This window comes from Nicotiana tabacum, chromosome 8, assembly GCF_000715075.1.
Source record: "Nicotiana tabacum cultivar K326 chromosome 8, ASM71507v2, whole genome shotgun sequence".
Taxonomy (NCBI): domain Eukaryota; kingdom Viridiplantae; phylum Streptophyta; class Magnoliopsida; order Solanales; family Solanaceae; genus Nicotiana; species Nicotiana tabacum.
The window spans coordinates 146,444,307-146,516,395 of record NC_134087.1 but is presented as its reverse complement, the minus strand read 5'-3'; the positions used below and the strand labels follow the sequence as shown (position 1 = coordinate 146,516,395).

General features: G+C 37.5%; 2 protein-coding genes and 1 long non-coding RNA gene across 10 annotated transcripts in view; 1 reads left to right on the top strand and 2 right to left on the bottom strand.

The window, feature by feature from the left end:
• LOC107826132 (ion channel CASTOR) overlaps nt 1-5,978 on the top strand; it is a 23,884-nt gene extending 17,906 nt beyond the window's left edge. For 4 of the 7 annotated variants that reach the window (XM_075219752.1, XM_075219750.1, XM_075219751.1 and 1 more), the window contains 2 exons: nt 3,588-3,854; nt 5,357-5,978. In XM_075219752.1, the coding sequence (XP_075075853.1) occupies nt 3,588-3,854; nt 5,357-5,575 (486 nt within the window). In that variant the 3' untranslated portion in view covers nt 5,576-5,978. The remainder of the gene's footprint in view (nt 1-3,587; nt 3,855-5,356) is intronic. The other 3 variants (XM_075219757.1, XM_075219753.1, XM_075219754.1) reach the window with 2 other exon arrangements.
• A 26,023-nt stretch (nt 5,979-32,001) lies between these two features.
• Nucleotides 32,002-33,685, bottom strand: LOC142163626 (uncharacterized). Its single transcript, XR_012694573.1, has 2 exons — nt 33,101-33,685; nt 32,002-32,313 (listed from the first exon to the last, which is right to left on the bottom strand). It is a non-coding gene; the product is annotated as an uncharacterized LOC142163626 (long non-coding RNA).
• Nucleotides 33,686-44,339: 10,654 nt separating this feature from the next.
• On the bottom strand, nt 44,340-60,375 carry LOC107828060 (uncharacterized). 2 transcript variants are annotated; one of them, XM_075219748.1, is made up of 13 exons: nt 60,136-60,375; nt 59,236-59,763; nt 59,054-59,154; nt 58,827-58,941; nt 58,560-58,637; nt 58,360-58,452; nt 57,961-58,044; nt 57,290-57,388; nt 48,201-48,263; nt 46,442-46,472; nt 46,117-46,163; nt 45,821-45,879; nt 44,340-44,844 (listed from the first exon to the last, which is right to left on the bottom strand). In XM_075219748.1, the coding sequence occupies exons 1-13, from the start codon at nt 60,190-60,192 to the stop codon at nt 44,607-44,609; spliced, it is 1,593 nt and encodes a 530-aa protein (XP_075075849.1). In that variant the 5' UTR covers nt 60,193-60,375; the 3' UTR covers nt 44,340-44,606. The 2 variants fall into 2 exon arrangements, with proteins under 2 accessions (XP_075075849.1, XP_075075850.1); XM_075219749.1 differs by lacking the exon at nt 48,201-48,263.
• Nucleotides 60,376-72,089: the final 11,714 nt, after the last annotated feature.

Below are 72,089 nucleotides of genomic sequence, written 5' to 3'. Positions count from 1 at the left end.
GTCCTATTCAAATAGTTTCTCTGTTTGGTAGTCAACAATTTGTTACTTTTATTGATTGTTGCACTAGGATGACTTGGGGATATTTGTTAAAGACCAAAAGTGAAGTTTTCTCCTGCTTTCAATCATTTTATAAGATAATTTGTACTCAATTTGAGGCTAAGATAAAAATCTTGTGATTTGACAATACCATAGAATACATGGATAAAATTTTTGCTGCTTATTTGGAGTATTATGAGATAATCCGTCAAATCGTACTAGTTGCACAAAATGGGGTTGCGAAAGAAAAAATAGAAATTTATTAGAAGTGGCAAGATATCTTATGTTTACCATGAATCTATCAAATCCTTATGGGGGTTGGCATTCTAGAAGCTGCCTATCTCATCAATGGAATGCCACTTAAAGGGTAAGAATGATTATATTGTTCCTCTGAAGGTATTTGGGTGTGTCTGCTTTGTTGTTCACACTAGGAACTCTGGAAAACTTGATCCTAGAGCTCTTAAATGTCTTTATTGGATATTCTCCAACACAAAAAGAGTACAAATTTAATCATCCTCCCTCCAGGAGATCTTTTATCACCATGGTTGTTACCTTTCGAGAAGTTGAACCCTCTTTAGAATTACACCATCATTTCTTGGGTGGGGGTGGGGGGAGAAAGAAGTATAAGGAGGAAGAGATGATTTTTCCAAGTTCTACTGTTGAAACCACTACCACTACCATACGAGGAAAGTGAAATTGGAGAAAGAATTTAGGGAGACTATTGGGGGTTTGGATAGACTTGATTTGAGAACTGACTCAAGGAAAAATAGAGCAGAAGAAGCCATCATGCAATTTGCCAAAGCTGAACCCTTTTTTACTGGTGAGTTATCTACATTTCTTAGTAAGTTAGATTTCTCTATTTCTTACAAAAAAAGAGTCAGATCTTGTACCAAACATCATTTGTGTAATTTTGTTTCTTTAATTCCCTGTCTCCCTCCTATAAAGCCTTTGCCTTGTTTTTTTTTTTTGTGTCTATTCCTAGAATAGGAGAGAAGCTTTTGTAGATCCTAAATGGTAGCAAGCTATGATTGAAGAAATTAAGGCCTTGTCGAAAAATAAGACTTTGGAATTTGTCACTTCATCACCGGATAATAAGTTTGTTGGTTGCAAATGGGTCTTCACTATGAAACACAAAGTTGATGGCTCAATTAAAAAATTCAAAGCAAGATTGGTGGCTAAGGGATTTACTCAGACTTATGAAGAAGAGGTGTGTATGGAGATTCCTCCTAGATTTGATATTGAACAGAGTCAAGGAAAGGTGTGCAGACTGAATAAAGCCCTATACGAATTGAAGCAATCCCTTAGAGCTTGAGTTAACAGGTTCTGCAAAGCAATGACATCCTTTAGTTTCCAACAAACCAATGCCGATCGTACTCTCTTCATAAGACATCAAAGCAATAAAGTCACTCTTCTCATAGTTTATGTTGATGACATAGCAATGACAGGAGATGACAACAAGGAGTGTCCGATTGAAGAAGTTGTTGGCACAGGAATTTGAGATCAAGGATCTTGGAAAATTGCAGTATTTCTTAGGAATTGAGGTTGCCAGATCAAAAAAGGGAATCTTTATTTCTCAACAACAACATGCCCAATGAAATCCCACAAGTGGAGTCAGGGGAGGGTAGTGTGTATGCAAACTTTACTCCTACCTTGTGTAGGTAGAGAAGGTAGAGACGTTTTCGATAGACCCTCGGCAAGTTACAAATTGCAAACTAGCAGAATCGCCTTTTGAAAACAATCACAAGTTACAAACATGAGTTGGAGAGTCTGTTGATTAGGAGAGATATCAGAGGTTGGTTGGAAGACTTATTCATTTTTTCCACACTAGACCAGATATAACCTATTCAGTCAGCTTGATAGGTCAGTTAATGCATGATCCCCGAGATCCTCATATGCAAGTTGTCTTTTACATTTTACGGTATCTGAAGTTGCAAAGGTCTACTTTTCTCCAAACTTGATCACCTCCAAGTAGAAGCGTATATAGATGTTGATTGAGCTGGATCTCTAGATGACAGAAGATTTACATTCGGTTACTGTACACTCGTTGGAGGGAACTTACTTAATTCAAGAAGCAAAGTGTAGTTGCTATATCAAGTGCGAGAGCATAGTAGATCTATGACCCAGGGTGTTTGTGAACTTCTTTGGTTGCAAAAGTTACTAGAGGAATTGAGACTGTCAAGAAAGGGAAAACTTTCCTTATACTGTGACAACAAGGCTGCCATCAGTATAACTCATTATCCAATCCAGTATGACGTGTTGAAATTGCACGACACTTCATCAAAGAAAAAGTTATGAGTGGGAACTTTATATAAATTCCCTTGTTCATGGGATGTAGCAATCATCATAGAAATACAAAAAGCCTTTTCTTCTTGCTAGAAGTTTTCACTATTTACATTTGATCCTAGTGCTAATCTAACAAGGCACAGAAAAGGAAATAAGGAGGACTCCATGTAGAATTTCTAATCTGACATAAGAAGAGAAAGAGGTAGAAATCCTGTACAATGATTTTCACAAAAAAATAGATCCATGTTGTTTCATGTCGTTTAGTATATGACATAATATGATTCTCTCCGAATGACATCCAGTCTACTATACACCCTGTAACCTCATGAGTACACCAAAAATAAACTAGGGATGAGGGGCTATTCCTCAAATGTACGTAGTTGTTCTCTATCCCGTTAAAAACTTTTTCTCTATCCCACCAAAAGATCTCCTATTTCCTTCCGTTCACAGGACCCATATGAGTGCTAGTGGAGCAACATACCAAGCTCTTCAAAAAAATTTCCTTGTGAATTTCCAGCTGGAGAGTAACTCCTTCACTGTGCGGGGTGTCATCATTGCGTCCCAAACCTAATTCGAAATCTCACACCATAAGCGAATTGCCACGAACAAATGTAGGGGTAGGTTGTCCACATCTTCACCTGGACATTTGCACATGAAGAGCCAGCTGACATATAATCTGCTTTTTTCTCAAATTTTCAGCTCAGTATGGCTCCTCTCATTGCCAACCAAGTGGAAAATTACACCTTTTTAAAATTTTATGTGTAGTATATTTCAAGTTTCCAGGTTCAACCAGGTTCTGTTTTCTTTTTCCCTGTCCCCCATGTCTAGCCGATCAGATTGCCTCATAATTCATGACTGATTTGTCAGTCTTTGTCATCAACCACCTGCATTATTTCCTTTCTGGCATGGGTTCTTCCAGCAGTATTACTACATTCATGTGCAAATTTTGGTGTCTTCCCTCAACAGAACCGGTAGTTTGCTCTTGATAAGTAACCTTGGACCCCAATATACTTTACTCAATGAAGGACACTATTGACAGGATCAGGAATGGAAGTACAAGTCCTCTTACCCATTGAACAATTAGAAATTTTTCCAAATTTAACTGCAAAGATATAAGATTTCTCAAGGAAGAATCAAGTCATCTGCCCCATTGAGTTTCATTTAGATGCATGATTTCTGTTCCCGTAAAGTGGCTATGTTTTTGTATTATCTTGTTAAAGCTGCGACATCAGATCTTGCACTCAGAAATCTTTTTTCTGGTTTCGCAGGCAAAACGCCTTCCATATAGAGAAGCTATGGCTTCCAAAATTCACAGGGGTAGCTCCTCCCAAGGCTCCTGGAGAGAGGAGATGCAGCAGGCTTCAGATAAGTCAGTTATAATCAGTGAAATTTTGGACCCAAGGACTAAAAACCTCTTGTCTATGTCAAAGATAAGTGACTATGTTTTGTCAAATGAGCTTGTTAGCATGGCATTGGCCATGGTGGCAGAGGACCGTCAAATAAATGATGTTTTGGAAGAACTTTTCGCTGAAGAGGTGAGGCAACTGGCATGAGTCATGCTTACTGGGTTTCTTGATTTTCTCTGTCAAGTATTAGAGGAGCCACATTCTGCCCCAGTACACAGTCTAAGTTGCTCCGGCACGGCAGTTTAGGTGTCGCACTCGTGTTGGCACGACACTAGTATGGGTGTGGGTATGGGATCTGTACCGGATCTGGTCAAATAATTTTGGGTATTTTGACCATGACGGACGAAAAAACTTGAGACGAGATATAATTTGATTCCCGAAATCAGAACCAAAATTAGGGTAAATTTGAAGAAAATAGCATGACCTTATCTAGGAAATCAATCATTTACTTATCTACAACTTGAGAATTAAAAAAAGAATTGACACTTTACAAGCTATACGTAAGTATTCCACAAATTTCTCATAATTTGGATATATTTATTTTTTTGAATTATTTTCAGCCGCATCCCCGCACCCGTATCCGTTCTAGGATCCGTATTCCCGAATCTTAAAATTTGCATCTTGAAGGATCCGACCTCTAGATCCGCACCTGTGTCCGAGCAACTTAGCATCCAGTATGCAGACAGTGAGCTTTTAGGGATTATGTACATCCGGGTTATTATAGGAGATCCAACACTCCGTTTATTAGGGAAAGCTAACAACTCAAGTAACATGACACTATACATATATCTTTAAACATATCAAAATAGAAAAGAAAAAACAAAAACAAAATACAAGAGTGAAAAATAAAAGAGTACAAGCTATACCGGACTCCATTTTCTCCGTTGATGTTAGAAACAGAACAACAAACCAACGAACCATATTAGCCATGGAATTAGAAAGAAAGAGTCACTTTGCTGTAGATTTCCAAAATAGGGCTTTAATACCCTTTACGCTGCGTTGATTGGAATCCATCTCTTTTAGCATATTCCACTTATAAAGAGTTTATACTTTCCTAAAAAGAAATTGAAAAGGATCTGACATCCAAGTTGAAGCAGAATCAGAATCAGAAAAATAAAGTACCATGTGAAACTTTCACAACATTTGACTCTCAGTTGTGTTATCAAACCTTCCATCCGTAAATGTCAGTTAGGACACATTCCTCATTTTTATAAACTTGAGACAGTTATATCACTTGCTTCAAAATTTTAAAAATTGAGAGTATTCAATGTTTCTCTAGATGTTGAAGCATGAAATCCTTTCCTATAATGCTAGTATATCTGACATCCAAGTTGAAGCAGAATCAGAATCAGAAAAATAAAGTACCATGTAAAACTTTCACAACATTTGACTCTCAGTTGTGTTATCAAACCTTCCATCCGTAAATGTCAGTTAGGACACATTCCTCATTTTTATAAACTTGAGACAGTTATATCACTTGCTTCAAAATTTTAAAAATTGAGAGTATTCAATGTTTCTCTAGATGTTGAAGCATGAAATCCTTTCCTATCATGCTAGTATTCTGCGACCTATATTAAGGCTGCAGTTATTATTGTTGTCCATGACTAATAAAAACCTTTTTGACATTGCAGGGAAATGAGATGCAAATAAGAGGGGCAGATCTCTACCTTTGTGAGGGTGAGGAGTTGAGTTTTTACGAAGTGCTCCTACGTGCGCGACAAAGAAGAGAGATTGTGATTGGTTACCGTCTTGCTAATGCAGAAAAAGCTATCATCAATCCCCCGGCCAAAACAGAGAGAAGAAGGTGGTCAGTTAAGGATGTTTTTGTTATAATAGCTGACAAGGAATAAAATATACCAACAGTGAAATCCTTTTAGCCACCTGAATTTCTCGCGTATCACTGGTAATGCAAGGTGCTGTAAGATCTTGTCAGATCACATCTCAAATAAATGAGCTATGGATGGAGATGAAAGAGCACTGAGCACTGAGAACCAATTTGTTGCCTCATCAGCTCTTGTTGTTCGTTCACGGAGTGTACTAGGATAATTGGCTGAACATAATTGGTTACAGTTTTCTCTAAATGCCATACGCAGTAGACTCTTTCCTCTCATGAAAAGGTGTAACAATGTCTCTATAACGATGCCAATTCTGTTGTATATCAAGCCTTCAATGTGTTGTACCACTACACTAACTGTATCGGCACAAATATTTATGTTAGCACTTCGATCTATAATGCAGAAAGGTATCATCAAATTCTTGGGCTATGTTTCGACATCTTTTATTTATAATTTTGTTTTGACTAGACATGTCATTAAAGATGCAACCTGCAGGTGGAAAGGTAAAAAGGAATAGTAAAGGTAACCTTTCAACCATCAAGTGGAATGTGAAGGCTATCATGGGAACACTAGCAGAGAAAGCAAGTGTATCAGACTGGGGGGCATGTTTTGCTAAATTCGTAACACAAACTAGGTCGATATGGTAATTCACTGTTGCCCAACTACTTTTTTTTTTTTTCCTCCATAATCTGCCATTTTCGGCCTCCAGAATTAAAAAAATTCCCCCCCCCCCCCCTTAGAAATTTAAAAAAGTTACATCCTTACCCTTTAAAAAACTATAAATAGCCTCCCCTCTTTATTTTTCACACACAACTCTCTCAAGTTTTATTCTTTCCCCCTCTTTCTCTTTATATTGCTTTCAAAAATCTATTGACATAATGGATAGTCCTACGTGCCTAGAGCCGAAGAAGAAGTAAGATGTGGAATAATTTTGATCAAATAAATAAATTGTGAACTTTGTACGCAAACATATAAGCATGAGCCCAGGGCAAATAGAGGGGGGACGTGTACTCTGGTTAGACACTTATTGTGAAAATACTGTCACGACCCAAGATCCATGTGACTAGCATTAACACACTACTCAGCCCGAGCAAATCGAATCTATGTATAAAGAGAAATTTTCATAAAGCACTATTTTTAGTAGTAATTAGCCATCTATAGATACAATTTGCTATATTATGGATTATAGATACATTTTATGTGGTTATAAGATGTATTTGATGTATTTAAGCTATTGTATTCATGAATACAGTAGCAAAAATATGCGTGAATCAGGGAAGTCCAGCTAATCAGTTGTTGTATTCGAGTGTATTCGATTGTATTCATGGAGTGAAACATGGGATTACAGCTGGACAGATTATTGTATTCGACTGTATTCACGGCATGAAATAGGGGATTATACTGTTTTTAAAATGGAAAGTGAATCAATTAACATAATAGACTCCTAATATAACTCAACAAACTCAATTATAACACAAAATTTGTATTTTCAGTTACAAAAAAGATTCTCAACCAAAATATACCCCAAAAATATAGCAATCTTCAGAGAAATTATATAATACATCTGAATACATAAATTATATTAATTAAAATAAACTTATGAATACATTCATGGCATATAGCGAGACAGTGAATAAGATGAAATACATAGAATACAATGGGATACATTGAAATACAATGAAAAAAAGACAGAGAATACAATAAAATACATGGAATACAGCGAGATACATTGAATTACAATTAAAAAAAAGGCAGCGGAAGGATCATTGAGGAGTTTAAGGACTGCTTGTGAGAGGGTGAGAAGGACTCTGTCATCGACTGCACAGACCACAATTGAGATTGATTCTTTGTATGAAGGTATTGATTTTTACTCGACTATTACTAGAGCGAGATTTGAGGAGCTGAACATGGATTTGTTCAGGAAGTGTATGGAGCCAGTGGAGAAGTGTTTGAGGGATGCTAAGATGGATAAGAACAGTATTCATGATGTGGTTCTCGTAGGTGGATCAACTAGGATTCCCAAAGTTCAGCAATTACTTCAAGATTTCTTCAATGGGAAGGAGCTTTGTAAAAGCATCAACGCGGACGAAGCAGTATCCTTTAAAGAGGGTCTTAAAAGAGGTTTTTCGGCGACCGAAAAACCAACCAAAAACGGCGGCGGAAGGATCATCACGCCGGTGTAAAGGGAGGGGAAAGTGGGAAGGGATACAAAGAAAATCGGTGGAAGGAGGAGGAGATCGGAAATTTTAATGGGATGAGGGAAGAGAATGAGATGTATCAAAGTAGAGAGAGAAATAAAATAGTGTAACTGATTAGCATATTTAGCGGCTTAGGGCTAGGAGGTAACCAAAATTAAATATTTTGCTATAAACCTTAAAAGGTATCTATAGAATATAATTTTTTAAATGATATTTATTTAAAATAAATAAGGTGTTAACCTTTGCTATAGGAGGTAAAAATTCCATATATAAACCCTCTCTTATATGCATGCATAAGCCTTTCGAAACATAAATATTTTAAACAATAAAACCCATGCATGAAACTTAACCTTTAGAATATTTTTTTCATTAAACAAAAGACATAAAGGTAATTATTCATTCATGCATGCCATGTGAGTAACCATAGCTTTACAACCAAAAGAATAAACTACTATTGTCTGTGGGATCTTGATGACACAGAACGAAAATAGTCAATCGTGATAGGCCCTAATGACTCAAAAGTATAAAATAAATGTTACTCCACGATACTAAGATTGGAGCCTCACCAAAAGTATCAGTTGGAGATGTGGAGTTATTCTATCTGCGGTGCTAGCACTACTTTGGACCGGTGCCAGAACACAAAAATAGAAATTTGGCCAACTAACCTAAGCTCCACATGCCTAGTATGAATCATGAACCATTTATCCAAAAAGTGGGACAAAAGAGGAAATAAAGATCAGGAGACATGTAAAATATTGACATAGCAAGGAAGTATTTATATCAATTCACAGCTTGAACAAGAAAGTGAAATAATAATGTAAAAATATATTTCAAACTCATTTCCTTTAGCATTTCAGTTTAACCAAAATCATGTGATTTAAATTTAACGCATAGCATTATGCCAATGCCGATGTAATAGTAACAACACCAAGTGTTTAACCTAGTCACAAGTATTGGGCCTTATTTGTCTGGACGGCTTTTTGTAGTACTGTACGAGTCAACTTAAACTCACTACATTTAATAATAAACAATTGAACACAAAATTTCTCAAATTCCATGTTAAAAGTAATTAACAAAATGAAAATATATCTTTTATTTTAACAAGTGTCACTCCAACATGTAAAGGTATTTCAAAAACATTACACTTTTTATTTCAATATAAAGTTATGACAATTGCATTTAAACATTTACACCGCAAAGAATGGTACAATCACAACACGCTCGTCCCTACAAGATAGGATTCACAATTTTTTATAGCTAATATACCAATAAGTAGGATGCTTAGTGGCTATTTTCTTAATAACAAGAACAAAAAGAGATCCACTAAATATGCGAATTTATGAAAAAACTCCATGAAATATTAGGTTTCTAACATACTTCAATATGCTTACAAAATTTTATCACAAGTATCCTAGGTCTTCAAGCAATTACAATCTTAACAATTATATGCAACATCAGTCAAGAGTTGCTCAACTTGTATAGCCTACGCAGCTTGACTATATAGTCTTGCTTAGCCTACGCAGCTTAAGCCTTCCCTTCACATGCATTCAGTTTTTGCTAATGCAAGGCTGGGGCTAGGAGGCTATGCAATGTGCTAGAATCCCCTCCTCTCTCTTTTGGCTATCATTCCAAATTATGCCTTTATCCATTCAACTTGGGATCTTTAACCCTCATGACCTTCATGTCCAAGTATCGCAATGATCCTATTACCCTTGTGTGGATCTGCATGTACTTCGAGCTATCACTAATTATTCTCTTAAATTTTAATTAGGCTCAATCGTTAGAAAATTTTGGGGCTTCATAATCTCCCCCACTTACAAACATTCTTCCTCGAATATCAAGCTGAAGCCGTAATCAAGTTCAAAGATCCAACCATAACCCTCCTAGACCTCGTTACCAAATGACCTCTTATTAGTCATAATTTTTAGCTAACTCTTCAACTTTTTAAATTTTTTGATAAAGTCTCCTTATATATATATACACGCACAAAGGAGACCCCACACAACTCGCATTCAACACAATGCATCTCCATATACCAACAAATCATAATATACCATAGCAAATCACAAGTGATTACAAGGAAAGTCTCAATATGAAATACAAAATACATTAGTAAAAAATTCAAGCCTAAGCTTTATTCTCTTGAAATAAATAGGGGTATATTTTATTCATGTCCACCTCCACTTCCTATGTTGCTTCCTCAATATCTTGACTCCACCACAATACTTTAAACGATGATATCTCTCCTATTTTCTTAAAAATTTTGTAAGGCCCAATAAACCTTGGATTTATTTTTCTTTCTTTCCAATACGCATCACACCTTTCATTGGTAAAACCTTCATGAAAATATATTCACTTTCCTTAAAGGTCAAATCATGACGTCGAACATCTAAATAGGACTTTTGACGACTTTGAGCCATTTTTGTAATGACCCCACCATTCGTTTTGAGCTATATCATCTCATTCGGAGATTTGAGACTTTGAGTAGCTTCGTATTATGCATTATTACTTGCATATATAATTGATTTTGACTTTCGAAAGGTTTAGAGTTGATTTGGAAGAGTATTTTTTAATTTAGAAGCTTTAAGTTGGAAGAGTTGACTTTTAAATAAACGGCCTCAGAATAAGGATTTGATGGTCTAAATAGGTTTGTTTGGTGATTTTGGACTTATGAGTATGTTCGTATTTGAATTTTGATGTTCCTAGAAGGTTTTGGCTATATTTGGTAAAAGTTGGCAATTTGAAAAATTGGAGAATTCATAAGTTTGATCGGAAGTTGACTTTGATAGTATCGGGTTTGGATTGTGGTTTTGAAATTTGAAACAGGTTCATTTTTTCATTTGGGATATATGTGCATAGTTTGGTTAGAATCCGGATTGGTTAGGTATGGATAGGACGTTTAGTTGCAAGTTGAAAGTTCTTGAAGTTAAGAGAATGAACTTGATCTTTGATTTGTCATTTTGATGTTATTTGTGGTGTTTTGAGCCTTTAGATAAGTTAGGTATTGTATTTGGGATCGTTGGTATTATAGAACGGGTTCCCGAGGGACTCAAGTGCATTTCGAGTTGATTTCGGGCTATTTTGGGAGATGAGATCATAACTGGTTTTGGTGCATTCGCACATGCGAAGTGGTTGGGCAGGTGCGGAGAGTCGCATCTATGGTGCCTTGTACGCAGAAGCACATGTTGGCCATGCTGGGAGAAAATTGCAAATGCGGAGCTTTTGTCGCGCCTACAGTGCCACATTTGCGGAGGCTAGACCGCAGATGCGAGGTTGTTATCAGCATAGGGGAGGACCGCATATGAGTGAGATGAGTCGCACCTGCAGAGCCACACCTGTGGTGGTTTTATCGCAGAAGCGATGTTTGGCATGTGGAATGAGTTCGTAGAAGTGAGGTTGAGGTTGGAGAAGTGACGTCCCACCTTCGACTTAATAAGCGCAAATGCGAGGACGACTGGCAAGGGCATATATTCATAGGTTTAGCTCATTATTTCATATTTTGAGACTGGAAGCTCGAAGTAGAGTGATTTTTGAGGTGATTTTCACCCACTTAGTTTGGGTAAGTGTTCTTAACGCGAATTATTATTCATGATTTTATATTCGATTTTGGCATTCGATTGGTGAATCTAAGGAAGGGGGGTTGCCTACATTTTAAGAGAGGGTATTTTACGAATTTGAGTACCGATTTGGACTTGGTTTGGGAAACTAATTACACATTTGGACTTTGGAGGTTATGGTTCATCGAATTTTGGTATTGGTTTTAGATTTTGGGCACGTGGGCTCGGGTTGACTTTTGGAAACTTCTTCAAAGATCGAAGCTTTATGGATTGGGATCGCTTCTTATGGCATTCTTGGATGTTATCTGGCTTGGATTTGGGCGATTGGAAGGCTAGATCGAGGTTTTTGATGAGATTCGAGGTTGAATACTAGCCGGATGAGGTAAGTATCTTTATTAAGCTTGGTTTGAGGGTAATTTCCCCATCAACTATGATATTTGTAATGTGTTGAGGGTGACGTAAATGCACAGTGATGAGCGTATATGCGTGCACCGTGGTTATTCATGATACATGTAGTTATTAGGCCATTAAATGCTTGATTTTGCTATCATGCTTATTTGATATCATATTGTCACGACCCAAACCGATAGACCGTGATGGGTGTCTGAGTCCTACCTGTCAAACACCCCTAAGGAAGCATCTAAGATATGAACCTGAATAACATCTGCTGCATTACGAAAATAACATACATGAAGAAAACTTGTCATCAAGGCATATGTATGTATACATGCAGAACACACTGGGCGAGTCGGCAAGGCTGCTATAGACAACTATACATCCAAAACTGAAAGCCGACAAGCCCACATACAACCCAACTAGACATACTATCTACAGACCTCTAATAGAAACATAACTGTACAAAGACGGGACTGAGCCTCGTCATACCCATATACATACATACATATATATATATACACGAACGTATCGTACCAAAATCAAAGCAGCTCCGGATCAAGTGGAGCACACCAACTCTCGCTGATCAGGGATCCTAAGAAGGGGGACCGTCAGCTTGCCTACCTGCACCTGCGGACATGAAACACATGCCCCGTGAAATAGGGCGTCAGTACGAAAAATGTACTGAATATGTAAGGCATGGAAATTAGTACGTAAAAGACATAGATGAAACATGGAATAAAGAAATACATCTTTAAATCTGAATAACTTTGTAAATTCTGAAACGTTTATAATGTCATGCACGTGCGTATAAATGTTGTGCCATGCATAGGTGTGGGTGTATATTATATTATCTCGGCCACTGTGGGCAACATCATCAACATATACCAGCTGATCAGGTGGTGGTGCGTATATAACGTCGTAACTTTTTTTCCATATCCCATATCCCATATACATATATTTACATATATATGCGTATATAACGCCATTTGGTCATGGGTCAATGCACATGTATAAATAGGTGAAATGCATGAAAAATACGTAAAAATTTCAATATTCCTCTCGGATAAACTTTTCAACTGCGTATTATTCTGAGATTCATGAACAGAAGATAATAATAATTCTCTTGGGGAATCAAGAATATAGACACCTCTAGTATCTCTATGAATAGAGTAATATATGAAACTGTGCGTTTGCTCATTTCTTTAGTATAATTTGGACCATGCCAAAAGAAAGAAGGGATGGCCTAAACATACCTGTTCCTGGAATTATTTGAACGGAATGAAGCTTCTGCTTCTGTAAAATATGTTGAACGAAATTCTTCTTGAATCCCTTGAAATTTTGAAACGAAATTGTGGTTGCTTCTTTGAAATTTCAATCAAAATTTTGGCTAAGGATTTGGACGAAATGGTTTCTGTTTCAACGTTCTTGGTTTCAAGCCAAAGACACGAAATAGACACGAAATGAAGCCAAAGACAGATTGTCTTCATGGATAAGATTTTACAAGTCTTATTAAGACTTAACTTTAAGTCATGATTTGGTTACATTACCTAATAGCCATCTGGCAAAAGTGACAAAGAGTCATCTTTTGCCATTGTGGCTTTATGCCACGTGGGAGGGTGGTATAATTTATAATTTGTATCCACTTATTAGTTAACTAGGTAATGTCCTGTTACCCGATAATTAATCAATTACCTCTATAATTTAAAAATTATCCCAAATCACTTAAAATTCTATTTATTTTTAATATATATATATATATATATATATATATATATATATATATATATATATATATACACTCTATACATTATACTACCGTGTTCATATGGTACCTTGCATGGTACTAGTTCATAATTATCGGGTATTACCGCTCAATTCGTATTTTATCCAAATTGGCCACTTTCAACGAAACTCGTTTTCTTTAATCCATGTACCCCTTTATCCTTTATAATACTTATTTATCGCTTGTTATAAATAGCATAAGTACGTTAACGTCAAGATTATCTCATCCCCAAGTCTACGTCGGTTAACTGAAAACGAAATTTTAACGTACGAAAATGCGAGATGTAACATCCTTCCCCCTTAGAAACATTTTTCCTCGAATGTTTAACTCTTCGGGATTTATATAACCTTGGTAGAGTCGCCTTTGTAACAATGCTACTACCAACTCTTCTTGTATAAACCCAATAATTTAACGCCACATAGGACCACAATCATTAATAACGATGATGGCCTCACACGACCAATAACAATAGCTAGCACAAGAATTCGTACACGCACCTTAGGTTATGATGTCTCAGTCGGACCCTTCTCTGGAGGAGGAAATAAGTAGGGATATCTATACTTCATGTCTTCCTCGGCCTCCCAAGTCATTTCTTCCACATTGTTGTTCCTCCAAAGTACTTTTATGGAGGTTACCTCCTTATTCCGTAGCTTGCAGATTTGTCGGTCTAGAATGGCAACCGAAATTTTCTCGTATGACAAGTCCTCTATAATCTGTACATCATTCGTGGGCACCACTCGGGTAGGATCGCCAATGCACTTCCGTAACATAGATACGTGAAAAATCGGATGGATAGACTCCAATTCCGAGGGCAATTCGAACTCATAAGCTACTTGGCCCACTCTCCGAATGATCATATAAGGCTCAATATACCGTGGACTAAGTTTACCTTTCTTGTCAAACCTCGTCACACCCTTCATAGGTGACACCTTTAAGAATACCCAGTCATCAACCCCGAACTCTAAATCTCGTAACCGCACGTCAGAATATGACTTCTGACGACTCTGAGCTGTCAATAGTTGATCCCGGATAAGCTTTACTTTTTCTAAAGCTTGCTAAACCAGGTCTGGCCCATGTAATCCAGATTCTCCAACATCAAACCACCCTATAGGCGACCTACACTTCTGTCCGTAAAGAGCTTCGTATGGAGCCATCTGAATACTTGAATGGTAGCTATTATTATATGCGAACTCAACAAGCGGCAGATGATCATCCCAGCTACCTTTGAAGTCCATTACACAAGCTCGTAACATATCCTCCAGTGTTTGAATAGTACGCTCAGCCTGTCCGTCTGTCTAGGGATGAAATGTTGTACTAAGACTTACTTGAGTCCCCAATCCTTTTAGGAAGGACCTCCGGAAGTTAGCTGTAAATTGATCTCCTCTATCCGAGATAATAGATACAGGGACACCATGCAGTCGTACTATCTCCTTGATATAAAGCCTTGCATATCCTCTGAGGAATATGTAGTTCTAACGGGCAGAAAATGGGCTGACTTTGTAAGCCTATCAACAATCACCCATATCGAATCAAACTTACGCTGGGTACGAGGTAAGCCTACGATGAAGTCCATATTGATTACTTTCCATTTCCAAGTCGGAATCTCCATAGCTTGCAATAACCCACCAGGTTTCTGATGCTCAATTTTAACCTGTTGCCAGTTAGGACACTGAGTAACAAACTCTGCTATATCCTTTTTCATTCCGTTCCACCAATAGACTTCCCTGATATCATGATACATCTTTGTTGCTCTTGGATGGATAGAATAACGAGAATAGTAAGTTTCTCCCATAACTTGCTGACGTAGCCCTACAACATTAGGCACACATAATCGTCCTCGATATCTGAGGACCCCATCTTCTGTAATTTCAAACGGCGTCTTCTCCTTCTGAAGGGTGGTATTCCTGTAATAAACTAACAGAGGATTCTCGTACTAGCGTTCCTTTACTTCGGTTACTAAGGAGGATGTTGTCGTATCCTGCAGAGTAATTCAAACGTCACCTGAGTTCAGTAACTGAACTCCAAGACTAGCTAGTTGATGAACCTCATAGGTTATTCCCCTCTTTTCTGGATGTAAATACGACATGCTACCCATAGATCTACGGCTGAGGGCGTCGGCTACTACGTTCGCCTTCCCTGGATGGTATAAAATATCAACGTCATAGTCTTTAAGTAGCTCAAACCATATCCTTTGACGTAGATTCAATTCCTTTTGCTTAAAGATGTACTGGAAGCTCTTATGATCCGTATAGATATCAACATGAATGCCATACAAGTAGTGCCTCCACATCTTTAGTGCATGAATCACTGTAGCTAACTCTAAATCATGGGTCGGGTAGTTCTTCTTGTGCTTTCTTAGTTGTCTAGAAGCATAAACCACAACCTTACCATGCTGCATCAACACACAACCCAATTTGATGCCTGAAGTGTCGCAATAGATAATATAACCATCGGTCCCTTCTGGGAGCATTAGAACCTGTACTGAAGTTAATCTATTCTTTAATGCCTGGAAACTCCGTTCGCAAGCATCAGTCCATTGAAACTTTGCTCCCTTCTGAGTCAATTTTGTTAAAGGTGCTGAAAGGGAAGAAAATCCTTCCACAAATCTCCGGTATTAACCTGCCAAACCGAGAAAGCTACGGACCTCCGTCGGTGTTGTGGGTCTAGGCCAAGTCTTTACTGCCTCAATCTTTTGTGTATCCACCTGGATACCTTCACCTAAAATAACATGCCCAAGGAAAGAAACAGAGTTCAACCAGAATTCACATTTAGAAAATTTTGCATACAACTTTCCTTCTTGTAGAACTCTGAGCATAGCACGCAGATGGTCTACATGCTCAGCCTCTGAACGAGAATATACCAATATATCGTCAATAAATACAATTAGAACAGATCTAAAAAAGGCATGAACACACAGTTCATCAAATCCATGAATACTGTTGGGGTATTGGTCAGACCGAATGACATAACCCGAAACTCAAAGTGCCCATATCTAGTCCTGAATGCTGTCTTTGGAATATCTTCATCCTTAACCCTTACTTGATGGTACCCGTACCTCAAGTCTATCTTTGAAAAACACTTGGCACCTTGCAACTGATCAAATAAATCATCAATTCTCGCGAGTGGGTACTTATTCTTGATCGTCGCCTTATTCAGCTGCCTATAATCAATACACATTCGTAAGGAACCATCTTTCTTTCTCACAAACAAAACAGGTGCTCCCCACGGTGACATACTAAGTATGATAAAACCTTTTTCAAGTAAGTCCTTTAATTGTTCTTTCAACTCTTTCAACTTGGGGGGCATTCTATAGTGAGGAATAGATATTGGGTGAGTATCTGGTAGTAGGTCAATAGAAAACTCAATTTCTCGCTCTAGCGGGAGACCCGAAAGTTCATCGGAAAAAACATCGAAAACTCATTAACCACTAGGATGGACTGAATGGTTGGTGACTCTACTTCCATATCCTGAACTCGAACTAAGTGATAAATATATCCCTTATTGATCATCTTCCTTGCCTTGAGATAGGAAATAAATCTACCTCTCAACCATGCCGTGTTACCTTTCCACTCCAAAACAGGCTCCCCTGGAAATTGAAATTGGACTATCTTTGATCTACAAACAACATTGGCATGACAAGAAGCCAATCAATCCATACCCATTATAACATCAAATTCCACCATATCTAACTCGATTAAGTCTGCTACGGTAGGTTGACCATGAACTACTATTATACAACCCCTATATACTTTCTTAGCTATCACCGAGTCCCCAACATGTGTAGATACCTCAAAAGGTTTAACCAACCCAAGTTTTATTCTAAACTTACCAGCAACTAGCGGAGTAACGTATGATAAGGTGGAACCTGGGTCAATCAGTGCATATATATCATATGAGGAGACTGATACTATACCTGTAACAACATCAGGCGATGACTCCTAGTCATGTCATCCTGCCAACGCATAAATGCGGTTCTGAGGGTTGCTCGAGCTAGATGCTCCGCCTCTGCCTCTACCACGACTCATTGGTGCTTGGGGACCTTGCCCCAGGGGGCGTACTGATGATGACGAACTAGCTGCAGATCCCGGCAGTTGATCTATGCTTGCATCACCTCTCATCGGACAATCCCTCATAACGTGGCCCGGATAACCACAAGTATAACAAACACCTAACCCCATACGGCACTACCCGGTATGCTGCTTACCACATTGAGTACATCGTGGCAAGGGTGGCCTCATCTGATTTGACTCACCCCTATACTGAGAACCTGAGGCCCTGAAATTCTGATCAGACCCTGAACATGTAGAAAGATCAAATCTCTTACCGCCAAACTGAGGGGGTGCATTAGCCGATGGCTGGGCTGGATACCTCAGGTACTGTTGCCTCTGACCACCTCGAAACTTACCAGAAGGACCCAAAGACCTCGCTCTCTTACTCTGGGCCCTACCATGCTCACGATCGGCCCTCTGTTTCTATTTACGCTTCTCTACACCCTGAGCGTATGCCTGAATACGACAAATATCCATGTTTGGCTGGAGTGAGACCGACATACAATTGTTAAGCAAGTGAGGCTCTAATCCCACCACGAACCGATGAACCCGATCCTCCATATTAGATACAATAGTGGGAGCATACCTAGCCAACTAATCAAACTAAAGACTGTACTCCTGAACACTCATGTTACCCTGTCGAATGGTCAAAAACCTATCAACTCTGGCCCATCTAAGCTCTGGTGGCAGATAATGACGAAGAAAAGCTTCTGTAAACTCCTGCCATACCCACTGGAGGGGCATCCTCACCTCTGGACAATACCCAAGACTCATACCAATTAACTGCAACATCTCGGAGTCTATAGGAAGCTAGCTCAACTGACTCAGTCGTAGTGGCCTTCATTAAACGTAACGTCCTCTGCACTCTATCAATAAATACTTGAGGGTCCTCGTTTGGATCTTCTTTCGTGAATACCGGAGGGTCTAAATTAATAAAGTCATGAATCCTCGCACTCACAGACCTATCTGCATGACCAATACCTACTTCCTGACACCGAGCTGGTGCGGCTACTAATCGGGTCAAAACTGAATAACATCTCTCATCTCCTGACCTGGTGCATCTGGCTGAGGAGCTGGACGTACAGAGGCGGGCGCTAGAGCTGGTGCCCCTCAGAGCTCTTCTAGAAAAGGCGGAGTATGTGAAGTCTGAGATAGAACCTCACCATGAGACTCTCCCCGAGCCCTGGTAACTCGTGGCGCTCGACTAGTAGTCTCACTAGCCACGAACTTTCCCTTCTGGGCGGCCGAACTCTTTAGAGGCGTCGCTGAAAATATAACATATCGTAAGGAACATGAATTCTTGCATTGCACGATCTGAGATAAAACGAGAAGATAACATCCTATATGTCATGTAGCCTCCTATTTATAGGTGTGGCGCACAACACACCCATAAACAAGACTCTACTAGACATGGTCTGCAGACAACCCTAGGACAGAACTACTCTGATACCACTTTTGTCACAACCCAAACCGATAGGCCGTGACGGGTGCTTGAGTCCTACCTGTCAAACACCCCTAAGCATGTGTCTAAGATATGAACCTGAATATCATCTGCTGCATTACGAAAATAACATACATGAAGGAAACCTGCCATCAAGGCATAAGTACGTATACATGCAGAATACAGTGGGCGAGCCGGCAAGGCTGCTATAGATAATTATACATCCAAAACTGAAAGCCGACAAGGCCACATATAACCCAACTAGACATACTATCTACAGACCTCTAAAAGAAACATAACTGTACAAAGACGGGACCGAGCCACGTCATACCTATATATATATAAACGTATCGTATGTATATATACGAACGTATCGTACCAAAATTAAAGCAGCTCCGGATCAAGTGGAGCACGCCAACTCTCGCTGATCAGGGATCCTAAGAAGGGAGACTGTCAGCTTGCCTACCTGCACCTCCGGGCATGAAACGCAGGCCCCGTGAAATAGGGCGTCAGTACGAAAAATGTACTGAGTTTGTAAGGCATGAAAATTAGTACGTAAAAGACATAGATGAAACATGGAATAAAGAAACACATCTTTAAATCTGAATAACTTTATAAATTCTAAAACGTTTATAATGTCATGCATGTGCATATAAATGTCGTGTCATGCATAGGTATGGGTGTACATTATATCATCAAGCCACTGAGGGCATCCCATCATATCGTCTCGGCCTCTGTGGGAAACATCATCAACATATACCAGCTGATCATGTGGTGATGCGTATATAACGTCGTAACCTTTTCCCATATCCCATATACATATATTAATATATATACGTGTATATAACGTCATTTGGTCATGGGTCAATGCACATGTATAAATGGATGAAATGCATGAAAAATACGTAAAAATCTCAATATTCCTTCCGGATAAATTTTTTCAACTGCGTATTATTCTGAGATCCATGAACAGAAGATAATAATAATTCTCTTGGGGAATCAAGAATATAGACACTCCTAGTATCTCTATGAATAGAGTAATATATGGAAACTGTGTGTTTGCTCATTTCTTTAATATAATTTGGACCATGCCAAAAGAAAGAAAGGATGACCTAAGCATACCTGTTCCTGGAATTATTTGAACGGAATGAAGCTTCTGCTTCTGTGAAATATGTTGAATGAAATTCTGTTTGAATCCTTTGAAATTTTGAAATGAAATTGTGGTTGCTTCTTTGAAATTTCAATCGAAATTTTGGCTAAGGATTTGGATGAAATGGTTTCTGTTTCAACGTTCTTGGTTTCAAGCCAAAGACACAAAATAGACACGAAATGAAGCCAAAGACAGATTGTCTTCATGGATAAGATTTTACAAGTCTTATTAAGACTTAACTTTAAGTCATGATTTGGTTACATTACCTAATAGCCATCTGGCAAAAATGACCAAGAGTCATCTTTTGCCATTGTGGCTTTATGCCACATGGGAGGGTGGTATAATTTATAATTTTTATCCACTTATTAGTTAACTGGGTAATGTCCTATTACCCGATAATTAATCAATTACCCGCATAATTTAAAAATTGCCCCAAATCACTTAAAATTCTATTTATTTTTAATTTACTATATATATACTCTATACATTATACTACCGTGGTCATATGGTACATTGCATGGTACTAGTTCATAATTATCGGGTATTATCGCTCGAATTGTATTTTATTTCAAATTGGCCAATTTCAACGAAACTCGTTTTCTTTAATCCGTGTACCCCTTTATCCTTCATAACACTTATTTATCGCTTGTTATAAATAGCGTAAGTACGTTAACGTCAAGATGATCTCATCCCCGAGTCTACATCGGTTAACTGAAAATGAAATTTTAACGTACGAAAACGCGAGATGTAACACATATTTTCTCCACTTGTATGACTACGTTGGCTATTATTCATGCTATAAATTATGTCTAGGTTATGTGCTTATCTGTTGAAGCATGATACGACTATTTTTCCTATGTTGAGTTGCTTGCCTTTTCCGTAGTCACACTTTTCAATCATGATATTATAGCCACATGTTATATCACCATCTTTGTACACTTCTTACATGTTATCTCACATGTTGCTAGCGTCTTTACTTGTCTGACAGGTTTTTGAGTGGATTTTAATACGTGGTATAATCCGTGTGGTATATTGATTCTGATATAGTGAGATGTTGGCATATTGAGATCTGGGAGGATTAATGACTGAGCTGGGGGCCATAAAGCTGTATTGATACTGATATTAAGGTAACACGTACGCCATGCCCTATATTGGGAAGAGTGGTATTGATAGTGAGGTGACGCGTGCACCATGCCATTTGGGTTGTGTTATACGATAGTTGAATTTTAATCCGATCAGCGCTTGGGCTAGGATCTATCCCTCCGGAGTCGGGTGATAACCCATGGTCTTTGGACCCTGTGAGTGTAGATACTTGATATGTGCTAAGTGAGGGGCTATATGCTAGGCACCCATATAGTGCTGAGAGTGTGTATGTGTGTATGTGAGAGATAGAATCCTTGGGCATCTTGATTGTTATTGTGAGAGTGTTGAGACTATGAATGAGGGGCACTGTGTGCCAGACACTTTAATGTGTTGAGATTACGCATTCTTGATATTCAAATTGTGATTCTTTGTTGATTTGACTTGTATATCTAACTTGGAGGAATAGAGTTTTATTAATCCTCATGCTAATTGGTATTTGATGTCTCTACTTGATGTTTAGAGCTTGATATGATAGTTTTATCTTGTAAAATACCTGTCTAGTGAATTTTGTAAAAGTTGATGCCTTGACTGTTATATCTAAAAAGTATGTCTAGCTTTCCTCATGTTGTGCTAAGCTGAACCTGTTATTATTTGAGCTGCTTTTCTTTATATGCTATTATTCTGCTGTTATTGTTATTGTTGGCTGTGAAAAATGAGCATCAGATCTTGCCCAACTCGTCATCATTTTCAGCCCAAGGTTAGGCTTGCCACTTATTGAGTACATGTGGTCGGTTGTACTTGTATTACACTCTGCACTTCGTGTGCAGATCCAGGTGTTGTTGATAGCGGTGGTTGCCATGAGCTGTATTCGAATTTGCTTGGAGTTCTCGAGGTAAAATTGATGTGTCCTTCGCATGCCTTGAAGTCCCATATTTTATCTTATGTTCTTACTATTAAGCCTTCTAAATAATATTGTATTTATTTCAGACCTTGTATTTAGTATTCTATAGAGCTCATGCACTCGGTGACATCAGATCTTTGGTTGAATTTATTTGTATTGACATTTTAACTTCGATTATTTTTTATTCTGCTTTTGAGACTATTTCTTATAATTATTGAAGTTTATTTATGCATATTTATTGTTTTATTTCCTACAAGCAATGTTAGGCACCATAGCAGCTCCGATAGGAATTTTGGTCATGACAAGTTGATATCAGAATACTAAGTTGCTTAGGTATCACGAGTCATGAGCAAGCCCAGTAAAGTCTTGCAGATCGGTATGGAAATGTCTGTACCAATCTTCGAATAGAGTCAATGCCTCCCGCTATGGGATCACCAACATCCATTAAAGATTCAGCACCCCAACAAAATGGACGTTAGTACATGTCGAATAGTACTAATATGAAATCCAAAACACCTATTCAAGGACTTGAAAATACAACATGAATATGATGAATCATGGTAACAATAAAAGGGATTTGATAGCCATTAAAGTCAAAGAAAATTGATTATGACCTTCCAATAACATTTATAAACTTCAAGTTGGGGATCCTCTGCAACCACCTTTACACAAAGCGGACCTGCCGCTTTACCCCAGTGTATGTGAGTGGAGGTGCAATCACAATACCATAAACTCTACACACAGCGGCCCTATCGCCTCACCCCAATGTATGCAGGTGGAGGTGCAATCACAATACCATAAACTCAACACAAAGCCGCCCTGCCGCCTCACCCCAATGTATGCGGGTGGATGGGTAATCACAATACTACAACTTGACACAAAGCGTCCCTGACGCCTCACCCTAATGTATGCGGGTGGAGGTGTAATCACAATACCACAACTCTACATAAATATGTGTGGGTGGAGGTGTATTCACAATGCCACACTTTGAATTCCCAAAACGACAATAGTTTGTACAAAAGAGTTCTCTTCCAATAAACCATTTGTCACCTTTGACCTTAGCAAGTGTAAGTTCATATTTCATCATATGAGAAATAAGTGTTTGATCACATTGATTTCATACAAGGTTTTCTTCCCAAAAGGGGGTATAACATAATTAAGTCACAATAGAAAATTTTTAACACATGAGGGTTCAGACACGTTATGCAATTTGAAAATCAATATACTAGCTTGAAAATCCCATCTCAACAGTGTTTCAAGTTCAACTACACATGATGGAGTTTTGCAAGGATTCGGGAATTCGAATACTAGAAGAAGAGTTTAGCCTTCATACCTCGAAAGATCTTTCCTTGGTGTAATAATAATGTCCTGACACTTCTAATGATATTAATCTATAGAAGAGGGGATAATTACAAGCATGATTAGAGGAATTCGTATGGAAAGGGCTGCTACACTGATGACCCAACCTGCCCTCAACCAATTCAAGAACAAAACCACCCAAGATGGTTCAACAACTTTCTCACAGTCTCTATTAGCTCATGCATGTGATAAATCTACCCTCATCACCCATAGCCAACCCAAACCCAAAATTGAAGAATTGGGGGAAGAAATTCTTACGTTTTTGAAGCCCTAGCAAGTTCCTTTTGATGAAATTCCAAGGTTTGATCAAAGCAGAGGAGTGAAATCCTTAGTCCTCCCTTTCCTCTCTCTTAAATGTAAGGTAATTCCCTAAAAATGAACCTTAAGGCTAGATAAATGAAATGGGGGTCATATTATAAAATTGGAAAAATGGATCCCTGATGCAGATCTGCGGTCGCATAACTCTTCGGCGGTCCGCAAAATGGACCACATAATGGCCATCCAGTACTGGGCGTTTCTGCTTCACTCTGCGATAGGTCTGCGGCCTGCCGACCATTTCTGCGGTCGCATAATAGACTGTAGAACCTCCTTTCAAAGTTTCTCATGCTGGATCTACGATGGGATTTGTGGCCCGCAAAACGGTTCTGCGGCCGCATAATGGTCCTCAAAATTGGCAAACATTTCTACTTTATTTTGCGGCCGATCTGCGACCCGTAAACTGGTTCTGTGGTCGCATAGTGAACCGCATAACTATCATATTCTGTAAATGTTTTCCTTCAACTACTTGATGCACTGAGCAACCCCAAATGTTCGTACAGTGGCTCGCAAGCTCGCCGCGAAAAATTTCTACAATCCTCAAACACATTAGCTTAACTCGGTACCACAAAAACCTTGGGTTCTAGGTGAAATTTTATGGGGCCTTACACCAAGTTTATTTAGAGAATTAGCCTCAAACATGGCTCAAATAGTTCACAACAATATTATAAATATGAGAGCCATTATAGTTTAAAGCTTAACAGTTAATTCTAGGCATATCATAGAGTAAGCACTACCCCGATCATGAGTAAATACCCTGGTGCTTGCACATGGGCTCAAACCCCACACATATGCACACGCATAGAACGTAGCTATCACAAATAGTTCCGGCAGCTAGTTCCTCATCCAAGTTTAAATAAGATACTTACCTCAAACAAGCCAAAACAAATACTGAGCAAGCCAAACAACACACTAGAAATGCGATCCCTCGTGCATCAACCTCCGACCAGCTCGAAACTAGCCAAAAGCAACTCAAAAATATCAAATAATGTCTTAAAAAACAAACCCAAGCGATGAAGGTTGAATCTTTAATCAAATTCTCAAAGTCAACCGAAAAGTCAATCCGGGCTTGCATCTCGGAACTCGATAAAACTTAAAATTCAAACAACCCATTCGAATATGAGTCCAACCGTACTAATTCATCCAATTCCGACTCTGAACCGATGTTCAAAACTCAATTATTCACTTTAGAAATTTTTTTCATAAAAATCCCCAATTCTCCTCAAAATACGGAAAAATTAAAGTACTAAGCCCGAGGAAGAGCCACAAGAGTTTGTTGAAGAGATGCATAAGACCCTTCATGTTATGCATGCCACTAAGACAGAAGTAGTGGAATTCGCCTCTTATCACTTGAAAGAAGTGGTGTATACTTGGTATGAGTTGTTGGAAGATTCCCGCATGGAAGGTGACCCTCTGGCAAAGTGGAATGAGTTAGCGATGCTTTTATTGATAAATTCTTTCTTGCGAGACCAGGGCAGCCCATGTGACCGAGTTCAAGAATTTAAATCAAGGCAATATGAGTGTGTGGGACTACCATATGAAGTTTGTGAACCTTTCAAGGTATGCTCTCTACATGTTGCCCACTATGGAGGCAGGGTGTGCCAGTTTGTGCAAGGGCTTAGTCCTTTGGTTATCAATGAGGCCACTATCGCTGCCTTTAATTTTGATATGACTTATGGGAAGATGGTGGCATTGGCTCAAGCCACGAAAATTTGAAAGTTGAAAAATAGGATGGAGCACAATTATAGGTGAATTGTTGGTATGAAATTTTGTTGTAGGATGAAGAAACGCCATTGTAGGAGGTTGTAGACAAAAATGCACATTAGGTGTTTGACAAAATACTTAAAATACCTAAAATATGAGAATTTTTACTAACAATGGCTCACTTGAATTATATTGATGTATATTGAAGTTGCTAAGAGTAGTAGAATATCGTAAGGATTCTAAGGAAAGCTCGAATAAGGTATGTTCGGCTAATTCCTTCCATAGAATCGGATTCCATGAAACTCCTCATACACTCTAAATATGGGGTTTTCCGTCCCAATCAATTGTTCAGTCTTCAACTAGTGCATCGTCATCAGGGCCTAGTCAGCAGTAGTGGGGTCATGTCAGGCCGAACTAGGGCAACATGGGATCTTATCAACATGTTTAGTCGGGTGGGAACTTTCAGCCTCAACAGAGGCCTATATGTTCTAAGAATGGGAGGAAGCATCCGGTAATTTGCCGCATGAGACTTCATGTGTTCTATGGATGTCTTAGGGGCCATGTTCAAAGAAACTGTCCTTCATCCCGTCAAAGTGCTAGTAGTGGTATGGTACAGCCGACCAGTTCAGCAACTACTACTTCCACAACATCTCCCCCTGCTCGGAGTACTATGGCACCCGCAAGAGGTAATACAGCTAGAGGTAGTGTACGGGGTTCTGGAGGACCCGATTGATTCTATGCTATGGTGGGCCGCTAGAGTTCAAAGGCTTCTCCATATGTTGTCACAGGTATATTGACTGTTCAATCTCATTATGTGTATGCTCTTATAGATCCTGGTTCTATATTATCATATGTCACTCCTTATGTTGCCATGGTATTTGGGATAGAACCGGAACTGCTTCATAAGTCATTTTCCGTATCTATTTCAGTTGGAAAATATATTGTGGCCATACAAGTTTATAGTGATTGTATAATTACATTGCATGGTCGGTACACCACAACTGACCTCATCAAATTGGTGATGGTGGATTTTGATGTGATAATGGGGATGGACTAGCTTTACTCGTGTTTTGCCAAGCTTGATTTTCGAGTTTTCCGACGAGCCAATCATTGAGTGGAAGGGGGATGATGTCGTGCTAAAGGGTAGGTTTATTTATTACCTTAAGGCAGAGAAGATGATCAACAAGGGATGTATCTACAACCTAGTCCGAGTTATGGACACTGATGTTGAGGCACTAACACTTCAGTTTGTGCCGGTTGTGAATGAATTCCCAGAAGTATTTCTTGATGAGATTCCTATAGTTCCACCAGATAGGGAGATTGACTTCGGGTCGATGTTTTGATGGGTACATAGACTATATCAATTCCACGCTATAGAATGGCTCCGGAAAAATTGAAGGAACGGAAAGAGCATTTGAAAGACTTTTTAGAGAAAGGTTTTATCCGACTAGAGTCTTCAATATTGTCACGACCCAAACCGATAGGCCGCGACGGGTGCCTGAGTCCTACCTGTCAAACACCCCTAAACATGTGTCTAAGAAATGAACCTGAATAACATCTGTTGCATTACGAAATTAACATACATGAAGGAATCCTGCCATCAAGGTATATGTACGTATACATGCAGAATACAGTGGGCGAGCCGGCAAGGCTGCTATAGACAACCATACATTCAAAACTGAAAGCCGACAAGGCCACATACAACCCAACTAAACATACTATCTACATACCTCTAACAGAAACATCATTGTACAAAGACGGGACAAAGCCACATCATACCCATATACATATATATGTACAAACGTATCGTACCAACATTAAAAGCAGCTCCGGATCAAATGGAGCGCGCCAACTCTCGCTGATCAGGGATCCTAAGAAGGGGGACCGTCAGCTTGCCTACCTGCACCTGCGGGCATGGAAATTAGTACTTAAAAGACATAGATGAAACGTGGAATACTGAAACACATCTTTAAACCTGAATAACTTTGTAAATTCTAAAACGTTTATAACGTCATGCACGTACGTGTAAATGTCATGCCATGCATAGGTATGGGTGTACATAATATCATCAAGCCACTGAGGGCATCCCATCATATCATCTCGGTCACTATGGGCAATATCATCAACATATACCAGCTGATCAGGTGGTGGTGCGTATATAACGCCGTAACCTTTTTCTATATCCCATATACATATACATACATATATATGCGTATATAACGCCGATTGAACCATATTTTAGCCACTGTGGGCAACATCATCATCATATACCAACTGATCAGGTGGTGGTGCGTATATAATGTCGTAACCTTTTTCCATATCCTATATACATATACATACATATATACGCGTATATAACGCCGTTTGAACCATATTTCAGCCACTGTGGGCAAAATCATCATCATATACCAGTTGATCAGGTGGTGGTGCGTATATAACGCCGTAACCTTTTTCCATATCCTATATACATATATTTACATATATATGTGTATATAATGCCATCTGGCCATGGGTCAATGCACATGTATAAATGAGTGAAATGCATGAAAAATACATAATAATCTCGATATTCCTTCCGGATAAACTTTTCCAACTGTGTATTATTTTGAGACCCATGAACAGAAAATAATAATAATTCTCATGGGGAATCAAAAATATAGACACCCCTAGTATTTCTATGAATAGAGTAATTTATGGAAACTGTGCGTTTGCTCGTTTCTTCTGTATAGTTCGGACCATGCCAAAAGAAAGAAGGGATGACTTTAACATACCTGTTTCTGCGAAATTCTTGAACGAAATTGGAACAAAATGGTCTTGTGCTCCTAGCGTTTTTGGCTTCCAGAATGAGATGTAATTTTAAATGTTAGCTTTGTTCCCAACGTTGAAATTGCTTCATGCCTCTTTAAATCTTGTGACTGAAATTGCTTTAGCTTTATTTCCAACGTTCTTGAAATGAAGCCAAAGACAGAATTGCAAATTGTTGATTGAAATGAATTTTCTTCTGTTAATTTGAACTAAACTTAGCTAAAGAAAGCTTCTGAATTCCAATCCTTAAGAAATGATTATAGCTTTTTAATTCCAATCCTTAAGAAAGGATTATTCTTGCCATCTTGGAAGGTGTAACGTTCCTAGGTCCTTCTAAAAAGAAATGAAATGGAAATCTTGAATTTTTTAAAGCCAAGGCAGCGTTTTTGTTCTTAGCTTTCCATATAAATTCTTTAAAATAAAGATTACAAGTCTTGTTTTCTAAGACTTAAAGCTTGGTCATGGAAGATTTAGCCATTTGGCAAAAGTGACTATTAGTAACTTCCAATTTCATGGCTTCTTGCCACGTGGTGTGGGGTGGGATATAATTTTTTTATCCACTTATTAGTTAACTGAGTAATGTTTCGTTATCCAGTAATTAATACATAATTTAAAAATTATCACAAATTACTTAAAACTCTATTTATTTATTTTAAAATACTTCATATATACTTTATATATTATACTACCGTGGTCATATGGTACCTTGCATGGTACTAGTTTATAATTATCGGGTATTATCGTTCGACCCGTATTTTATTCCAAATTGGCCACTTCCAACGAAACTTGTTTTCGTTAATCCGTGTACCCTTTATCCTTTATAACACTTATTTATCGCTTGTTATAAATAGTGTAAGTACGTTAACGTCAAGATGATCTCATTCCAGAGTCTATGTTGGTTAACTGAAAATAAAATTTTAACGTACGAAAATCGCGAGATGTAACAAATATATCTTCAAGCAGAAGGAGTTGAATTTGAGGCAAATAGTGTAAGTTCATCGGTTGGATAATAAGGGTCCAGCTTGCGAACTCTAGCGAAGATGGGATGATTGTGCAAAATAGAGCTGACTTGTCATTAGTGTGGAAGTTAAGGAGAAACAATTTGACGACCCATTCCTGGTGCAATTGAAGGAGGAAATTCATAAACACAAGACCATGACTTTTTCTCTTAGCATAAATGATAGTATGCTAAGGTACCAAGGGTGATTGTGTGTTCCAAATGTTGATGGTCTTTGGGAGAGAATCTTGGCCGAATCCCACTGTTTCAAATATTCGGTGCACCCAGACTCTACGAAGATGTACCGTGATCTCAAGTGGTGGAATGAGATGAAAAGGGATATAGCGGACTTTGTGGTTAGGTGCCGTCATTGCTAGCAAGTAAATATCGAGCATCAAAGACCCGATGGCTTGGAACAGAATTTAGAAATTCCAATGTGTAAGTGGGAGGTGATCAACATGGACTTTGTGGAAGGTCTACCTTGTATACCTCGTAAGTTTTGCTCAATTTGGGTGATTGTGGATCTACTTACAAAGTCATCACACTTCTTCCCATTTAAGGCTACTGACACAACATAACACTATGCTCAGTTGTATATCAAGGAGATAGTTAGATTGCATGGTACACCAATTTCCATCATCTCCGATCAAGGGGCGCAATTCACCCCTAACTTTTGGTAGAAATTTCAGCAATGTTTGGTACTCAGGTGAATCTTAGTACATCTTTTCCTTCCACAACGGATGGGCAAGTCGAGCAAACCATACAGACACATGAGGATATGTTTTGTGCATGTATTCTTGACTTCAAGGGTAACTAGGATGTTCATTTGCCGCTCGCACAATTTTCCTATAACAACAGCTATCATGCCAACATTCAAATGGCACCGGTCAAAGCTCTATACAGTAGAAGATGTAGTTCCCAGATCGGTTGGTTTTAAGTTGGAAAAGCAGAATTGATAGGGTCAGACCTTGTGCATCAAACTATGAAGAAGGTCAAGATCATCAAGGAGCGACTGAAAATCGCTTAGAATTGCCAAAAGTCCTATTTGGATGTGCGACGCAAAGATTTAGAGTTCAAAGAGGATGACTGGTATTCTTGAAAGTTTTCCCTATGAAAGGCATAATTCGATTTGGGAATAGAGGGAAATTGAGTTCAAGGTATATCAGACCTTGTAGAATTTCGCGGAAGATTGGTCAAGTGGCCTATAATCGAGTTCCATCCATAGTTGTCCTTAGTGCACCCAGTATTTCACGTTTCCATGTTGAATAAGGTGGTTTGGGATTCGTCGCTCATTGTCCATGTGGAGCTATTGAATTTTACGAAGAATTGACCTATGAAGAGATTCCTATTTCCACCCTTGATAGTCAAGTTCATAAGTTGAGGAATAAGAAGATTGCCTCTGTCAAAGTGCTATGGTGAAACCAACAAACTGAAGAAGCCACCTGGTACTTGGGAGGCAGAGGAATATACGAAGAAGAAATACCCCCATTTGTTTGTAGAGACAGTTGGACATGTTTAAAAGATACTAAAAGTTTCTTTTCTATGCATTGTGTTTGAATTTTTAAAGTTTATGCTCATGTGTTCTTAAAGGTCGTGCAATTAATATAATGTTGTGGTTGATGTTGTCCCGTGTGTGTAATACTTTGTTGGGTTATGGAATGTATTGTTAGGATTTGCTATGCGGTTCTCTGATAGGTGGACAGGCCGAAATACAGAGGAAACTCTGTTGAAATTTCTGGAAATTTAGGGAGTTAAACAAATTCTGAGCCATTGGTGTGTGAATGAGGAGTTAAGTCATGTTGGACTTCTTTGGCAGACTCTAACCCTCATTCGAGGATGGATGATCCTAAGCGGGGGAGAATGTAAGGACCCGTAAAAATTTGCCAAATATTTAAGGTTTTATAGGTCAAGCTAATATGTTTTATAAAAGAATTTGGCGTGAGAGGGCGATTTTGTGACTAGTTATGCGGACCGCGAATCAGTTTCACTAACCACAGAATCATCGCGGATTGGGACATAAGCAAACTAGAATTTGAGGATCATTTTGCAGTGGGTTATGTAGACCGCATAGCTATTTTGTGGACCGTGGATCCATCACGGAATTGCTTAGGTCACTTGGGAAATTTTTGAAGGAGATTTTGCAATCTAATGTGCGAATTGCAGATCCACCGCACATTTGTCCAGTTCTATTTCAAACTTGGAGGACTATTTCACAATCTATTTCACGGACCGCAAAAGCATTCTGCGGTCCATTCCACTATCTCAGATCTGCCTTAGAGGGGTACTGTTGGAAAAAATTTACCCGACTCTATTTTTACTAAAAGACCTAAGGGGTCATTTTAGAAGGAAAAAACTTGGTCTTTTAAGAGAGGAGATTATTCTGGAGAGATGGAGAAGCTCCAATCTTTGCTACTCTTAAATTTCTTGCCATTCTAAGAGATTCAAGGAAGGAATCATACTAGAGCTTCTATTAACAAGGTAAGACTTCATCACTAGCTTACATACAATGTTCAAAAGTGAGTTGATAAATAATATTTTAGAGAATTGTCACAACCCAACCTCGGGAGGTGCGACCGACACATGATGCCTGAAGGCCCGTGCGAACCGGTATTCATTCTATTCCTTTCTTAATCATACAAATTTGAGCCAACGAGGCCTCCAAATGCTACTGCCACAGTCAAAATAAAAAGGTGCACAACTAACTTGCAAAACAACATGGGTATGTTATATATTTTCATAATTGTTCCCAACAAGGTTACAACCCATTCTTTTACATATAACCAAACTCTAGTCTACAAGCCTCTAAGAGTACCAAAATGAGATATACGCATACACAACTCGGTCAGGACAGGCTCCACCATGCCCAAAAATAATTAGAACACATGCTTCAGTACCTATTGACTTTGAACAGCTACTTCGGAGGAGTGGAGAGCACCGACCAATCAACTGGAACAACACCCTACTGGGGAGGGACGTCACCGTATCTATCTGTAACTGTGGGCATAAACACCACGACTAAAGAAATGAGCGTCAGTACAAAAGATTTACTGAGTATGCAAAAGAGATAACAAGCATAAATCAATGGCATAACATAAGATATAGAAATACACAAGCTTAACCTGGATACCATGGATAAGCCACTAGGGGCGTGCACTACTATAACCATGAAACATTAGTACACGCAAAATTTTGTAAAACCAAACCACTATTTGGGGCATATCATACATTTCACTCCATACCCGGCCTCATAGAGAACTCGATCATACCCGGGCTCAGGAGATCTTGACTATACCTTGCCTCAACAAGACTCGGTATACTCGGCAGCAAGAGGACTCGGTAACCTCACATCACACATCATTGTACTTGGACACACAAGGGCTCGATAATATCTCAAATTATGTCTCATCATACCCAACTAATTAGTGGTTGCACAATAGGTGCCGCATCCGACCGACTATACCGCAGCTCAGTAAAGTAAAATAGATACATACATACATACATGCATACATACATCAGTAAAGTAAAATAGATACACACACACATACACACACATATATATATACGTCCATTTCAAGGGAATTACCATGATCAACTCAAAATAAATTACACTTCCTGACTTCGAAATATTATCTAAAGACTCCTTAGCTTAAGAGAATTGTTACCGGTAAGAGGACACATATATAAAGATAGTTATGTTACCGGGAAAGGCTTAGAATAGATCGACCTTATAAATGCAGAATACTTGAAGGAGAGAAAAATGTTAATACTAAATCATGCCAAGAAAGAAAGTTGTCCTACATACCTTTGTCAGAGAACTAACTGTATTCCTATAACGAATCTCCGGAGTCAACATAATAAGGAAACGAATATTATAGCGATGGTTAAAGCTTCCTTACGCTTAATCTGCTATATTTACCTTCAACCTTGCCTTAGATTGTTTCTGAGAAATTCTAGAGAAGGTTTAAGATCACTTTTGAGTGAACTAATGTTGGGTATGTTTTCTAGAATCCTAGAGAAAGAGCTACTTTTTGCCTTTTATGTCATACTAAGCATAGGGAATTCCTCCGCCCACATGAAAAATGGGTTGCACCGCATTGGCTGTCATGCTCGGTGGGACAGCTGGCAAAATCTGGTCGCATGCAATTGCCTCTTCTGCCAGGTAACCTGTCGCCATCTGATTGGTTGCGCTTAGACTTCATAGATCCTCCAACTTTATGTGTGGGATGTAATATTTGGGGCTTATAGAATGATGATTAGAAGCCATAGGCCCTCAATCTTGAAATTAGATATATGTGAGGAATAAGAAATGAGAATGTCGGGTTGGGAGTATATTGTGTTGGGAAAATATTTGATAATTATGGAGAATAAAAGGTTTAGCTTGAGGCGTGTCAAAGACATTGTCCTTAAGGATATTTCGCCCACATTGAGATGAATATTATTAGGCGTATCCCCCAGGATTCAACAAACACTTCTAATATAACTAGGAGCAGAAACAACAAAGATTATATAAAAGTAAAACCCAACACAAAAGAAAAGGAAAGAAAAGTTTTAACTTTTTTTCGTACTACTATAATGAATACAAGTTGATAGCTTTATATATAGTCCAACGAAAATCTGAAATGAAAGAAACGTTAAAATGTATTAAGAATTCAATGCCATCAACGTTAATAGTCATTTAAGACCAAAGAACTGTTATTCTCAAAAAGTTAATGAAAAGTTATCAAATTAGATATTAAGGAAACGGTTAAACAAGACCAATCTTTGGTCATTTCAAAGTTACAAAAACATAACTGATTTTGATACCTTTTCAATGTTAATAAAATATTATATTCAAAGTTATTCTAATTTACTTTTACATACATTGAAATATATTCAAATTGATTTGTCTAATAAAGACTCGTTAAAAGAATGAATCTAGACATGAATTTAAATATTCTTTTTGAGAATATTTTTTTTAACAATCCCCCACATAGCTCAAAAGTAATATTATAATGAATAAAAAAATTTGTTGGGTTTTCACAAATGAGCACAATGCGTCGAATCTGGTGTCTCTTGGATTATGAACCATACCTAGATAAAATAATATTAAACTTACAGAACAATTGGTGAAGTTTAGAACTTCTATGAGCCAAGAATTTTTTTGTACGTTTAGTGTCTTATCTATCATATTTTACCCACGCACATTTTATTGTTTGTCGTGGTTTTGCGCTAATAGGTCATGCGCGTGCCTGGTTTTCATGAGTGTTTTAGAAATTTTTTGCATTAAATTTCATAGGAGCGGCCCCACCCACACTCATATAGGTCCATCCATCAAGTTATTCTGCAGCACAATACACCACCTATAAAAAGGTTATGGATTATTGGATTAAGAGTTTAATGACTCAGCCTCTCATTCCTTGCAGTCTTGCACTATATACACACACCATAGAAAGGGACATAATTTAATAGTGCACATTTATCAACTAATGACTTGTTATTACCCATATGAACCTACTTCATGGGATCTCCAATCACATAGGTTGGGTTACCATCATTGTTGATATAACTCAAATTGGCAATAGTCTCATACCCCTTGATGTTTCAGAGATTAGTTTTCTTCCCAAAGGTTTAGTCAGAAGATCGGCCAAATTCACTTCTAACTTCACATAATCTATGGAAATAATTCCATCTCTTAGAACCTGCTTAATCACATTATGTCTCAATCAGATATGACTACTCTTCCCATTAAAGGATTTATTTTTGGCAATGGCTATTGCAGCTTGGCAATCACAATGCATCGACACAGAAGGTGTCGGTGTATTCCTAGTGGAATACTTGCCAAAAGGTTCTTTAGCCACTCGGCCTCATTGCCAGCAAATTCCAATGCCACAAACTCAGATACCATGATAGATCTTGCTATTATTGTTTGTTTAGCTGATTTTCATGCCACAGTAACTCCCACCGAGGGTGGACACATATCCACTAGTGGATTTTATCACATCTGAATCAGAGATCCAGTTAGCATCACTGTATTCTTCAAGTACAGTGGAAAATTCACTATATTTAATACCATAGTTCATGGTACCTCTCAAATATTTTATTACTCTTACTAATGCATTCCAATGATCATGACTCGGGTTTTGAGTATATCTACTCAATCTACACACAGCATATGCAATATCAGGTCTAGTAAAATTCATCAAATGCATTAGACTACCAATAACTTGAGCATATTTATTTTGATTTACATCATATCTCTTATTCTTTTTTAATTGACTACTAGCATCATAAGGAGTGCTTACAAGTACCACATCAAAATTATCAAATTTTTTGAAGAATTCTTTCAACATAATGTTCTTGAGTCAACATCAAACTATTTTCATCTCTTATAATTTTCATGCCTAAAAAACACTAGCTTCTCTCATGTCTTTCATCTCAAAAGTAGAAGACAAGGAAAATTTAGTTTTATGTACCAAATCAAAGATAGAACTAAAAATAAGCATGTCATCCACATAAAGGCAAATAATAACATATGTATCATCTACACATTTTGTATAAACACATTTATCTACTTCAATTGATAAAAAATCATCATTAATTAATACTTGATCAAATTTTTCATGCCACTGTTTAGGTGCTTGCTTTAGACCATATAAAGATTTTAGCAATTTACATACTTTATTTTTTTGGTCAGGCACTATACAATCCTCATGTTGCTCCATGCAAATTTTCTCTTCCAAATCACCATTTAAAAATGCAGTTTTAACATCCATTTGGTGAATAAAAAGTTTATAAATAGAAGCCAAGGCAAGTAAAACATGAATTGAGGATATTCTAGTTACATGAGCATAAGTATCAAAATAATCAACATTTTGCTTTTGGGTAAAACCTTTTGCAACAAGTCTAGCTTTGTATTTATTAATGGAACCATCCAGATTGAGTTTCTTCTTAAAAATCCATTTACAACCAATGGGTTTAGTTCCCGAAGGTAAATCAACTAAAATCCAAGTTTTATTTTGTAAAATTAAATTTAATTCTACATCAATTGCTTCTTTCCAAAATGAGGCATCAGACGAAGAAATAGCTTCAGAATATGTTAAAGGATCATTACCCACAAGATAAGTATAAAAATCATTACCAAAAGATTTTTCTTTCCCTGGTCTTTTGCTTCTTCTTAAATCCTCACTTTCAAAATTATTTTGAATAATTGGAACATGTGAAATATTATCACTTGGAATAATAGGAGCATCAGAAATTTTCTAAAATTTAAAGGAAATTTTTTTTCAAAAAGTTTAGCATTTTTTGTTTCAAAAATAGTATTGTGTTCAAACACATCACTTTTGACTACTAAAAATCTATATGCCGCACTACTTTCAGCATACCCAATAAACATACAATCAGATGTCTTAAATCCTTTTTTTTTCTTAGGACCTGGTAACATAACTTTAGCAAGGCACCCCCACACTTTCAAATATTTCAAATTAGGGGAATACCCTTTCCACAACTCATAAGGAGTTTTACCCGTTTTCTTATAGGGAATTCTATTTTGTAAATGACAAGCAGATAAAATGGCTTCACCCCAAAGATTATCCGGGGCACCATAACTAACAAGCATGTTATTCATCATTTCCTTTAAGGTCTTATTTTTCCTTTCCGCTACACCATTTGATTGTGGAGAATATGGTGGAGTTATCTCGTGAATTATGCCTTCTTTCTCACAATAATCATTCAACAAAATAAATCCACCACCTCTATCGGATCTAACTCTTTTGATTTTCTTATCCAATTGATTTTCTACTTCAGATTTATAAATTAAAAACTTATCAAAAGCTTTATCTTCATTTCTCAACAAATAGAATTTTGTATATCTAGAGAAATCGTCTATAAAAGTCACATAATATTTTTTCCTTCTCTAGTCATAGTTTGTTTTAAGTCTCCTAAATCATTATGGATTAAACTTAATAATTCAGATTCTCTAAATACTGAAGCACGTGATTTCATAGTTTGTTTAGCTTCAGCACAAATTTCACACTTATCAATATAAAAATAATTAATATTCGAAATGAGACCTTCGGAATGCATTTTCTTAATATAAAATAAACTAACATGTCCTATTCTAGCATGCCATAAATTAAAAGAATCAATCAAGTAAGCAGAAGTACTAGCATTTTCATTCATAAAATTGAGTACAAACAATCCATGGTTATAATAACCCTTACTAACAAAATTATTATTCTTGGTTAAGGCTGCATGGTGGGCCGGGCCTGAACCGGACCGGACCCGGCCTGCGGTCCTAACGGGCCTGGTGGGCCGGTCCTGGTGGTCCTGAGAAGCCCGTGACGGGCCGGTCTTGTAGTATTAGCCCACGAGCCCGGGACCGTTTAGCCCGGGACCGTCAGACGGGCCTGGCGGGCCTAACGGGCCCAACGGCTATTTAAAAAAAAATTAAAATTAAAATTCTCCAACGGCCATATTTAAAATCTAGTCGTTTGGGCTGAAAATATGACCGTTTTAAGTTTAAAAAATGGTCATTTGGCCCCCAAACTTTATTTTAACCCCAAACTTTATATAATTACACTTTTCTCCATTTCTCAACTATAAATACCCCCTCATTCTTTCATTTTTATTCATCAATATCTCTCAAACTCTCTCAATCTCTCTACTACAATTACTTAATTTATTGTTGAAATTTCGTGAAAAATTGTGAAGTTGTTGAATTGAAGTTTTCAAGTGTTCAACGATTTTCAATTTTCAAGAAGTTGTTCGGCAATCCGGTAAACTCGTTTCAACTCTTACGTTTTAAGAATATATTTTTGTGTGGTTTAGTTTGCATAATTATAATTAATATGGCATTTACTTTGAAAAAAATATTTGGTAAAGGAAAAGATAAAACCGGTGAAAGTAGTAGCCAACCAACTACCCTTCCCCCGGCTCCCCGACCTAGAAAAGATAAGCAAGTTGAAAGTAGTCGCCAACCTAGACGTCCTCCTCCTTCCGTAATTCTTGATAGTGATCACCCTTGTTTTCAATTTACCGATAGTGAATTTTACCATAATGTTGCACCAGGTGAAAGATTAGATGATGAAATTATGAATGCTTTTTATCCTAATGAAACCATCTGAGAAAATAATGAGGAAAATGAGGATGATGATGAAACCCAAGCACCGGATTTAGATGATACACCTACTAGTCCTCTTAATAACCCAACTGATGCACCGGTCGACCCACCTGTAGAAACTTCTACTTTTAATAGAGAACCTGCTAAACGCCTAGAAACATCATTAGTTTGGAATTTTTTTACTCAAGTAAGAGAACAAAATAAGGCTAAGTGTAAAACTTGTGGGAAATTAATGTTGCATAAATATACTGGAGACCGTAGCGGCACGGGTAGTTTGAATAGGCACATAAAAACACACCCTAGAGATAAGGCTAGATTTTTTCAAATGAAAGCGCAACTAGAGGGGACAAGTGTAGATTCTGCGGTTAACCCTAGTACAGGTTCAAATCTAGTTCAACCAAGAATTAACACTGTCACCGGAGGTATTTTATATTACGATCCAAATAGAGATCGTGAAGAATTGACAAAGATGATTACTGTTATATGCTTACATCATACTTTTGCATCTAATCCTAATTGGGTTCATTATATTAGAAGAGTTTTTAATCCTACTTATAAAGGTTGGCCTCGCGCAACAGTTAAGAATGATATTTATAAATTCAAACATGAATATGAACAATATTTGCGGTATTTATTTTCTCATATACCTAATCGGATTTCTATTACTACTGATATTGGTAGAAGTGGTAATGATTGTGATTATCTAACTGTTACAAGTCATTGGATAGATGAGGAATGGATAATGCAAAAACGCATAATTGCATATAGACTAATATGTAACTTGTATTTTGGCACATCTTCCTTAATTTTTTTTTCCTTCTAATGGTGGTATTAGTACCTTGTTGTGCTCATTCCATTGGGGGAAGGATGACTAAGAAAGATATGTCATTTTTGGTAATAAAATTTATTGCTTCTACCCTTGAATATCTTTTCGCAATATTTCTTTGTCTTTACTTAGAATTATTTATAAGCTACAATATATACATAAGATACAATATATATACTACAAGAAAATATATTATGCGAATATATATACATAAGATACAATATATATGCTACAAGAAAATATATAAGAGAATATATATACATAATATACAATATATATACTACAAGAAAATATATAAGAGAATATATATACATAAGATACAATATATATACTACAAGACAATATATTATGCGAATATATATACATAAGATACAATATATATACTACAAGAAAATATATTATGCGAATATATATACATAAGATACAATATATATACTACAAGAAAATATATTAGAGAATATATATACATAAGATACAATATATATACTACAAGACAATATATTATGCGAATATATATACATAAGATACAATATATATACTACAAGAAAATATATAAGAGAATATATATACATAAGATACAATATATATACTACAAGACAATATATTATGCGAATATATATACATAAGATACAATATATATACTACAAGAAAATATATAAGAGAATATATATACATAAGATACAATATATATACTACAAGACAATATATTATGCGAATATATATACATAAGATACAATATATATACTACAAAAAAATATATAAGAGAATATATATACATAAGATACAATATATATACTAAAAGAAAATATATATACATAAGATACAATATATATACTATAAGAAAATATATAAGAGAATATATATACATAAGATACAATATATATACTACAAGACAATATATTATGCGAATATATATACATAAGATACAATATATATACTACAAGAAAATATATTATGCGAATATATATACATAAGATACAATATATATATACTACAAGAAAATATATTAGAGAATATATATACATAAGATACAATATATATACTACAAGACAATATATTATGCGAATATATATACATAAGATACAATATATATACTACAAGAAAATATATTATGCGAATATATATACATAAGATACAATATATATACTACAAGAAAATATATTAGAGAATATATATACATAAGATACAATATATATACTAAAAGAAAATATATATACATAAGATACAATATATATACTATAAGAAAATATATAAGAGAATATATATACATAAGATACAATATATATACTACAAGACAATATATTATGCGAATATATATACTACAAGAAAATATATAAGAGAATATATATACATAAGATACAATATATATACTACAAGACAATATATTATGCATGACAATTTAGTGTTTTACTATTGTTTTGTTATTTTCTTTTTCGTCAAGCACTTTAATAATTAGATCTACATATATACTACATATATATTTTTAATATAGCCATGATACTACAAGAAATTGCCTTTAAAAAAAAATCGCTAGGCCCGCGAAGCCCACGAGCCCGGCCCGTTAAGCACAGGACCATGTGGGCTTAGGCCCGTCACGGGCCGGTTCCACCCATTGAGCCCACGAAGCCCGGGACCGCCAGAGCCCAAGCCCACGAAGCCCGGCCCGTTTGGCCCACGAAGGCCCGGGCCCGGGCCAGAATACAACACTATTCTTGGTCAACACGGCCTTATCAGATTCAAAAGAAACCTTCACCCCCACTTTTCCTAATAATCCCATAGAGACTAAATTGGATCGGATACTAGGAACATGCAACACGTCATTCAATGCCAAAGTTTTGCCAGATGTGAGTTTGAGAAGAACTTTGCCTTTTCCAAGAACTGGAGTAGTCCTTGAGTCACCAAGATATACAACCTCTTCTCCTTCCTCAACTTGGGTGTAAGACACAAAGTCTTTTTTGTTAGCACATATGTGCCTAGTGGCACCCGAATCTAACACCCAATCTTTCACATTGGCCACAAGGTTCACTTGGGAAACAATTGCAGCAATTATGTCATCCGCTTTGGCTTAAGTTAAATTTACTTTAGCCTTAGCGGGATTGTCATTTCCAACCCTCTTCCGATATTGAGCAGCATAATGGCCAGGTTTGCTACACACAAAGCAATTGCCTTTTTTCTTGAAGGTTTGATTGTTGGTTTTGGGCTTATAACAATTTCTTTTATCATACCTATTATTTGATTTGTTCTGCCACTTATTATCCTCCACAAGGTTGGCTTTTGTAGCAATCTCCTTTCCTTTGTCAGCAACAACCTGCTTGCGATTGGTATTTTCAATTATAATGTGCTTGACCAAGTCAGCGACAACTGCTTGTGTTTGTGTTTCAATTGTTGTTTGTAGTCACTCCAAGATTTGAGAAGTTTTTCTATTAGCATACCAGCAACAAACTATTCGGGCAGAAAAATATCTTCAGATTTGAGTTCTTCAATCAACTTGTGATATTCGTTGATTTGTGCAGTTATGTCCTTGTCCTCCGTCATCTCCCACTTGTAGTAATTTCCAATTACAAACTTTTGTTTAGTAGCATCTTCAATAGTGTACTTTGTTATCATTGACTCCCAGATTTCTTTTGCCTCCTTGTAGGAAACGTAGACATTGAATAATTCATTAGAAAGAGTAGAAATTATAGTATGCTACATACCTTATTAGCATGAACCCATTGATCCATCTGAATGAAAGTCGCTTCAATCGGCTTAGGATCAGTAAGTGCAAAAGCAACTCCATGCATATCCAAAATAGAATGCACGCGTTCCTGCCAGCGCTTAAAGTTATCTCCACCAAAAACCTCAATTTTCGAAACATCAGGAAAATATTTGGCATAGGTAATTGGCGATGGAACAGCAACAGAAACAGTTGGTGTAGCAGGTATAGTAGCATCAACAATAACATTAGCAGTGTTATTCTCCATAACAACAACGTGAAAATATCCTTAAGATTATTGGGAAAATATTGGATGATTATGGAGAATAAAAGGTTTAGTTTGAGGCGTGTCAAAGACATTGTCCATAAGGATATTTCGCCCACATCGAGATGAATATTATTAGGCGTATCCCCCAGGATTCAACAAGCTCTTCTAGTATAACTAGGAGCAGAAACAACAAATATTGTATAAAAGAAAAACCCAACACAAAAGAATAGGGAAGAAAAGTTTTAACTTTTTTTCACACTACTATAATGAACACAAGTTGATAGCTCTATATATAGTCCAAAGAAGACAATCTGAAATGAAAGAAACGTTAAAATGTATTAAGAATTCAATGCCATCAACGTTATAGTCATTTAAGACCAAAGAACTGTTATTCTCAAAAAATTAATGAAAAGTTATCAAATTAGACATTAAGGAAACGGTTATACAAGACCAATCTTTGGTCAATTTCAAAGTTACAAAAACATAACTGATTTTGATACCCATTCAATATTAATAAAATATTATATTTAAAGTTATTCTAATTTACTTTTACACATATTAAAATATATTTAAATTGATTTGTCTAATAAACACTCATTAAAAGAATGAATCTAGACATCAATTTAAATATTCTTTTTGAGATATTAATTTTTTTTAATAGATTGTTGCGCATGCATGTACCAATAGAGGTTGTTGTTTACCTAAGAACAATTGTAGGTAAATTGTTGGTATGGAAGTTGGTTGTAAGATGAAGAAACTCCATTGTAGAAGGTTGTAGACAAGTATGCAGTGTTTGACAAAATGCCTAAAAGGCCTAAAATATAAGAATTCTTACTAATGATAATCCAATTAACTATGTTGATGTAGATTGAAGTTGCTAAGAGTAGTGGAACATGATAGAGATCCTAAGGAAAGCTCGAATAAGGTATGTTTGGCTAGACTCCTTTCATAGAATCAGATTCTATGAAACTCCTCATATACTCTAAATATGATTTGTCCTAGTTCCTACTCATTTGCTTGAATTGCTTCAAATATGATTGCTTCATCAAATATGATTGCTTCAAATATCTTTTTCTACTTAAATTATTCATGGGTAAGGTTAGATAGTAGGCACCAGGTCAAATATCTTTTTCTACTTAAATTATTCATGAGCAACGTTAGATAGTAGGCACCAGTTGGATTTGCTTTACTGGTCACTTCAGTTGAGCACCGATCCCCACCCCCAAGGTCGGGGCATAACAACCGATCCGGATTGAAACTAGATGGGCCACTGTTTAAAATACAGGGTGGGCTAGTGTTGCCATTTTTACCACAAAATTGCACCCATTGTTCCCCTAAGGGATTGTTCTTTAAATGTTACCACCGTTTTTTTACTTTGCTACAAAAATGGGCTTCTTATTCACCAAGAACTCTCTAGTTTTTCAATATTAGGAGCTTTAAATTTTAGTTGGGGGTATAAACTGGAAGTTAATGATTGATTTTTGTTAAAATAGTATGAATATTGATACTTTATGCTTAAATTTTTAATTCAAACATGATTTAATGATTTACTTAGAAAATCTCAAAATTTCATTGTTGGTCTTTAGAAATTGTTGAAGAAGACAAAATGGGTCTTTTTAATTTGGTGTTATTTGACTAAATTTGTAATTGAGGACCTTTTATGTTGGTATTTGGAGGTTTTATTTAAAATGTTGAGATCATTTAGAGCAGATTTGCGGTGGTTTAATCAAAATTGGAACTACAATTTTGTAGAATAATTTGTTGAACAACACAAAAAAATTATGCAGATTGGGTTGACTTTGATGAACAATTTAACAAATAGGTCAATTGTAGATAACACAAAGTCATGCCAATCTGATAGAATTTGGAGAACAATTGAACAAGAACAAACTCATGCCAATTGGATTAGAGTTTGTGAACAATCTAATAAATAGGTTAAATGCAATTAACAAAGTCATACCAATATGATAGAGTCAAATGAATAATTAAAAAATCACGAAGTCATGCCAACCGAGTAGAATTTGTAAACAATTAATAATATAAGTAGAGTAAATATAGCATAAACCCTATCAATCTGAAAGAGAAATCCCGGACAAATAATAAGTGTGCGTGGGACCGGGGGTCATTTTCTAAATACTTTAGGAAACAGGGTCAATTTTTAAAGACTCATCCCCACTTAACTTGTTTTAGGCCCTGTAAGGGACTGGTATACAGAGTTCCTTATAGGGACATTCCTGTTAATCAGCAGATCATTACATATTCATTACAAAAAAAATATCAGGGTCTTGACTATACAAATTTGAGGTGCGGTTTATTTGGTCGATAATATCAGTGCTTTAATTGAATCTACAGAACGGATTCCAGCAACATGCAATATCATTCGATTGAACTATTCAAAGTTAGCTGAAAACTACTTAATGTTCTATGCTTCAGAAAGATCAACGTTTTCACTGACGGAAGACACAGTTTCAGGGGACGGATCCTGAAGCTCTTCATTTTCTGGTTGAGATTCATGCTTTGCAGCAGCTTGCAACACCCTGCTCTGGACATCAGTTGAAGAAGGTGAAGTTGGTAGGCCATTACGACTACGGTTTGTTTCCAACTTGCCAACTGCCCATGTCATTGCCTGTTCTCCTAGCCTAACGGGGACCAAAAGTTGCCTGGAAAAAGAACACAGTAAGCATCCGTCTAATGTCATCAAAGCAAACAATTTACACATGCAACATTGTAAAATATATCATATCACAAGCATGTAGAAATTACAACAAGACAATGGCATCCAACATAGTGCAATAATAAAAATCAGATATGGGAGAAAACCATGATGGGAACTGATAACACATCTGATCCAAGGGCGGATGTATAGCCCAAATCATGGGGCACGTGAACCCATGGTCTTTCCGCCAAACTAGGTATTTTATGCACGTATTTTCTAGAATTTACTAATATTATGTGTTGGCACCCATGTTCCAAAAAGACTAAATGGTGCACTTGATTGAATATTGGATTATTAACCTAGAGGAACACGGATCAATTCCCACTTAATACTTTTTTTTTCAATTTTTTTAGTGGTGCACCCATGTTCAACAAATCCTAAATCCGCCTCTGATCTGATCCGTATCAAGATCTACTGTTATGATGTCATCCTAAACAGTCTATGTTTGAGTTATCATCATTTTCTGCTATGTTGTTAGTCCAAGGCTATAAGAATGGAGCTCATTGTATAAGTTATCACAAAGCGTTGTTTGTCATATGCCTAAGATCGAACAGTTGTTTCTCCTTTCAAGTAAATTACTAACTACTTTTTTTTAATCAGGAAGTAATTTTATTTTAAATATATGTATAAGCCAAGAGGTATCTAAATCTACCCCAGTACTTAATGGAAAGCTCAATGTGATTGAGTTGCCAAAAGTAGCATCACATTTATAACATCAATTGATGTTATTAGTCGACCAACTGAAAATAAGTGCATTAGCTTTTTCTTCACTTGGTGTTCTTTAACTTTTAGTTCTTTAACCTTTAGTTCCACGCTTAGTAAAACTTTAAAGGGTGGCTCAAAGAACAAATAAAATAAAGTAACACTATGTAAAAGTATAGAACTTGACAGCAATTCAAGTTAATGAAGAGGTGTTTTACCTCATATCCTGTTTAAAATCCTCTGAATCCTCGTAAGAAGAAACTCGACGGTATAAAGTCTAAAAACAAAAAACAAAAATAAAAAATCCAGAGTTTAGGAAATCAAGTATCAGCTTAATAAGCATTTAGTCCTTCGACAATAATCATGAAATTGTTGTTTGGCTTTCCAACTAAAAGAAATCAAGTATGAAAAAGTTAATTCTCATTTCAGTTAGTTTTTAGTACAAACAGATATAGGAAACTCTCTCTCTCTCTTTATAGCATAAAGAAAATTTATTTGAACCAAGAACCATTACCTGACATAGGCCAAAAACTCCAATGTATTGTAGTGTCTTCTCCCACTCTGGAGAATAAAAAGCAAGAAGAAATTCATAATGTCTTCTGTTTGGAGAACAAACATCATGTGATACACTTGCAAATCGCATACAACTACCCCCCAAAAGAAGATACAAGAATCATTGACCGTTAATTTCTTCAAATTTGAATGTCTAGAGTGAAATTCAATAATAGCCTGTGTTCTTCTCCAATAAACATTAATTTGCTGGAATAAGTGTATCCAAAATTGCTGCAATGAAGAAAATTTGCAGAATCAGAATACTTTGGCAGAAATTGCAGACTCACCACCCAATGCATATGCTGCTGCTACCAAACCCTGCCAAGAGCGCATCACACCAATTAGTGAAGCAAGCAACCAAAAGTGCGATAAAGTTAGCAGAAAGAGTTCGCAAAATCTTGCATCACCAAAGATAGGAATGAGGGTCGGTAAACATTGAGGGAAAAAAGCACAAAATATCTATTTCGTTTACCGTAAGCTTTAAACTTTATTACTAAACCAAAATCAATCAACAGACGCTCTAAGGTTATGCTGAAACAAATGAAATGAGGTTCAATTGGAAGTACGTAAACCAAGCTAAATAAGATAACATCCACTAAATACGTTACTTCACAGTTTTTGACGAAAAATATATATGGCCAACAAAAAGTTTATGTGAGGATAGCCAATTTGTATGTCGGAAAGCAATATTCGACAAAGTGGGAGCAGAAAAAGATGAGTAAAAGAGATATTTCATTAGGAGAAAGCCATCATTCTTGATTGAATAAGTTCTATCCTTCGATAGGGTAAAAATAGGAATAGTTGCAAGAGGGAAAGCAGGGTAGCAGGTGTTTCATTTGTATAATGGAAGTAAAAGAGAAGGGGAAGAAAAATGGAAGGAAGTGAACCTTTCCACTTTAACTTATTCAACCCTCATAAATAGACGGAAGCAGTACTTTTACTTTTCAGGCAATACCAAACAACATGAGGGGAAGATGAAGTACTTCCTTAAGGGAATCAAATTAGCATGACTCAGTACCCTCCCTTTCCCTTTCTTGAATCAAACATAGTGTAAATAGAAATGGGGCTTGAATGCAAGAACCAAGACCGTGATAGCAGTAAAAGAGATATTTCATTAGGAGAAACCACGAGTACATAAAAGGAATCAACTAGGGAGCTGTTGGCATGTTGGAATAGCCTGGCCAACATCATCGCACAGAAGAAGAGATGGAAAATTGTCCCTTCTAACATATAGTGGACTATATGGAAGGAAAGAAATTCAAGATATTTTGAGGATAAATACAGTTCTGGTAAAAAGATTAAAATGAATTGTCTACTTTTGTTTCACTTTTGGAATAAAGAGGAATTTCCAGATGATGCAAAATCTATCCAAGAGCTAGCAGTTACAGAATCTTTGTAAGAAGAACAAGGACACTTGCTTTTGTGATATTCTCTTTTGGGTTGTAAATATGGCATCTAGCACTGCCTTTGTGCTAATGATATATATACAAATTGTTACCTTTCTCGGAAAAAAAAAAAAAGACCACAAGTACATAATTGGAGAATAGCATGTCCTTAGTTACACTAAAAGAAGATGAAGCATCTCTAGAGCAATACTTTCAAGCCTTAGGAATTAATATATAGGAGATGGGAGGATGGGAAACATTTGCTCATCCATAGCCATATTGTAACACAGCTGTGAAACCTGATTGGCGTAATATGTCCAGGAACTCATGTGGAGCGAGAAGCATGGAAGTAGAAGGCTAAGGAGCTAGAACATGGGAAATCTCATGCCAAAAGTGTCATCCCTATGGAATAAAGGAACTGCTGAGCATTTCAAGGTAAGGAGAAATCAATGATCCAGATACAGATGACCTCCCTAGTTTTTTTGAATGTGCAAGACATTTCTACTGTATAATTGATTGATGAGATACTATAGAGCTTCTGCTTGTAACTCTTGTATATGATGAAATAAATAAACAGAAAAACACTACAGAGGAGAAAACAAAAACAACAGATATGCTTTATAAGACTTAAATTGCATGTTACACATTCAGAAAGTATTACCACTCCGTATCCAACAAGTTGTAACGGTGTCGGGCTGATTTCCTCAAAAATTGCCTCAGCTTCCTGAAAATAACCGAATGTGGAATATTACCACCTTCTGCCCAAGACAGTTACTTAAAAGAAGTAGCTTTATGATTCTAGTCCAGTGAGTAGGTATATATCCACTATTTACCTATAAAATGACAGAGAGCACTAATGCCGATGTAAACTATTCTTTGAGAACGACTGTTCTTTCCACATTATTCTATAAGATAGATGTTTCTTTTAACTAAATTAAGGTAAAACAATATCTTTCATGGAAATGAAAAATTAAAAATAGTTCTCTAAAGTCATCAAAACTAAATAGATTTTTTACAACATTATACTCCTACGGAAAAAACTTAAATTCAACTTTCTACTTCAATCTTTCGTGAAATTCAAAATATAATTAGAAGCCTAACCGCATAAAGTTTTCTTCACATAAAAATATTATAAATAAGATCCATCTTACCAATAAAAACTTACTCAGATTATTCAAAAAAAAAAAATTAAATATAACTTACTAAGATTTAGAGGGAACTTGAATACGTTGAAAAATTTATTTGTATAGTTTCACAATCTTAAATAAATGATACTCCAAGAGAGATAAAGAATGTATGTTTAAAACCTTTTATCACGGGCAGAGGGGAGAAAGAGAGGAAAAGAATTTGCCATATCGGGTGTGTTTGGTATGAAGGAAAATATTTTCCTAAAAAATGATTTTCTAGAAAATGAGTGGTTTTATCACTTATTTTCCCTTGGTTGGTTGGTGAGTGAAAAACTTTTTACGAAAAATATATTCTAGTATTTGGTTAGAAAGTAAAAAATATTTTTTAAGAAAATAATTTTTTATGCTACTCTTCTCCCCCCGTTACCCCAAATCCCCATGTTTCTTGTGCTCTCCCCCTCCCCCCATCTCCTCCCTAGGGATGGCAAATGGGGCGGTGCGGGTTTAAGGCTATGTGGGGCGGGGTGGGTTACAATTATGCGGGTGCGGTGCGGGGCGGGTTGAAATACCTTTTCATAAAAAGTGATGTGGGGCGGGGCGGGTTGCGGGTCATGCGGGTTTAAGTAAATTTTCTTTCTTATTCTTTTTAAGTTCGATGATAACTTCAAGTTATGGTCTTTTATAGACTTTTGTTTCGGAAAGACAAATATAATACTCCGTGCTTAATATTTTTTTGATCAGAGCAGACTTTTTTTTAACTTTCCCGTTGAACTTCTTTCAGAGTCAAAAATTTTTAGCTGACTCAAACAAATTAGTTTTATTATTGGGTTATACACAAGTCATCAAGGAATATTAGAAATAATATTATAGGAATGTAAATACTATTTTACAATGAATACTAAATTAATACATAAGGGGTCATCTGCTTTTCACAATGAGCAACAGATTCTTTTTTTTTTTTTAAATTGAAGAATTAGTACATAAGCAACAAAAAAACTTTAAAATTTTTGGTTGATTAAGCTGAAAATTTCAGCCAAAATATAAAATAGAAATAAGCAAATAAAATAAAATAAAAAACTTATGCGGGGCGGGGCGGTGGACGCGGGTGTGTGTGGGGCGGGTGAAAATGCTGCACGGGGCGGGACGGGTTAAAATCTTCGCGGGTTTATGCGGGTTCACCCCGCAACCGCACCGCACCGCTTGCCATCCCTACTCCTCCCCAACATGCCCAATGTTTTCAACATTCTATTTCCTTCAAGAATTTAATTATTCTTTTAAAAAATTCTTTCAAACTCAAAGGAACTAATGTGCTGCTTTACTTTTTCACGCAAAAACAACATTGAAATTTGTGCTCCACAACTACAAAAGAAAATCCTCTTTTTTTGGTTGAAAAAGAAACTACTTTTTCTACAACATGAAAAGAAAATATTCATTGTGTTGAATTGAAAGAAAATACTCATTTTGTCAAAATAAAAGAAAATACTTTTTACTACATCATTTTTTTGAAATGAAAGAAAATATTTTTTCTACATCATGAAAAAAAGGTTTTTTTTTTTTTGTTGAAATGAAAGAAAATCATTTTTTAAATCATGAAAAGAAATACTCATTTTGTTGAAATGAAAAAGAAAGTACTTTATCAACAACATGAAAAGAAAGTAATCTTAATAATATATCTATTTAGGGTGGGGGCGAGGGTAGGGTGGGGGCGAGGGTAGGGTGGGGGTATGGGTGGGGGGAGGGTGATAAGTGTGGATTTTAACCACTTGTTAGTACCTTCTTGCTTCAGTTTTTAGTCCGAAAGTAGTGATTTTTGCTTCCGAATCTAATGAAAATGCATGAATTGCAGGTGTGCTGTAGAATTTGAGCTCAACAAGAAGTCTAACTCAAAGAGAAGATATTCCAACTCAAAAAAATCAAGAGGATAAGTTCAAGGAACAGTGCGGTCCGCAAAATTCCTTCTGCAGCCGCAAAAGCAAATGCGGCCCACAGAAGATGATATGCGACCGCAAAAGAGAAACTGAAGCTTCAAGGGTATCAGGCAGAGGTGCAGCCCGCAGGCCAAAAAGTGCGGTCGCACTTAAGGTTTGCACTGATGAAGACTGAAAGATTGGAGAGATTGCAATTAAACAAGTTGAAGCATCCTCAAAAGTACGGTCCGCAGCAAAATTGTGCGGCCATAGAAGCTGATGTGCAGCCGCAGAAGCTTATGCGCGGCCGCAGAATCTCTTCATCTGAAAGCACCTGCAAGAGCAAAATCCCAAAGTGCGGACCACAGACGTAATTGTGAGGCCGCAGAATCCTCCGAAGGGTATTTTTGTCAGCAAATTTTAGAGCACTATAAATAGAAGAGGAACATTTTTTTATGGCAACTTTTGTACCGTAGCAGCTGCTAGCGGTTATATTTAGCCTTTTTGGGCAATTTGGAGCGACAACTAGAGAAGACCCATTAATTTTACTCTTTAATTCTAGTTTCATGTATTCAATTACTTCGTCTTTTCATTTTTTCATATCAATGATTATGAGTAGCTAGATTTATTCTAGGGTTGTGATCCAACCCTAGTGAGTAAAACTTATGGGTGTTTAATATTAGTGCTTGCTATTGATTGGGTGGATGTTATTTAGCCTTGTTTATATATACTTAGAATTAATGGTTGCAAACATTGATTCATGCCTATTTGACTTCATTCTTACTTGAGAAAGATGGATTTAGTTTAGGAAAACTTGGCTAACAAGAAATTGAACTAGTTGAAGTTTTGATTAGTTTGATTAAAGGATTTGAACTAGAGATAGGGATAATCCAACTTGGAGTCTTATTCAATTGTTTAGATTGCTATCCTTTTGGTCTTGAAAAAGTCAATTTGACATAATCACTCTATAACCGAGGGGTATTGAGTGGGTACTTGAGTATTGAGAGTCATAACAAACCCCGATCTACCAAGCATGCATTGATTTACTCTACCCATTAGGTTTACACCTAGGTGACGGTAACAACCCTAGGCTTTTCCCTGTTTGACAAAAACATCAAAAACATTTCAATCATTATTTGCTTACTAGTTAGTTGAATCTCTTAGCAGTTACTTTAGATAATAGTTACCCACCTTTGCTTGAAAGATAAATTTGGTTATTTGAATTCAAATTGCTTGTGTATTCATCACTTTGCCTTAAAGAAAGGCCATGACAGGTTGCCTCAACTTCATTCTATTTCAAAGTAAAAATCGCAGCAGAAGCCCCCAAAGATGGTCATATAGTATAAATGAATAAATTCTTACCACGTGCCACGGGAAGCAACAAACAAATTTTAGATGGGATATGCAAGAAAGGTAGTTCAATATATCCAAAAACTGATTAACATTTCGCGTTGTGGAAGATCAACTTTGTACTTTTTGTGGTAAAATCGAATAATAACCCCTTGAAAAAATATTGATGACAGAAATTCCGTGGTGACCTGTTTGTAAGGGAAAACGGCTGAGAAAAGCTTCTTACTTTGGTTGCCTTGTAAGCGACTGGAGCACCTCCTCCCCAACCCCCTCCCCCAACCCCGCTGTTTATTTTCATAAGATTGAAGAGTCTGAACAACATTTTCCACTGCAAGTGGATTGCTGAATTAGAGCCTAGGCTCTGATACCAATTGTTACGCAACGCCTTCCTGATGTTCTTTGGAAGGGCAACGTAAGGCTAAGCAACCGATGTCAGTGCGGTTGCTGTCCGCCAATGAGGTCCTCGCCGCACGCTAGACTAGATTGTCAGTGCCGTGCGGGAAAACCAATGTCGTGAGCAAATTGCGGAAGCTGAGAGAGAATTGGGTTTTGAATGATGATGATGATTTTATTGATGACTGAAAATGATGATTACAATGATGCGGTGTCGAGGGGGAGAGACACCAGAAAATGCTTGCTTGAAAATGTTTGATTGTTTGGTCCCCCTTAATAATGCTTAAAAAAAATAAACCAACATTACAAGACTAGCCTAATAAAGCTGTAGAAGCACACTGAAATGGAAATGATGAAAACTAGCCTATGATTACAATGAAAAAGACTTAGATTATTACAAGGTAAAACTAAGTCCGATGGCAACATCTTTGTCTTGCGGGTCAGGGTCTGCGCGCGCGTTGCTGTGGGCGCGCGCGACACTTGATGTGCTGGCCTGAGGCTGGGCACTGGTGCTTGGCATCAGGGTCTGTGCGCGAGGCGCTGCTGGAATGGGCCTGCAGCTGGGCGCTGGCGAGGCATCAGGATCTGCGCGCGCGGGATTGTCAGGGCGCGCGGCGCTGTTGTCATTGGCCAGCCCTGGGCGCTGGCGAGAGGCATCGGTGGGGCGACAGAGGCGCATGCGCGCTTGTCACTTGGCGCAGCCAAGACCACGGGGCCAACCATGGCGCTAGGCATTGTGAGGCTTGCTAGGCCGCCATGGGGCGCGGCCAAGGGGTCATGGGGTATGTATGGGAAGCAGCCCATGACATTCTCCCCCACCTGAGTTGGCGCCGTCCTCGGAGCCTTATGATGATGATGATGATGATGTTTCTGATGGTTGGTGGATGGGAGGTCTGCGCCCCTCTGCTCTGTGAGCTTGCTGTTGTAGCGAAGCAATGATTTCATGCGGCTGACATGGAAGACTGGATGGATCTTCCACCAGGATGGAGTTTTTACCTGGTATGTGGACTTCCCAATGCGTTTTTCAATGGGCAGGGGCCCGATGTATTTTTGTTGCAGGCGAGGGTCATGGGTCCTTTCTGCAAACAAGAACCGCTTTGGGATGCATAGCATTTCTTTGTCCCCTGGTTGATGTTGGGCAAAGCAAAGCTTTTGTTCGGTGAACCTTTTTGCCCGCTCTTGGGCCCTGATGAGATAGCTCCGCACTATCTCCATGTTGCGCTCCCATTCGCTCGAGAAGTTGGCAGCTCGAGGAGATTTCGGCATGGTTGATGCATTCACCGTTTGCGAGAGAAGCGGTTGCTGTCCGGTAACAATTTCAAAAGGGCTTTTGTTTGTATGATGGCTCTTTTGAGAATTGAAACACAGTTGAGCAGCATCCAGGAGCTTCACCCAATGCTTTTGTGATCCGGTTGCGAAGTTGCGGAGATATTCCTCCAGCATGTCATCGAACCGGTCTGTCTGGCCATCCGATGGTGGATGGATGTCTGTGTTGTGACTCAATGTTGACCCAAAGCACCTGAAGAGATGGGTCCAAAAGTTGCTAGTGAAGCGTGAGTCGCGCCTACTAACAATGTTTTTGGGCAGGCCCCAATGTTTGACAATGTGCGAGAAGAAGAGTCGAGCTGTATCTTCTGCTGAGATGTTTTGCGGGGCTGCTATGAAAGTTGCATAGTCTGAGAATTGATCTATGACAACCATGATGGATGCAAGATTGCCGACTTGGGGCAATCCCGTGATGAATCTGAGGGAAACACTTTCCCATGGTCTCTGAGGGACATGTAATGGCTGCGAGGGTCCCGTCTGTGATGAGTGATCCGACTTGTCCTTGTGGCATGGCTGACAAGTCTTCACACGATGATGAGCGTCACCAGTCTTTTGAGGCCGATGACATGATGACTGATTGTTGCTGCGAAGGGTAGTCGGAACCAGGGGTTCATGTCTGTCGACTACCTTCTCCAACTGCATGGCCGAGATGTTTTCAGCGGCCATCTTTATGGGAAAACATGGTATGGTGTTGGTTTGCCCCCTTTTTCTCCCATCATCAGGAGCATGTTGGCATATGGTACCGGTATGGTGTTGGTTTGCCTCATGAACTCCAAACCCACTATGATGTCGAAGTCATCTATGATTGCGATGCGCAGGTCGATGCTTCCTTTGTATGGGCCAAGTTTCACTGGGACATTTGTAGCTGTTCCACCCAATGTCTGAGGTGGTGAGTTGATAGCCTTGACGCGGGCTTTGCTCTTTTGTACAACAAGACCTAGGCGCTCTACTTGCGTTGATGACAACTAGTTGTGGGTGGCACCCGTGTCTATCAATGCGTGAAGGGGCTTGCCGTTCACTTTCAGCTCGACGAACATTAGGGTCCTCGCTTGTTTAGGAGGCCTCTCGTCCATCTTTTCCTTCCCTTTCTTGGTGATTGGGACTGATGTTTTCTTAGGAGGACATGCACTGGTCCCCGCTAAGGCATGTGGGATAGAGCCAACAATTGCATTGAAGGCGCCTACCTGGTCGTCTTCGGATGTGTCTGATGCATCTGTCTCATCCTCGACAGTCTGATGAGCATTGACCTTGATGTTTGGGCATTCATTGTTCCAATGTGCCCCGCCGCAATGACGGCATTCTGAGGGAGGCTTTCTCCCCTGATTGTTGTTGATGGATGCAGCACTGTTGCTGTTGGAGGGAGGAGTCTTAGTTTTGGATGCACTCCGATCTCCCCCACTTTTGCTTGGGCCACCATTGCTGGGATGGTGCCCGTTGAATCCCCCTCGGACAGACGGCTGGGGCCTGTCGTTCTGAGTTCCCAAATGATAATCGCCAAGGCATTCTGCAGCTTGAATGGCCTTGGGCAGGGTGTCTACCCGTTGTCGCTGTAGTTCCATACGGGCATGAGGTTTCAAACCTTCTATGAATGCGAAGAGTTTGTCTTTGTCCCCCATGTCGCGTATGTTTAGCATGAGTGCGGAGAATTCGCGCACGTACTCGCGCACTGATCTGGTGTGGCGGAGTTCTCGTAGCTTTCTCCTTGCATTGTATTCCACATTTTCGGGGAAGAACTGCAGGCGTATGGCTACCTTCAATTCGTCCCATGTCTGAAGAGTATCTTCACCGGCCTTGATGGCTTCGTATTTGACCCGCCACCAAAGTTTGGCATCGCCCTGAAGATACATGGCAGCAGTCGCTACCTTTTTGGATTCCTCCAAATGGCCCACGGCATCGAAGTATTGTTCGATGTCGAAGATGAAGTTTTCCACTTCTTTAGCATCCCGGGATCCGTCGTATGGCTTTGGCTCCGGTATCTTAAGCTTTTGTGGAATGGGGGTGAGGTCTGCTGCACCCCTGATGTGATGGTCGCCTTCTCGAAGTAGGCTCTGTAAGGCAGCATTGACAACATTGAGCTTGTCTGTCAAGTCGTTTATGGTTTGCTGCATGGCAGTTAGTCTGTCTGCCTCCTGTTGCTGATGGGCTAAATCGTCGGCACGCTCCTGTTGGAGGTCCTCAAATTTGCCATGAATATTGGCAGTTTCAATGGCTGCCGTTTGTCGGTCGTCGTCAGAGTCACGACTGATGTTTGCAATGTCATTTTCGGCCTGCCGCATTCGGCGGTCCAGGTCGTCCAACCTTTGCACTAGGTTGTTGTTTTGATCAGGCACCGTATCCACGATGGGTCGTAATCGGTCAACCGTCTCTTCTAGGGATGCTAGACGCTCCCCATGATTCACCATGGTCAGAAATGGTGATGATGGCAAATGTTCCCTCGTCCGATGTCGAGCCTAGGCTCTGATACCAACTGTTACGCAACGCCTTCCTGATGTTCTTTGGAAGGGCAACGTAAGGCTAAGCAACCGATGTCAGTGCGGTTGCTGTCCGCCAATGAGGTCCTCGCCGCACGCTAGACTAGATTGTTAGTGCCGTGCGGGAAAACCAATGTCGTGAGCAAATTGCGGAAGCTGAGAGAGAATTGGGTTTTGAATGATGATGATGATTTTATTGATGACTGAAAATGATGATTACAATGATGCGGTGTCGAGGGGGAGAGACACAAGAAAATGCTTGCTTGAAAATGTTTGATTGTTTGGTCCCCCTTAATAATGCTTAAAAAAAATAAACCAACATGACAAGACTAGCCCTAATAAAGCTGTAGAAGCACACTGAAATGGAAATGATGAAAACTAGCCTATGATTACAATGAAAAAGACTTAGATTATTACAAGGTAAAACTAAGTCCGATGGCAGCATCTTTGTCTTGCGGGTCAGGGTCTGCGCGCGCGTTGTTGTGGGCGCGCACGACACTTGATGTGCTGGCCTGAGGCTGGGCACTGGTGCTTGGCATCAGGGTCTGTGCGCGAGGCGCTGCTGGAATGGGCCTGCAACTGGGCGCTGGCAAGGCATCAGGATCTGCGCGCGCGGCATTGTCAGGGCGCGCGGCGCTGTTGTCATTGGCCAGCCCTTGGGCGCTGGCGAGAGGCATCGGTGGGGCGACAGAGGCGCATGCGCGCTTGTCACTTGGCGCAGCCAAGACCGCGGGGCCAACCATGGCGCTAGGCATTGTGAGGCTTGCTAGGCCGCCATGGGGCGCGGCCAAGGGGTCATGGGGCGTGTCTGGAAAGCAGCCCATGACATAAGTCATGAAATTGTCGACAGGCAATTTCCTTGTTCATAAATAGTTGGAATACTATTGAGGTGACAAGAAATATTGGACAAAATCCACTTATTTTGGAATGCTTGGTTTAGAAAGGAAGAGATGAGAGTTGATAATTTAAAGTATATGTTTGTATCTGATGGTGTTGGAGAAGTAGCTGACTTGTCATGACAATTAGCATACGTATAGGCGTGACGACTTCACTGCTGTATAAATGATAGGCATTTTATCAAGACATCTTGTATTTTTGACAATGTAACAGGGAGATTGGCACAGCCTCAGCAATCATAGGGCTCACTTTAAAAAAGTCGAGAAATATATCAGATACCTCATTGAGGATTGTCAATGCAGTCTCAGGTTTCAACTCCTTGGTGCCGAGGCCCTCTTTCACCCAAGACTGAAAGCCACCTTGGACCAAATATGGCCTCTGTAACATTAAAAGCAACACAATTAACAACAAAACGGGCATGCTTTAGAAGAACATGTAAGATCGCAATCTTTTAAACACACAATGTACTACAACCACTTGAGAACCAACTGTGCATGTCCTTGCATCTATAAGCAAGTCCTAGTGTGTAAAAAGTAACTATATGTCTTAGAAACACATGAAAAATTATTATCCTGCTTATATGCCATTGTTCACAAATTGAATAATCATTCTATTAGCAATAACCAAGCAAGGGTTATCAGGTTAGTTACAATAACTGAAACAAAACAGGCAAAAGAAGAGCAAATACATGCTTTTAAAGAAAAAAAGAATTACTCTTGTGCTAGGTTACAACAGAGACCTACAAAGATCTGAGGCTTCCCAAGCTCAAAGTAGGCCCCATCCCTGCAATCTTTCTAACTGATAAGGGTACTAAAAAGTAGCAGAGGTAAAATGTATAGACCATACAGTTGCCTCTTTCTTTACTATATTATTATCCATGACTTACTTATGCTATCTGTAATTTTTAATGACAAGTACAGGGGAGATAGACATTGAGAAAATATACTTGCCTTTATTCCAAGTTTCCGGAGTGACCTTGCAATGCCCTTGGAACGACTACCATTAGCATCCATAACTATAACCTGAGACCTGTCCTATAGGGTGGGCAATGGATGGTAATCAAAATACGACAAAAGTTATCAGAAGTCAACGGGGTAAGGTTAACATAAGAATCTTTTACCACTAAACAGGTTCTTTACGTATGAAAACAAGAGCAAAAATTAATAAATGCACGTTAGATCAAGAAAAATAAAGCCAATTGGCTCTTTTGTGCAATTTTTACTCCTCAAGTTTTGGCAAGGACAGAGAAACATGGGGAGATGTGCTTCAAGAGATAAAATTATAACAAATACAAAGGCAGTTGTGCAAAAAAAAAAAAAAAAAGCAATTCTGAAAACATATCTATTTACTTGAACAATCTTCAAGTTCCTAATGACAGCAGCTAGCAGGTAGTCATCAAGTTCTCTTCCACTCTTGAATAACTTCCTTAATGATCCATCAACCTGAAAACATTTTAGCAATATAGAGAAAAAGGAGGGCTATCAATTAGAAGACAGACTCCTGGAATTAGAAAGCTCATTCCTGCCAAAAGAAATTATTATCGACCAACCTCAGGTAGTGTTATATTGGCATAACGAAACCGAGCAGCACGTCGAAGATCAGGAATGCCTTCATTCTCTCTGAGATCCTTCAGAAAAGCATACAAGAGGAAGAAGAAAGATATAAGGGACATTTGTTCGTCTTTACCCTCAACGTACACATGTATCAAATAAGAACATTATTTACTAAGATAAATGTAATGGAAAAACATTGCAGAACAAAGATCACAGAACATCTTGGCACAAACTATTCTGCAGAAAATACGAGAGCGCCTTGCCTCAGGTCGGACATCAATGAGTAGAGCATTCCTGTCTCCTTTCAGAAGCTCAAAACTTGACTTGGGAGATAAATTTCCAGCATATCCACCATAGGTCAATACCCAATAAAAAGCCCTGCAGAAATCTGATAAGCAATATAACTTTCTGTAGAAATTAAACTGAGCTTTCCCTGTGGTAGGAAAATAACAGGGAACAATGAAATAAGGAATAGAAGGGGTACTCATACCAAAAAGAGGTTGATGCCCCAAGGAAAAGAACAAACGGAATAATTGGGTCACTTGGATCCATGCCAAGGTTCCTCTCCAAACCCTCCAGAGCAACATAACCCTGCCAATCACAATTTTATACAATTGTGAAACATGAAATATTTGTAAATAAAGAAGCAAATGTGAGAGCACTAGCCCATACCTGTCGCAATGGAGTGAGAAGCGAAACATTTAGCACATCCTGGATCTCTGGAGGAAGCATCTCCATTACAGACCCATAAGCATAGACAACAAATCGTGATACCGAATCCTCGACAATGAGAATTATATGTCTCAATGCATCAACAGCAAGAACACCAACTCTACCAGAGGCTTCTTTCAAGGCTGTCACCGCCGACTCCCCTGTTTTTGATGGCAATTTACTAATCACTAGATCAACTGCTTGTCTAAGAGCTGATGTAACAGATGAGCTAGTTCCATCAAGTGAATTGTTCAAATAACTTTGTCCATTCTTAAAAACATCCATAGCATATGATTTCACATCAGATAAGGAACTTGTATCCAAGTTCAATGAAGCCAATTCTCCTCTAGTTACGGACTTAGGTAGAGCAGAAGTATCAACAATTCTCAGATGGAATGAATTAGACACCCGGTCCATGACATTGCATTTCATCTGGTATGTCTTCCAACAGGAAGAGAAGGATCTCAACCCCTCATAGATAGGAGGAATCTGCAGGAACATAAGTTTAGATATCTGGAAAAAGGAAAAGAAATACTCCTACAACAAGAGTGGGAATGAATGAAGCTTTCTGTCCCCAGTGTTTGAAATTCCATACTATCAAAAGCATTATGTGAAGAACTAGCTTGCCTAGGATACTAATTGTACATTAAACCACAAATTTTACTAACAAAAGTAGAAGCACTAATTTGAAGTCCTAAATTCAATTATTAATTCATATCTGACAGTGCATTAAAATACTTGTTTGCGTTCCCCTTGCTATTATACACATGTTAAGTCATTTTTCATTAAAGATTATAATCTTATCAGTTGAATAGTAATAACACAAACGAAAAATATAGAAATTAAAAACACATTCGTTACCTGCGTATGGGAAGAAAAGGAAGCAGTAGCTGAACACACAGGTAGAGTTGCCATCATCTATCAAAACTGTCTATTCAGCAACCTCTCATCTTCAATAATGGGTGTTTTTTTACTTGGGAATTTGATTTTTAATATTTGCACAAAAATGAGTATTATTATCCCATAGGGAATGAATGAATGAATGAATTGAAAGAAGGAGATGCGATAGGGAGAATCGTGTGGTTTTTGTCTCAAGCCATTAGCTTCAACTTCTTGCCTGCCTCTCATTCTCCTTCTGCCTCTGGGCCCATACCTTTTTTTTTTTTTTTTTTTTTGATATTATAGGCTGATTACTCATATGACTTGTTTTTTTGAACCACTGTTTCGTTACGATTTTGTTGGATTTTCTTTCCATTTTTTAAATTTAACTATTATTAGAATGAACAGTAAAATATTTATCATAATTAATTTTATTCTTACTGCATGGAAAAATATAGATCTTTTTCATATTTAACAAATTTCTTTTCTTAGAGGAGAAGATTTGTTCCTCTATAAATTCAAGATGTCTCCTTCATACACAAAGACACAATAGCATTCATAGTATAGTCATTAAAAAAGCCTTGTTTATGGAAGATTTTTCCTTCAATAGTTTTTTCTTTATTATTAGTTTAACCATATGTAGATCGAGTGAACAAACCATACCAAAGTATTATGCCTCTTTTAGTTTATTTTTCTTTGTTATATGATTTATTGTCGCCAAAATTTGTTTTGCTAGCTTTCGCATGATGTGTTGTTAATTTCGATCCCAGCAAATGATATCAAAATCAATGCTTAAAAACCCAAAAAATCCTTCCAGAGTGCTATTGATAAATTTGCAATCATATTTTTTTTAACATTCTTGTTGCTACATCTTTAAAACAAAAATTATTTTCAACCCATGCTTACATTTAAGGCATGAGTACTCGTTTTTAATCCTCCCCACTTTTATTGTCGGGCTTACTTTTAACGCATGGACTCCTACTTTTAACCCTACTCACTTTTAACGCAGGGCTCCACTTTTAACCCAACTCACTTTAAACGCAGGGCTCCAATACTTTTAACTTGTGTTCACTTTAACGCATAAGGTTCCAATTCAACTCAATTCATATTTTTAATTATGGCAAGCAGCAGTGATGAAGATTATGTGAAGAAAGTGGATCAAATTTTGTCAAGAAAATTCAGGTCAAAAAGGGAGAATTGTTAGAAATTTGTTCTAATTTTCTTTTCATATTTGTATTTTTCAGTTACTAGAAGGAAGGGTAAAATATTTACCATAATAAATTTTGCTTTTCCTGTAAGGAAATTATAGATCTCTTTTGTATTTAGAAAATTTCTTTTCTTGGAGGAGAAGTTTTGTATCTCTATAAATTGAGAATCTCTCCTTCATACACAAAAATACAATAGCATCCATAATGTAGTCATTAAAAGAGTTTTATTTAAGGTGAGATTTTTCTAATTCTGGTAAAGATATGGGTAATTTATATATATCTTATTTCAGTAGGATTTCTCATCTCAATGAATGCATGTAGAGAACTATCACTTAATATGCAAGATGGTGGTTCTAGGTTATTGAATCAATATACCTTCTAACGAGGATGCGTAAGATCTTTGGTCAAGCTAGTATTCACTCTGGTTAAGGTGATTATAGTAAAACCTAAGATCTTTTTGTTTATGGAAGAGTCAGTCTCTTTTGCGGTTGTGTCAGCAACCAGTCTATTGGAGTCATAATTTTCTCTGGTATAAAAGGACGAGAGGTTTTTTGTAACGATCCGACCGATTGTTTTGAGCTTTAGAATTTTCTTTCGATGGCTCGAAACCTTGAGTAGCTCCATATGATGCATTATGACTTGGGAGTATGGTTAATTTTGATTTTCGGGAGGCTCAGGATTGATTTAAAAGAGTAATTCTCAATTTGGAAGCTTTAAGTTGAAAGAGTTGACTAAGATCTGACTTTTGAGAGAATAGCCTTGGAATTGAAATTTTGATGGTTTCAATAGGTTCGTATGGTAATTATGGACTTGGGCATGTGTTTGGATTTGGATTTGGATGTACCTAGAAGGTTTTGGCTCTATTTATCGAAAGTTGGTTAATTGAAGAATTAAATAGCTCTTAAGTTTAACCAGAGGTTGACTTTGGTATTATCAGACTCCGATTGTGGTTTCAAGACCTTGGATACGTTTATTTATTGGATTGTAACTTGTGTGCGAAGTTTGGTTGTAATTCGGAATGTCTAAGTGTGATTCGGATGCGTTCGACGAAGTTTGAATGTTTGAAAGTTAAGATAAGGATTTTGAGATTTGATTCTTGATTTTGATATTATTTGTGGTGTTTCGAGCCCTTGAATAAGTTTGAATTTTTATATGGACTTGTTAGTATAATTGGATGGGGGTGGGCGCTCAGGTATGATTCATGCTGGTTTCAAACCATTTTGGTTGAGTTAGGAGCAACAGATTTGTTGGTACTGCGGTGCTTTGTGATCACGGAGCACATCCTCGCGATCTCGGAGAGGGATTTGGCTAACTGGTGTAACGACCTAACCAATCGTTTTGAGTTCTAGCATTTAGTTATGTGATTTGAGACCTTGAGTAGTGATCACACCACTATGCCTTATAAAAAGGATTAAGCTGTCGTTGCAAATATAATCTTGTTTACAAGTTTGAAGTCGAATCCCACAGAGAACTAAGACTTAGCTACAGTTGTTCAATATCGCTAAGAAACACAAGTCCAAATAATTTTCTAATTATAAATATTATAATATTTATTTTTATCTAATTAACTAACAAATACTAGAGAGCAGTAAAACTATCAATTAACAAGGATAAGGATTGGAGACAAGATTAAGGAGGTCTAGAGTTATGATTTTCCCAATTATCAAAATCCTTTCCGCTATGTTTTCTATAAATTTGCCTAAGTCTTTTTTACCGATCATGAGCACTCTGACTGTCGTAACTCTCCCCCGAGTAATAACCATAATTTACTAGACATATTTTCCCGAATTACGCTAGCTGGCATTAAGTACGGCTCACTCGGATCGCACCAAGGTTTCGTTATCTCTAATCCCACCTTTAAACCCTCCGTATTAATCTCTCATATACGTTAGGAGTGATGTTGTTCAATAACTACCTAAATATGCGTGCTCTCTCCCTAGTAATACACACTAAATAGGCACAGTCGATTGAGAGCTCTTCAACCAACCACAATATAAACATAGTTGAACAAATAGAGAAAAGCTACGACAAATCTATATTAACGTAATAGGAAAATCATCTTTCAAGAGGTTCCATCAAAACCATAGATAATAAATTAGCTATTCATAATAGTATGCAAAACTACAATACTAGAATTCATAACTAATAATGGAAATAGGAAAAAGGAAGTGAAAAACTCGTAGAAGAATTCTCTGCCTTGCTCCTAGTGTGTTCTTGCCTCCTTCGGTCGAATCCCCGGTCTCCTTAGCCTCTTTAAGTCTAAATTATGTCAAAAGTTAGTCTCAAAATACTGTTTTTCCATGTATATATACCAAGTAGGGTCGGGCCCAAATAATTATACCTTCTCCTACGCGAAAAAGGACACTTTTTCCGGACAGGACGTGCGTGGTTGCGCACCTGGAAGTGTGCCCGCACACTTGGCCACGCACTTTTCACACTTTCTGCCCCATATGGGCGGTCAGTACGCGGCCGCACACTTGCCGCGCACTTTTCACCATGTTCTGTTAGGAATTTGAAAATACATAAAACATGAAAGTTGTAGCCCTTTGAATTAGCTTTCCAAAAATATATTGTAGAACCTAAACGGAATTCTAAAAAAAATGTTATGTGTATTTTACTAGACAGTGTGTCGTATGCCTACTCGATCCTTCGTTCGTTCTTAACTATCATCTGTTCATCCCCGAACACGATCCCGGCTTAATTTCTTGGGATTTTACACAGACTTTAAAGCTCCAAATTACTTGAATTCATTCCATAATATCTACATATCACTCCTACAAGGCATAAAATACACAATTAGTGCAAAATACTAGCGATTAAAGCTCAAACTCAATTAAAGTGCAGTAAATTAGAGTGTGATAAGCAACTAAAATACGTAATTATAGTATATCATCAACACCCCACACTTAAACCATTGCTTGTCCTCGAGCAATCAAACTACACTTTATATAGACACGACCTTTTTAAACAATTCTCCTAACTCATCACACCAAGAATATTTAAAATAGACTAAGCACAAAAGCGTAACATCTTCACCTCAAGATTTGACTCACAAGCGCCACACATTATTCCCAACTCACCCACTTACTCTAATATAGAGGTCACTGACATTACCTTTTTCCTTCATGAATCAAGTGCCCTCACACAACAAAAGAGAGTAGCTCCACACACAATATAATTTAAGAACAATTAGGAACTCAAGATAGAAAGAACTCACTCGCTCTCAGAAATAACATTTATATGCCACAAAAATGCACCATAGGCTTGCCTGTAGTGTACTACTCTACTAATCGAGCTCATTTAGTCTAGGATCAAGTAGGACTTTATTTGGTTGTAATGTAGGTTGCGGGACGGGTAGGATACATTTAGATATAAGAGTGACTACACCTCCCTAAGCACTTTAATACATATACTTTAACATTTAAAACCTACACTTATGTGAAACCATAACTCCACCTTCACATCAATATATATATTAACTCCATACTTCTTTGAGCACAATTACATCAAGAGTCACCACTTATCAAGGAATATTCCATACTTCTTTAAGCACAATATATTACCTCAAAAGCCACCACCATCAAGGAATATTCTTCGCAACAATACAACTATTTTTTTTTCTTTTCTTTTTCTTTTCCAATTCAAGTGGCTCTTACTTTTTCAAAATAGTGCACCTTTCTCCTTATCTCATTAGTTCCACTCAAAAGCCAAACCAACCACCCCACTCTTTAACTTTTACAAAGTTCATAACAATTTAAGTGCTCATGAGAGGTTAAATGGTTCAAATAGATGGTTAATTCAAACAAATGGGTAAGGCTTGTAATGTGGTTGCCAAAGAAACAGAATTATAGGCTCAAAGGGGTTAACTATGATACATAACAATTAGGTGGGTAATATATATATATGGCTCAACAAAGAAACGCTTATATCACTTCCAAGTCTAAACAAAATTACTATTTTGCTTTGCAAACACACTAGGCAAGTTCTAGACATCAAATGCAATGCACAGAATGCAACAAACCTCACACGCACATGGCACATGATTCACTCAATATTGGATCATCAAGACACTTTAGTCAAAGTAGTTGAGAAAAGTTAAGAATATACAATTTAAGGCACTTATATAAGAGTTAAAAATTGAGCCTAAGCGTCACACTAAAGAACTCCATATTCTTAACTATGCCTTATAAAAAGGACTAAGCAGTCATTGCAAATATAATCCGGTTTACAAGTTTGGAGTCGAATCTCACAGATAACTAAGGCTTAGCTATAGTTGTTCAATATCGCTAAGAAACACAGGTCCAAACAATTTTATAATTATAAATATTATAATATTTATTTTTATCTAATTAACTAACAAATACTAGAGAGCAGTAAACTATCAATTAACAAGGATAAAGATTGGAGACAAGATTATGGAGGTCTCGAGTTATGATTTTCCCTAATTGTCGAAATCTTTTCCGCTACATTTTTTATAAATTTGCCTAAGTCTTCTCTACCGATCATGAGCACTCTGACTGTCGTAACTCTCTTCCGAGTAATTACCACAATTTACTAGACATATTCTCCCGAATTACGCTAGCTGGCATTAAGTACGGCTCGCTCGGATCGCACCAAGGTTTCGTTATCCTTAATTCCACCTTTAAACCCTCCGTATTGATCCCCCATATATGTTAGGAGTGATGTTGTTCAACAACTACCTAAATATGTACTCTCTCCCGAGTAATACATACTAAATAGGCACAGTCGATTAAGAGATCTTCAACCAACCACAATATAAACATAGTTGAACAAATAGAGAAAAGCTACGGCAAATCTATATTAAACGTAACAGGAAAATCATCCTTCAAGAGGTTCCATCAAAACCATAGATAACAAATTAACTATTCATAATAGTATGCAAAACTACAATACTAGAATTCATAACTAATAATGGAAATAGAAAGAAGGAAGTGAAAAACTCGTAGAAGAATTCTCCGCCTTGCTCCTAGTGTGTTCTTGCCTCCTTCGGTCGAATCTCCGGTCTCCTTAGCCTCCTTAGGTCTAAATTATGTCAAAAGTGAGTCTCGAAATACCATTTTCCATGTATATATACCAAGTAGGATCAGGACCAAATAATTATACCTTCTCCTACGCAAAAAAGGACACTTTTTTCAGACAGGACGTGCGCGGCTGCGCACCTGGAAGTGTGGCCGTGCACTTTTCACACTTCCTGCCCCATATACGCGGCTACGCATTTTCCACGCACTTTTCACACTATTCTGTTAGGAATTTTAAAAAATGTAAAACATGAAAGTTGTAGTCCTTTGAAATAGCTTTCCTAAAATATATTGTGGAGTACAAACAGATTTCTGAGCAAAAATTTATGTGTATTTTACTAGAGTGTGTGTCGTATGCCTACTCAATTCTTCGTTCGTTCTTAACTATCATCCGTTGATCCCCGAACACGATCCCAGCTTAATTTCTGGGATTTTACACAGATTTCAAAGCTCCAAATTACTTGAATTCATTCCATAATATCCACATAGCTCGAATACTCCTACAAGGCATAAAATACACAATTAGTGCAAAACACTAGCGATTAAAGCTCAAACTCAATTAAAGTGTAGTAAATTAGAGTGTGATAAGCGACTAAAATACATAATTATTGTAAGCACGTAATTTTTGACCCACACAATTTTTAAGTTAGTTGTAGTATGTAAATATTTACTAGAGTTATTATAGATTTTTAATCCATTTTTTTGACTACCACTTTATTAGTTTAATTTTATTATTTTAGTATTTAAAAATTAAAAGAAAACACAAAAAATTGTAGTTTCAATTTTTATATTTAGTTTTATTTTATTAGTTTATTTTATTAATTAAGATGTGATTTTTTTTATTTTTATAAGTATATTACATTGTTTTAGTTTTCTTACCATATTTAATCCCCCTTAATTAAAAGTGGTTAAGGGGGGATGCACATAGGTTCTAAAATGAGTAATTGAACAATTTGATTAAGTCAAGTATGATCAAAGCGATCGTGCTAAAACCACAGAACCCGGGAATGCCTAACACCTTCTCTCGGGTTAACAGAATTCCTTACCCGGATTTCTGTGTTCGCAGACCATAAATAAGAGTCAACTTCCTCGATTCGGGATTTTAAACTGGTGACTTGGGACACCAAAAATTATCCCAAGTGGCGACTCTGAATTTAATATAAATAATCCTGTTTCGATTGTCACTTAAATTGAAAAAAAAACTCCCCTATCCCCTTGCGGGGTAGAAAAATGAGGTGTGACAATTATAGCCTATCATCAAGTAGTTTTATGACTTGTGAGTGTGGTTGGTTTTTATTTCCTAGAGGTTCGGGATTTCTTTGTAAGACTAATTCTTATTATGGAAGCTTTAAGTTGGAAGAGTTTACCATGGTTTGACCTTAGAGTAAACCATATTGGAGTCGGGATTTGATAGTTTCAACATGTTTGTATAGTGATTTTGGACTTGGACATTTGTTCGGATTTGAATTTGGATGTTCCTAGAAGCTTTTGGCTCTATTTGTTGAAAATTGGCAATTTGAAGAATTGAAGAGTTTTTAGGTTTGACCAAAAGCCGATTTAGTATTATTGGACTTCTATTGTGGCTTTGATACCTTGAATAGGTTCATTTAGTTTATTAGAACTTTTGTGTAAAGTTTGGTTGTGATCCAAAATGTCTAAGTGTGATTCGAACGCATTTGACAAAGTTGCGATGGTTGAAAGTAAAGAGAATGATTTGATCTTCGATTCTCGATTTTGATGTTATCTATGGTGTTTCAAGCCTTTGGATAAGTTTGGATAATATATTTGGACTTGTCAGTATGATTCGATGGGGTCATGAGGGTCTCAGGTGACTTTCGGAGTGATTTCAGACCATTTTGGACCAAGTTGGAATTGCTGGTTTTCGCTGGTGTTATTGCACCCTCTTTTTCTTGCGAAATCGGGTTTTAACATTTCTAGGACAACTCCTTTCCGTGTGGGTAGGGAATTGGATTTGAAAGAGTTGTCACCTAAATGATTAAGGTATGTTAGGGCACCTAGAGCAATTAACTCATATAACTAGTTTACATAACCAGAGATCGGGTAAGGGCTCAAAATTACCTTGAGGGGAAGGTGTTAGGCACCCCTCAAGGTCCACAACGGTGGGTCCCGACCGAAATTAAATTAAGCGAATTAGTCTTAAAAACAATTTGGACAGATACAATGTTCAACTTATTTTTACACAAGAGTATAGGAGGTGGTCCTAAGTTTTTTAGCCTATAGGATCATTCCATGCAATGCTTTGCAACTCCCTCAAGTCGGGGTTTTACTCATAGTATTAGTGCATGAGCTATCATTTCCTTTACTACCCATTTACTATCTTCAAGTTGTTAGTTAAGTGCACTAATTGATTCTAAATCGTACCCTATGGTACACTACCCGTCCCTTACTTATGGTCCTGGAGGTATTTAAGACCTCTATTTAGGGTGGTTCTAGACTGACCTATGTTGCTTAAAATGAGAAAAGCTAGGCGACAAACAAAAATTCAGATAGGACTTCATGTAAAGAACAAATAGGGGCTCATTTTGACCTCCTCAAGTAGACAACAAATGCACGCAATTAAATCAGCAAACTTTGTTAATTTGGGATCCTATAGGCAGGATAGCTAGATGAGCAGAAACAGAATGTAAGGCATCAGTTTTATTAAGGCGGGCATCCGAACCTATCAATTTGTCTACTGATTTTATTAAGCCTTGAATCTGGGCACTTTCAAGCAGTAAGATATCACAGTTTAGACCCCAGAATCATTAATAACCCTAAAGATTTGCCTAAGTAATTAACAGAATCCTATAAGCATGGTATCTACAACTATTAATTATAGACCTATAACATGGTTTCTAAGCGAATTACTAATTTTAACTCGTAAAGACAGGTTTTATCTCTTTAGATCCTATAGGCTGCTTTCTAAGTTGCAGAATTAATTTGACTCCTATAGACATGATTTTTATGTGTTGACTTGATTTAAACTCCTATAAACATGATCTCTAAGTTTACAAACTGATTTAACCCTACATGCATGATATCTATTAGTTTGAATCCTATAGACATGATTTCTAGGTTTTAAAACTGATTCTTTGTATTCCTATAGACATGGTATCTAAGTTGAAACTGAGTTTTATTTCCTATAGACATGATATCTATTAATCACATGTGGGCAGAATTTTCTAGAAAATTGCCAGGAAAGTTTATTAATTCATACAAATAAGATCCTATATACATGATCACTAATGCACGTTTGTCATGCCCCTTTTCCTCGCGAAATCGGGTTTATGACATTTGGAAGGACAACTCGTTCCTTTTAGGAATTGGGTTTGAATTTTGAAGAGTCGCCACCTAATGATTTAAGGTGCATTAGGACACCAAAAGAGTTTGATTTGAATAACCAGAGATAGGGTAAGGGCTTGAAATTATTCTAAGGGAAAGGTGTTGGGCACCCCTCAGAATCTACTAGTGTGGTTCCCGGCCAGACAATTATTGTGAATTTGGTACAATTAACATGTAGACAAATAAGGCTCAAGTAAGAGGGGATTTCACATAAATTACATCAGAAAGAAAAAATACAAAGAAAGTACAACCGGAGGAGGCCTGATTCTTGCCTTCCTCTCTGAGTTACAAGATAAACCAACTCAAAGACCATTGATCCAAAGCCTTTCTCCAATTTGAGTGTGTCAGAGTTCCCTAAGAGCCTCAATGAGACTCCGGGAAGTGCTCACACCCAAATTGTATTACCAGAATAGGGTCAAGTGCAGTGTGGAAGGGCCAGCCCTCAAGTGTCCAAGTTCAGAGGGAGTTCAGAGGGTCCCAAGGCAAGGCTCACAAGAGGGGGGAAGAACTTAAATCTAAATGAGAGTGCAAGTGAAGAAACAAAGTTCTGAGGGAATAAATGAGAGGGAAAGAGGTGCTGGGAAACAGACATAAACAAGTTGATAATTTCATACAAAAGGGATTCAGGGGTTGGGAACTTGCAGAGAGCCTATGTACTTAGGCATTAGTTAATTCTGGGCATGCACAACAATAAGGAGTGCTGTTATGCTTACAAAATCAACCAGAATACACAACACATAATGATAACACAGAGGCTATGATGCCAGGGTAATCAAGTTTGAGTCATATACAACAATGCTTAATACTGTCATGCGTCAAACAAGCCATCAGTATCAAACATATTGGGGTAGGGGTTTAGGACACATAATAGATTCAAAACAGGTTGAAGGAGATTATAACATGCTAAAATAAGTATTGAATTGATCACAAGCAGTAGGCAGACAAGAAGGCAAAAGTATTAAGTAAACATATTGTTGTTGATGCTGAAATCTTAATTAGAACGTACCAGTTTAAAGAAGCAAAATATAGTAAAAGCAGGTAGCAGAACTTTGAAGACATGCCACAGTACAAGTAGTAAAGCATGAAAATATTTTTGAATGTAAGTGATTTCAGAACTAAGTGTGTTCGTGTGTCTATGTTAATGAAAGAGCAGGGTATTTATAGTGTGAAAACAGGCAGAAAAATAAGGCAAGAAAATAATTATGGAACTGTATACCAATTAAAATCAATCAGTATAAGAGCTTCCTTTAATTAATGAGTTAAAATTAAATGGTAACATGTAAATACTAAATAAGGAAAGTAATCACATAAGGCTGAATATGACCAATAAGGAAGTAACTTCAGCACAGTATAAGTACACAATAGGTAATAGAGACTAGGTTCATCAGATTCTAATCAAGGAAAGGTCTGTAAGAATCAAATACCAATGTAATCAAGGTAAGGGAATTAATCAAATTGAGTAGAAAAGGTAGGGATCGAAAGTTCAAAGGAAAGTGTTCAAATTGGTCCAAGGAACAAGGAAATCAGTAAAACAAGGAAAGAATCAATCAGAATTACACAAGGAGGTTTGAAATCATTCCACAATTGAAGGTCATTTCAGAGGGAAATTCATCATATAAAGAGTGCATAAACATTAGGCATGCAAGGCTGAATCTATGACAAAGAGAAGTGTCACGCAATCACAAATTCAGTAAGTAGTGGACTACCGAAACATGGTAGTCACATAGGCCAATTTCAGTAATTTAGTAATAGAGAAAAGAGAGAGTATCAAATAGCATGCAAAAGGGGTCAAGTAAAAGACCTTATAGAGTTTAGCAGGAAGTTAGAATCATATAAAGAAACAAAAGATTTTGAAATTCAGTCGAGCAACAGCTGAAGCAACTTCAGAAACTTGAATAGGTTCTTAGGGTTTTGAAACCCATCGAATTCAGAGTATGACGAACGAGTAAATCACATAGCAAATAGTCTCAGGACTCGAATGAACCCCAAATTTTAGGGTTTTCACCATCACTCGAGTATAGTGATGAAAACAAGTAAATCAGGCAAAAATATCAATAAAATAAAATCAGAAAACTCAAGAAGTAACTAAGACTTTTAATCATGCACACTCCAGTAGAAGAACAACATAAACAAACACAGTAGAACATGCTAAAGATCAGAGAAAGCTTCTAAATAACTTGACCAAACCCTAAATTGGAAAAGATAAAGGTTCTGAAGGTAAAGTTTTGAAAGAAACTTTGAGAAAACGTTTAGAAGTTTAGAGTAAACACAGATCTACAATGGATCTAAAAGAATCGGAAGAACCTCGAAGGTTAGGGTTTCAGAAGAACCCAGATGGTGAGAAAGG

Coding starts and splice junctions, on each gene's coding strand:
- LOC107828060 (XM_075219748.1), bottom strand. CDS start 60,192: ATGATGGCAACTCTACCTGTGTGTTCAGCTACTGCTTCCTTTTCTTCC. Junction 58,453..58,559: donor CCAATATAACACTACCTGAG/GTTGGTCGATAA, acceptor AAATGTTTTCAG/GTTGATGGATCATTAAGGAA. Junction 46,164..46,441: donor AGCAGCATATGCATTGGGTG/GTGAGTCTGCAA, acceptor TTTATTCTCCAG/AGTGGGAGAAGACACTACAA.